The sequence below is a fragment of the Coregonus clupeaformis genome, chromosome 19, assembly GCF_020615455.1.
Source record: "Coregonus clupeaformis isolate EN_2021a chromosome 19, ASM2061545v1, whole genome shotgun sequence".
Classification (NCBI taxonomy): Eukaryota; Metazoa; Chordata; class Actinopteri; order Salmoniformes; family Salmonidae; genus Coregonus; species Coregonus clupeaformis.
The window spans coordinates 53,138,261-53,210,198 of NC_059210.1; the positions used below are offsets into that span (position 1 = coordinate 53,138,261).

The following is a 71,938-nucleotide window of genomic DNA, read 5'->3' on the forward strand; positions in this document are numbered from 1 at the left end:
CAAATGAGAATCAAATTAATTTTGGTAAAAAAAGAAAAGAGGTACAAGGAGGCGGGGTCGTGTCTCCCCCACGGCGGACATCCTTTTCCCATCCTACCCTTTACTGGCTCATTAGAGCCTCATTAGCTAGGACAGGTGCAGCCACCCACTCTACCCTCCTCGCAGTCCTACTGATGTGCGCTGCTTTTGTCCAATCAAAGCGCTTCAATTCAACTTTGTGGGTGGGGGCAAGCTTTGAGCTGTGTATATGTTGGTGGTGTTAAAGCTTTGCTTTGAAACAGGAAGACACAAAATAGTCAATGTATTACTGTGTTGCGGTAACACTTAATCAGAGAAGGACAATACGCTTCTTTAGTGTTCACACTGAACACATCCTCAGTGGTGTCTGGTATTCAGTGGGGAGTGTCAAACTCCTCTACCTAACATGTTGGGTCATCCGGTGTCTGAAATGTAAATTGTATTATTCTCACATTTGTTAACATCAGTCATAGAAGACTGCTAAATGACATTAACCAATTTCTTATGTACCTTATCTTGATAAGATTCTTGGCCATATTTTACCATCCTATTACCCGCAATCAATGAGAAACTTAAAAATGTAATGTCCAATATCCATTCAAGATTATTTTTGTTCATGTATGTTTTAACAATGTCTCCAACAACTATTTGAAAGGTCGTTCTGAGGACAACAATAAAAATACAAAGTGAAACAATCATATGAAATTATATTTGTTGTTTATTATGTACACAAGAAATCAAGAGTCAAAAAAGTACAAATGTAGCTACACATATTCAAAACTCTTGACATGTTTTTAGAAATATTAAAACAAAAAGTCAAACAAAAGCAAACCAAAAAATGTATTACAGTAGCCTATATTTTACTGTTCTGCAAACAAAAACAAGTGATTCTTGTATGCTTTTGGCTTTAACTCATTTTCTGATATACTGTAGCCATTCCATTACTGTAACAGTGCTATAGTATTTCCTGCTTCATTATATTGACAGTTGTCAATTTGGATAGTCAATGCCGCTTGTTGTTGTCTTTCTTGCTTTTCTAGCGCCACCCTCCAACAGCCGGCTCTCTCTGTGTCGAACTCTATATGTGGTAGCAATATGCCTGGGGACGAGGTTACTCGTTGTAGCGTGCTAGTTTGAGGCGGGGGATGATGTTCATGGACTGCAGCTCCTGGAAGAGCAGTTTGCAGGCGTAGGGTATCCGCAACGAGGACACGTGACAGGAGGACTTACAGTAGTGGCACCTGGAGACACACACATCAAATACTTGATTGGTTGTAAGCAGTTAAATCTGCAGCTACAATACAAGGAAACAAATCCTTGGTATCAACGTCGATTCTGACTACTATTATAAGGTATCACAGAAGGACCAAAAAGAACACTCACCACCCGGAGTATCCCAGCAGGCCACACTGACCGCACACGTCCACCTCGAAGGCGTCGCTGGAGATCATGAGGCGCTCCAGCAGCAACATGCTGGCCCCATAGCCAATCAGACAGTCACGCTCCATCTCCCCCAGACGTAGGCCTCCGTCTCTAGAGCGCCCCTCCGTGGGCTGTCTGGGGTGAACAGCAGCATGAGACACAGGCAGGTAAGATGGGGGAAATCAGGTAAAGTATGGCTCAAGGACTACTTTCTGTACTTAGTCAACAAATATTATTTTGAAGTTTCAATATGACCCAATAGCAGTGGAAAAAGTACCGGTACTCCATTATTATACTTGATTAAAAGTAATGATACTTGAGTCATTTTCTATGAAGGTAAAAGTGAAAGTCACCCAGTAAAATACTACCTGAGTATAAGTCTAAAAGTATTTGGTTTTAAATATACTTAAGTATCAAAAGCAAATGGAATTGCTAAAATGTACATAAGTATCAAAAGTAAAAGTAGAATTCATTTCAAATTCCTTGTATTAAGCAAAACGGCACAATTTTCTTAATTTGTTTTTATTTGACTGATAGCCAGGGGCACACTCAGACATAATTTACAAACAAAACATTTGTGTTTAGTGAGTCCGCCAGATTAGAGGCAGTAGGGATGACCAGGGATGTTCTCTTGATAAGTGTGTGAATTGGACCATTTTCCTGTCAAAATGTAACGAGTACTTTGGGGTACTCCAAATGTATGGAGTAAAAAGTACATTATTTTCTTTAGGAATGTAGTGAAGTACAGATACCCCCCAAAACTACTTAAGTAGTACTTTAAAGTATTTTTACTTAAGTACTTTACACCACTGCCCAATAGAGTACAATACTGTAATATTAGATGGGGAGGTATCATGCAAACACAGCCAAGTAAACATTTTTGGGGCTATGGTATTACTACATCACCAACCATTTAAGAAAAGGTGTTAAAATGGCGTCCTGTGTAAAAGTTAGCCAAACTCTGTATATTTCTCTGTCTGCATATAAAGTTTCTGGATTTATCTTACCTGGTGAGCACAGCTCTGGGGCCGCGGGCTCTGGCGTGCATCTTGTCCAGCACCATGTGCTTTAGCTTCTGATAATACACTGGTCCAAAGTAGATGTAGGCCTCAATTGGCTCTCTGAGGGAGAGAACACAACCCATCATCAAATTCTGGGGCTTTACAGCTAGAGCAGTGTTTCTCAATACTGGTCCTGGGGACCCAAATGGGTGCACATTTTAGTTTTTGCCCTAGCACTCAAGACACCGGATTCAAATCAAAGGCCTGATGAGTTGATTAGTTGAATCAACTGTGTTAGTGCTAGGGAAAAAACTAAAATGTGCACCTGTTTGGGTCCCCAGGACCAGGATTGAGAAACACTGAGCTAGAGAATGCCTATAATAGCAGACACTCAGTGGCCAGTTTGTTAGGTTCACCATCTAGTACCGGGTCGGACCCCCCTTTGCCTCCAGAACAGCCAGAATTCTTTGGGGCATGGAAACATTGCTCAATTGGTATCAAGGGACCTAACTTGTGCCAGTAAAACATTCCCCACACCATTACACCACCAGCCTGTACCGTTGACACCAGGCAGGATGGGGCCATAGACTCAAGCTGCTTACGCCAAATCTTGACTCTGCCATCAGCATGACTCAAGAGGAACCGGCATTTGTCAGACCAGGCAATGTTTTTCCACTCCTCAATTGTCCAGTGTTGGTGATCGCGTGCCCATTGGAGCCGTGTCTTCTTGTTTTTAGCTGATAGAAGTGGAACCCGGTTTGGTCATCTGCTGCAATAGCCCATCCATGAAAAGGACCGACGAGTTGTGTGTTCTGAGATTACGTTCTGCACACCACTGTATTTGCCTGTTTGTGGCCCGCCTGTTAGCTTGCACAGGACTGCTGCTGATTGGATGTTTTTTGTTTGACGCACCATTGTCGGTAAACCCTAGACACTGTCGTGCGTGAAGCCCAGGAGGGCGGCAGTTTCTGAGATACTGGATCTGGCGCGCCTGGCACTGCCCATTCTAACGTTCAATCGAACAGTAAATGAATGCCTTGATGCCTGTCTGCCTGCTTTATATAGCAAGCCACGGCCACGTGACTCACGGTCTGTAGGCGCGAACCAGTTTCATGAACGGGGTGGTGTGCCTAATAACGTGTATAATACTGTTAAAACAGTGTATACAGAAGTCATGTTCGTAGCCATGCTGTAATGCTCATACATGATGTATACATTCATAAATACAACTATCCTGGTTAAACCAGACTGAACAATGCATTCACCACTGTTTCACTTCTCGTATCAAACAGTCCGATTTAACCAGGCTAACATACAACACTCATCCATTCCATGTCTCCTACTCAAAATAGGTCTGTGTGTTTACCCGGTGATGCCCGAGGTGACGTAGTCCTTGCCCTGGTAGTTGTACCCATAGCGGATCAGGTCCTCGCACACGTCCTTTACCTTGCTGCCCCCGAAGGCCGTGCCATAGTGGAACCTCCCGTCCATCACCCCCGCTTTACCAGCCAGCAGCTCAATCAGCTTCCCCACCTGGTGGAGGAGACAGGGTCCTTTCATTAGGCACCAAACGGGGCAAAAAACTGACTGAAATAGGGAGGGACTACCTGAACTTGTCCAATAATAAATACTAATTTTCTAAACATTTTGCTACAGTGTGCCCTAATGAATACAACTTGTCTCATCACAATCATTTCAAGACAGTACATACGGGATGATAATGAACGAAACTATGTTTAAGATTAGATGAAAGAGCAATAACTCGTGTTCTAGAGCATTTAACGTTAACAGTACACAGTTTTACTGGTTCAGTGGTTTATGTCCTATTTTAATGAGATTAATTTAGAACTGGCTAACCAGTGTGTGCATTCTCTAGCTAATCAATAACATTGATTGATCAATTAAGTGCCAGAGGGAAACAAAACCCAGCAGGAGTGTGGCGGTTGTGGGTTGTGCAGAAGCTACCACTAAGGTCACAGGCAGAAGGACCCCCTGACCTCTAACTTTAGCACACATGATCATTCTCTCCAGCCAACCATTGATGTGTCCTGTCCATGACAATGCTAGCCAATGATAAGAGACCACTGTCAACAAGGAAAATTAAACTATATATAAAACAGAGGCAGTAGAAGTGCTTAATTCAAGTTGACTCTGTAATTCTCCTGCCCTCTAAGAAACATAATGTGAAAACGTGCCTGATATTGCAAGAATTGATTTGTGTTGGGCCGGCCCGGGTTTAGCTTATGGTTTGATTAACAGTGTAGCCTATATAGACCAATGCGTGGCCATTGCTGTGGTGAGAGAGAAGCGCACCTGTATCTCTCACAGAACTAGAATGAGATTCACGTTCTATGATCTCGCTCTGATAGACATGAGCCTGCAACTCATCTTTCCAGCGATGCACTTCATTTATTTCCTTAAAGAATCATAGCCGCGGGAAGGGTGCTGGCGGTGCCGCAGCACACCTGATAAATTTCAATACATTAGCCAAAGTTATAGAATTACTGCGTCTGTTCAGAAATAAATGAAATAATTCTGAATACTACACCAGGAATGTGTAGTTCCCCCCCCTGGACTGTGTAATGCTGCTACACAGTCCACACTTTTATATGAAATAAATAACTTTGTCATATGTTGCAAAGATTTCATCAGGTGTCATTCAGCCTTTTAGGTCCATTGTTAAAAAAAACAACTGAATACCAGTAGCTACCAAACTTCCCTAACAGCGGTTTCCACAGCAACCGATATCTGTTAGTGAACAGTAAGATTGCCTGCTTAGTGTCGTCAATGGACGCGTGTTCTGGAGGCCCATGATGACCTAGCCTATGGACGTGTGTTCTGGAGGCCCATGATAACCCAGCCAAAGGACATGTGTTCTGGAGGCCCATGATAACCCAGCCAAAGGACGTGTGTTATGGAGGCCCATGATAACCCAGCCTATGGACGTGTGTTCTGGAGGCCCATGATAACCCAGCCTATGGACGTGTGTTCTGGAGGCCCATGATAACCCAGCCAATGGACGTGTGTTCTGGAGGCCCATGATGACCTAGCCTATGGACGTGTGTTCTGGAGGCCCATGATAACCCAGCCTATGGGGACGTGTGTTCTGGAGGCCCATGATAACCCAGCCAATAGAGTACGGGGGATAATGAGCACTTTGTCTCTAAAGGGCCAATTGAAACCTGTGAAGATTGAGAGTCAACACAACAGCTTCTGTTGGGCTTCTGCTTGTTTTGGACATCAGAAAGAAAATAAGTGTAGAAAGTGAGTGAGAGCTATCGAAGGCTTTGGGGCCTAGGTTTCAAACTATAAACTCTTAACAAAACAAAATATAATTCATTTTCCCCACAAGTTAAAAGCCACGTGAAACTTGGAATATTTTGATAACCAAACAAAGTCTGATCTCTCACATTCAGTTCCCATGAGTGGGTCCTTGTACCCCCCAAAGCAAAGAATAGGTGATGTTGAACTGTGTGGTGGTACCGTACCGTCATTCTGGAGGGGTAGCCGTGCGGGTTCATGATGATGTCAGGGCAGATACCCGAGTCACAGAAGGGCATGTCCTCCTGAGGAACGATCAGGCCACACACACCTGTCACAAACCACAGAGAGGGAGACAGAGTTAGAGGCCCAAGTGCAGGTACAGATTATACTGGATATTTAGCGTAAGCATTCTTTATGCGTGGATGAAAAGTACCCACTGTAATCAATGAGATATGCTACAGCTGTGCGTGAGTGAAGTGAGCTTGCGATCTTTATACACTTTAAGTCAATTTCAAGAGTTTCTATGCACGTCTCTGAAGCGTTTTCAATTGATTTGATTTTTGCCTCCGTTTACTGCTTCTGGTGAAGAATGCTAAAAACACCAATAACCGAAGAAAAACATGACACTAGCAGGGTAGTTCCACGCCAACAGTTACCCCCAGTGCAACATACACTTCCATGCTGCTGTAGTCTGGTGGGGCCTTCTTTAAAGTCACATGACGTGAGAAGTAAGGTGCCTGGGACTGGAGGCCTTAAGTGTGAGGGTAAATGTTTGCCCAGGAGCCGAGGCACTCTTCCATACCTGGCCAGAGCAAACAGATTGTAGGCCCATTTGCAAATGAAAAAAGGAGTGAGAGAAGAGAGTGAGCAGGAAGTGGAGAGAGGTGCTTAGCCTGACAGTGAGACCAGGATTACACACACATGACTGTCAGTCCAGCCCAGAGAGGAAGTGGAGGGGGATCAACTCAAAGGGAAATCAAAATCAGTGCACGGGGGAAAATTCTGTCTAACAATACACTCTAGGACCTGTTGCTCACTAGATGGGGAACGACAAATGATACGCCCTGGTTCAAAACGTCACATAAACAAATGTTCCTGTAGTTGTGTATATTATACGTGAGGATAACAAAAGAAAGTTAGAATTTTACATAAAACAGGGGGTAGAGAGGGAGAGAGGGGGTAGAGAAACAGGTTTATGGAGGGAAGAACAGGTGTAAAGAGAAGTGAGGAAGGGAAAAGGGAAAAGCAACAGGCAGGAGAAAATAGGCCAGAGGACCAAGGATAGAGAAACATAAAGAGGGAAAATGGAGTGAGAGAAGGAGCAGGCAAGAGAGAGGATAAATGAGAGAGAGAGAGACTAGTTCTCATAGCAGACGTCCTTGGTGTTGTTGGCTTTGTGGGAAAGTGAATGATAAAAGAGGCATATAAATCAGAAGAGAAAGGCAAGACAACAGCAAGGCCCCCATCACACCCTATACAGATCCACACTGGCAGCAAGGACAATTGGCACACAGCACTCACAAGCACACACCAACCCCCACCCACCACCCCTGGCCTGCACAGCCAACAGCTGTGTGTCTCTGTGTGTGTGGTAAATAATTAACTTATTCTGCTCTGCTGACCAGAGCTTATGAGACTAGTCATGACCAGCTAGATGGGGGGTGGGTTAAAGAGATTCTCCGGTACTTTTGTATACTTTTTAGCCAGTAGTTCTGAAAGTATTTCTCATGAGCCAAAAGTGGTCGAAAATTGCAGATATGCTCTCTCTCGCTCTACTGTGTGTGCATCTTGCTAGCTGTCACTCAAATAGCAGGAGGCTGAAGCTCATTGGCTAAAACTCGAATTTCTAGGGGGTTGGCCCATGTGGGGGAAAATGTAGGGATTTCGTGGCTAATTGAGGTAAGACAGTAATTCTGCTCAGATTATGCAAGTATGAACTAAACATTGACACATCCAGCCCAAAGCGGGATGTGTCAATAAAAAAATACTTAGTTGCCAAAGTTCCAGAGCATGTCTTTAATAATCCAGCTAAACAAAACATAAAAACTAGTACAGAATTGCTTTTTAACAAATCACTCAAAGGGTAATTCAATATACATTTAACAAATACATATGTATCAATAAATAAGTAATTTATAACGCTAATGCCATCCCAACAGTATAGTCAGTACATAACCCTCCTGAGGATGGCTGTAAAAACGACATCTCATCTTCAGCCCCAGATAACTCCAGTGCAATAACGCCAAACAACCCAAAACATTCCACCACTGCTACAGTACAGTGCTACCACTACCGGTTTTTCACTCCATCCTTTTCCCAGATCTAGCATCGCCCCTGTCCTGCTAGGCCTAACCCCTTGGCGACCCCTCACTCCTCCAGTAAGAGACAGTGGACATTGTCCCTTGACTATACTGACCGGCCAGCCCCAGCAGCGACCCCTTTAATGAAGTGAGTAAATTATGCATGGTGCCAGTTAGCTTTCTGATTAAAACATCATACAGGTCTCTCATCTAGAGGGAGGTGCAGCGGCAAAACAGTGGTGGTTGTAAACACTTTTCCCAGGAGCAGCAGTGTACTGCTAGGGTCTAATATATTTGCATAGTCTGGCGCAGTACAAAAAGCCAATTACTTGAAAAGCAGAGCCCCTCTAAAGACGAGGGGCTCTGCTTTGCAACATGGAATGTTGCAAAGGAATGTCCCACTTCAGTTTGTAAACGATGTGTAATATTACATGTGTATGTCCTCTAGTGTCAGAGTTCATGCAGACGCCTCAGGCCTTGCTCCCCCCCCCCCCATGAGTACCATATGACTATGGCTTGTCCCACCTAGCGACATTAAAATGAAATGTACCAACTAAGTCGCACTGGATAAGAGCGTCTGCTAAATGACTAAAATGTAAATGGCCCTAAGAGCGCAGAACAGGGAGGGTCAGTTATACCTTTCTGTCCGTGCCGACTGCTGAACTTGTCTCCTATCTCTGGTCTCCTGGTCTGTCTCAGCAGGATCTTGATGAGGAAAGCATCGTCTGCGTTGGAGGAGATCATCACCTTTTCAATGTATGAGTCTGTGGAGCCCTTGTAACTGTAGACAGGAGAACACAGGCATCAGCTGACCTGATCTGACAAGGCTGAATAGGTGAAGGACGGACCTGAAAGGACTGGGTTGTTAGCCGTCATATGGGGGAAACTAACTATTTTGCTCAAATGTCAGAAGAGATGGTAGTAGGGCAGGGACGATACCAGTATCACGGTACTCATTAGTATCGTGCCAAGGAAACAAAACATGAAGCGGATTTAACTTCTTTAGGAAGACATCCCTAATGTTGGAAACAGCAGGTTTTTAAAAGGACCAAAGAGTAAAGTCTACTTAATGTTAAAATTTTTGCCATGGAAAGAAATATTGCGATACTGGTATCGTCACAGCCCTAGATAGTAGATGAGGAACGAACGTTATATTAATAGCTCAGGGGGTTTAGGATATTGTTACTCTGAGTGGTGTGGGGGGGCAAGCAGGGGTGTATGAGTGGTGAGGGGAGAAGGCAGGCACACCCACCTGATGGGCACGTCTCTGTACTGGGGCTGTCCTGGCTGGGCACTGCCCTCCAGTGGTGTCTGGGTGACAGTGGGCATGGACTTGTTCACCAGCACCTGCTTATTCTCCACCTTCTCACCTTGGAGACACACACATGCGCACAGACAAACACGATACTGATGAATCTCCCACATTAATTCCATATTTGCTTATTCTGTATGCATGAATGTAAAATCAAAGACATATCACACATTTTTTAGGTTACTTTATACATAAAACACAAATACATCCTTCAACACGTTTCCATATGGAGAGAAGGATGTCACCAACTGGTTGTAATAATAAAAATGGGTGACAGTGAGATTCTCGAGTAACAGAGCCTGTTGGTTCCTTCTCCAGGAGTCCTGCTGGAGGGTGTTACTCACCAGGGCAGCAGATGCCGTCGGCGTCCAGGATACTGTGCCTCCAGATGGGCTTGCGTGTGGCCGCGTCCAGCATGGGACCCATCACCTTGTCAAAGGTCTGGTTGGTGTAGCGCCTCAACGTGCACTTGGCGTTCTTGTAGACCAGGCACCTTCCGAATCCTGGAAAATGAGGGTCAGAGTTCAGGATCGCAAATAACTATTTGTACCAGAAGTCAGTGAACTCTTTGTATTTCAGTACAGTAACAAGAGCACTACATCTAAAATCCATCAGTGATCATGTTCAGAAGAGGGCATCAGCCGGGAGAGGGCATCAGCCAAGAAGTTAGTGATATTTGTAATTTAAACACTTTACATTGTATTGACAGAGTATATTGCTATTTTTTCTCCATTTTCCTTCTTAGCCCATAGACATAGATTAATGTAGATCAGTAACTAACCTCTGTCTAGAGAGGCCTTGTTGAGGATCAGAGCGTCCTCTATGTCGTAGCCGCTGTAACTCATCACAGCCACTGTGGCGTTCTGGCCCGCAGGCAGCTTCTCAAAGTCTATCAGCTCTATGGTCCTAGTCTTCACCATGGGCTTCTGAGGGTAGCCCAGCAGGTACATCAGAGTGTCTATACGGTTCCTCTGGTTGTAGCCAATCGTACCTGACAGGAGAAACAATGGAAATTAAATTACTACAATGGGCTTTTTTTTATTCTTTTACGTTATTCTTCAAAACGTAAAATATTTTATTACTCAATCGTCTGAGAAAAATCATTTAAAACTCATTCAGTGCATCTTAAGAGCAAAGAAAAAGCTAAAGTAATTACTAATGTTCAATTTAAGGAAACAAACATTTAAATCCCAGATTTATTCCATTGTTAGCGCTTGAGCGCCTTAACCAAACAGTGTATCACATAAGAGAGTATTCTGAAAGTGGACAAGTAGTTTTTAATCCTGCTTCTCCAGAGGCCGGGGTTGAGCCAGGGCCAGATCCCTGGTACAAACACAGTGGAGAGGAGCTGGCCAGGGCATGGAATAATGGCTGGCCTCCCTGGAGGCCTTGACATTTGTCAGATGCTATTACTTCACAATTAGGCTACAAGCAACAGACCCCTGTGATAATAGGGCCCCGGTCACACAGACATATTTGCACATGTATAGGCCTAGCCACACAAAACAGAGACGGCAGAGGATATTGGGCCAAATATAGTCCCAGTTGCAGTGTTTTTTTGTAAAGATGGGGGAGGGAGAAGGAGGGGGTGAATGGAGGGAGGGGGATGGGGGTGACTGGGCTCTTGCGAATACTAGTGGTGTCGTTTGGAGAAGTTTTGGTTATCAGGGAGCTCCTGGGTGTGCACTCTGTGGTCTCTCCCTCGCAGCTGAGCACACTGACCCCCTGAACACAGCGAACAGCAGACACAATGAATTGCTAATGACACTGGGTGACTAGCATGGAAAGGCCTCCGCACACACAGGACACAAAGGAGGGCCTACGCAGGCACCTCATGTTTGATGTCCATGTGCATATACAAAAACACTCCATCACACACACACAAAATGCATTCTGACAAGAAATATGTGTGTGTTCACATCGGTACACACTGCTCCTGTGGAGGATGTTTGATGAGTACTGATGCCTGATCAAAGGTGCAGCTTAAAAACAGCCATCCTCTACAGACCGAAGCAGAGGAACCAGCGACAGGGGGTCTGTAGAACTGGAGAGGTGTCTTACCCATGGCCTGCTTGCCCATAGCACACTGGTATGTGTTCCTGGGGGACTGGTTGTGATGTGGGTAGGGGATCAGGCCAGCACAGACCCCTAGTAGTGTGAAGGGCTCAATCTCCAAGTGAGTAGTGTCCCTACGTACAAAACAAGAGCATTGGGACTGATAAGAATTACAGCAGAGAATATTGAGTACATATGAAAACATAGAAAATAACTAGACCAGAGGGGCCTAACGTTTCAGACAGTATAGAGCCATGGCCAGAAGTTACTCACTTATTAATCATGTGCTCATAGAGGGCGATCTGACAGTCATTCTCCTCGTTGACATCCAGGTACTCCACTAGGCTCTCATGGAGGAAATCCTCAAAGGTTCTGACAGCAACAAAACAGATGAGCATTTCAAAAGTCCACAACTTCCACCACTAATGTAAACATTTTGCCCCCCTAGAAAGTAAACTTGGCTGAGCTTAAAATCCCATCATATACAAGCTGGTAGATGATGCTAGTTTCTTTGTATTGAATAACATTAGCTGTATGAGATGATGAAATGGAGCACACCTGTATCCCTGGGTCAACTCCTCGATGTGTTTGTTCTTGACCATCGGCTGTCCTTTCTTCACAATGATGTACGGTCTGGCAGGAGCAAGAGCACCAGTTTAAAAATGAGTTGAAGGGGGGTACAAGAGAAAGATGAAGTGAGGCGCAGCCTGAACTAGCTTGCACATTTTCACTTATAAACCTTCAAATAATATGTTAACTGTTTCAGTGCTGAACTCGGGCTGTGTTAGAACTTTGCTCCATGCATAGACAGCGGTGGGGTGTCATGTCCTCCCTGGTGCCCCCTACCTGCAGAGGCGTCCTCCGTCTGAGGAGATGTAGACACAGCGGTCGGTTAGGTTGGTGGAGATGGACACAAACTCGTTGATAAATCCGGCCCGTCGCATCAGTCTGAAGGTGTACACCAGCCTTTGGTGGTCCCGGATCACCCCCAGGATGTTACCTGTGGACAGACCCAGAGAAACCAACTTTAAGGCACAGAGCTCCTTACACTAAATACTTACTGACTTTCCTTTATTTAGGGGATATTTGACAGAGACAATGCAATGATCAACATTTCTCTAAATGCGTCAGATTTAACCAGCCGGCACATTTGCCTCTGCAGTCCCCCCTGGACTACAGATGAACACACCCACACAAAGAAATAATGAATAATACAGGACTTGGAGCTAGCCACGGTATATTTCCCACAGTGTGCAGAGCCACAGACTCCAGCAGGGGTTCTGGGCATAATATTGAACTTGAAGAAATGGAGGAGCCACAGTATGGAAGGATTTGCGCACGTTCTGTGGCGCTTTGACACCTGCTGTTACTAATTAATAAAGCCTGGTGACAGTCAGTCAACATAATTTGACAGTTATCATTGGCTTGAAAAACAAAATACACTTATTAATGGACCCAGTCCAGACTTTCTCATGGCGCACTAGTAGCACTATATGAATAGCTTTTCAGACACACTGTATAAAGCACAACATGTGCTTTCTGTAAACTGGACATTCCATGTTCTTTCCCGTCATGTTTGAGGCATTGTATTGAAAAAGAGAGGAAGGTTTAAGATTTAAGTAATCAAAAAAGGGAAAACCCAACAGCAACAACCATCCTGGCTTGAGAGCCTACTGCTGGTTATATGTATCAAGCTCTTACGTGTACGCGCATGTGCGCGTGCATGCGCAACTGTGTGTGTGTGTGTGTGCGCGTGCAGTCACCATTGAGGAAGACCAGGAAGACACTGGGGTAGGAGAGCTCCTCTCCACACAGCAGGTTGACGTCCTCCACTCCTAGGTTGAAGGCCAGCTTGACGATGGGGCCGTCCTCCATGTCTGTGGTGATGTGGGTCATCAGGGCCAGGTTCTTCACCAGACCACAGGCCTAGGACACAACACAACCACTGGTCAGAAGCTGTTATACACAGGCCAAGGCAACACTACCTAGAACTGACATTAGGATTGTCCACAGCACTTTGTGAGCTGCAGTTCAAAATTCAGACATGTTAGTTTTCACACAGTAGGAGTGTTTGCACGAGAGTGTGTGTGTTGAGGTCATGGGGGCCATGGTGTGTGTGCATGCCAATGTGTACGTGTGTGACTGTGTGTGTTTATCCCTCTCTGACTCACCTCTCCCTCCGGGGTGTCGGAGGGGCACAGCATGCCCCACTGGGAGGGCTGTAGGGAGCGGGGTCCGCTGACCTTCCTGGTCTTCTCAAACTGGGAGGAGATCCTGGTCATCATGCCCAGAGCCGAGATGAAGGAGAGACGGGACAGCACCTGGGTCACGCCCTGACGGTCCATCTTAAACCTCTTCAGGGACCAGTTCCCCTGGGGGCACAGAGAGGACAGGTCAACTGCTTGGAACCATCAACATATTTATGGTTCCAAGCAGTGACAACACTGCTGATGTTAAAATGGCTTTAAAAATAAACACTTTATATTGATTGATTTATGTCTCTAACTGCAAAACACTGTGGGATCAGCTATGACAAACTATATCTTCATGATGTTTAGAAAAATGAAAGAATGGAAGACCAACCTCAGAAACAACATTACATTCAAAACTGGACGGGAAAAAAACCTGACAACTCCGAATCCCCTTCTGCCATATGTCAATCTGTACGGATATCACATGCACTGTCTGGCATTAAGGGACCAGAGCTTGATACAGGGGCGGAGAGCAGCACTCACTGTGGAGATGGCGTTGACCATGCCGTTGGTGATCTGATCCTGGCGCATGTGTTTGACAATGTCGAACTGGGCTGCCCGCTGCTTGGGGATGATCTGGTCTGAGATCTTCTTCAGCTCGGAGTTGAACTTCTTAAAGAGATCCTCAAACAGCAGAGACAGCAGCTAGCCAGAGGGGGATAGAGAGTGTTAGTAGTACAGTCAGAACCATATGTATTAAGTGTCTCAGAGTAGGAGTGCTGATCTAAGATCAGGTCCTCCCTGTCCATAATAATCAGAGTCACTATGATCTGCAAGGCAAAACTGACACAGTGGAAACATCAAATCTCAACAGTGGAAGCTACAGTGGAGAGTCTCTGTTGCAACTAAATAGATGTGAAACAACAATACTCAGAGAGATAGTAGTATCCCCTGGAGTCACAGGCAAGGCAAACCCTCTGTTCTCCTGGCTTCTGCTGCCAGCTGTTCTGTTCCTCTCTATTATCAGCTCAGAGACAACGACCAGGTCCTGGGAGACAGATGTAATAACCAGGTGTGCCAACCCTGAGATAAGCCTGACATGGCCTCTCTCCCAGGTCTCTCTCCTCTCCTCAGTAAGGCCTTTAGTGGGGCACCTCTCTCACTCGCTCTCAACACATTTGCATACATCATAACAAACAAGCAGCGCTGGCAAAATTAATAATAAAGAAATAAAGCTTCAGTCGCACAGCCGGGCCAATTAGCTGAATGTCAGGGAATCATAATTGGAGAGAGGAGAGATTGCTGGGCATTGTGAGTACATAAGCCCCCTATTGAAAGGAGGCCCTGCGGCCCCTTCCACCCCCACCTCGCCTCCACTCCTCAGCCAGAGCAGGTCGGGTGGGGGGAAATTAAAGGCCTTAAGACAGCCGTAATTACATTATCAGAGCCGGGGCCTGCAGGATTAGCTAAATCGCTCCAGTCAAGGCGGCCATTCTTTTGTCAAGGCTCGGGAAAATGCCTCCGCTACCCCGGCCCTGGGATTTTGGTGCTGCTGCTGCGTATCTCTCCCCCCTGACCATGCCAGCCGAGGAATACAGAGTGAGGCAGGCAGGGATGAGGAAAACAAAACAGGCAACAACAAAGCGGGAGGAAAATAATGAAGGTATTAATAGAGGGAGAGGGGTGACAAAGACGCAGGTGAAAGATCAGAGCACGGGAAGGCTGTTGTAGAGTCTGTATCCACTAGCACAGGCCTGGGATCAGTTCTCAGAGAAGTACGAAGCACTGCGTATAGAGACAATAGTTTTGACTGGGGAGGAAGAGAGGATTAAAACCTCTATGGGATGAAGTGACTCTGGACACAGTACGGTTACAGTGAGGGAAAAAAGTATTTGATCCCCTGCTGATTTTGTAAGTTTGCCCACTGACAAAGACATGATCAGTCCACAATTTTAATGGTAGGTTTATTTGAACAGTGAGAGACAGAATAACAACAAAATCCAGAAAAACGCATGTCAAAAATGTTATAAATTGATCTGCATTTTAATGAGGGAAATAGGTATTTGACCCCTCTGCAAAACATGACTTAGTACTTGGTGGCAAAACCCTTGCTGGCAATCAGAGGTCAGACGTTTCTTGTAATTGGCCACCAGGTTTGCACACATCTCAGGAGGGATTTTGTTCCACTCCTCTTTGCAGATCTTCTCCAAGTCATTAAGGTTTCGAGGCTGACGTTTGGCAACTCAAACCTTCAGCTCCCTCCACAGATTTTCTATTGGATTAAGGTCTGGAGACTGGCTAGGCCACACCAGGACCTTAATGTGCTTCATCTTGAGCCACTCCTTTGTTGCCTTGGCCGTGTGTTTTGGGTCATTGTCATGCTGGAATACCCATCCACGACCCATTTACAATGACCTGAATGAGGGAAGGAGGTTCTCACCAAAGATTTGACGGTACATGGCCCCGTCCATTGTCCCTTTGATGCAGTGAAGTTGTCCTGTCCCCTTAACATAAAAACACCCCCAAAGCATAATGTTTCCACCTCCATGTTTGACGGTGGGGATGGTGTTCTTGGGGTCATAGGCAGCATTCCTCCTCCTCCAAACACAGCGAGTTGAGTTGATGCCAAAGAGCTCCATTTTGGTCTCATCTGACCACAACACTTTCACCCAGTTCTCCTCTGAATCATTCAGATGTTCATTGGCAAACTTCAGACGGGCATGTATATGTGCTTTCTTGAGCAGGGGGACCTTGCGGGCGCTGCAGGATTTCAGTCCTTCACAGCGTAGTGTGTTACCAATTGTCTTCTTGGTGACTATGGTCCCAGCTGCCTTGAGATCATTGATAAAGATCCTCCCGTGTAGTTCTGGGCTGATTCCTCACCGTTCTCATGATCATTGCAACTCCACGAGGTGAGATCTTGCATGAAGCCCCAGGCAGAGGGAGATTGACAGTTCTTTTGTGTTTCTTCCATTTGCGAATAATCGCACCAACTGTTGTCACCTTCTCACCAAGCTGCTTGGCGATGGTCTTGTAGGCCATTCCAGCCTTGTGTAGGTCTACAATCTTGTCCCTGACATCCTTGGAGAGCTCTTTGGTCTTGGCCATGGTGGAGAGTTTGGAATCTGATTGATTGATTGCTTCTGTGGACAGGTGTCTTTTATACAGGTAACAAGCTGAGATTAGGAGCACTCCCTTTAAGAGTGTGCTCCTAATCTCAGCTCGTTACCTGTATAAAAGACACCTGGGAACCAGAAATCTTTCTGATTGAGAGGGGGTCAAATACTTATTTCCCTCATTAAAATGCAAATCAATTTATAACATTTTTGACATGCGTTTTTCTGGATTTTTTTGTTGTTATTCTGTCTCTCACTGTTCAAATAAACCTACCATTAAAATTATAGACTGATCATTTCTTTGTCAGTGGGCAAACGTACAAAATCAGCAGGGGATCAAATACTTTTTTCCCTCACTGTACATGCACACAATATGATTAGTCAATACTCAGATTAATATAATAGTTCGATTAAAATGTTTACATGCTTTGCAAGAAGAAAGAATTCCCTAATAATCCTGTTTTTACATGGACATCTGAAATCAGGCTACTGATGGGACTTTGATAATAGTAGAAAATCGCAAATCAAAATAAACTTTCTACCACAGCGATGGAAAGGCTATTTATTTCTGAGTTTGGACAAAGTTCTTATACAAAAACTATGTCTAAGATGCATAGTTTCAGTTTTTCCGTACTCACTTCACTCGCGCAAAAGAGGGAGGCTCGCGCTGCTGGGCAACTGTACAGCACTGTCACACAACCTACCCTTTAATCCATTAGTATTAAATGCTGCAACTCATCTTTCATTTAAATTACAGAGCAGCGTGAGGGAGTCCTACTGTGTAGACAGACCCAGAGAAGGCCCTGCTGACTGTGGAGCTGCATACTGTACGTCACTGTGCTGGAGGAAGTCTGTACAGGAGGCAAATGTGGCAAAGGAAGTCTGTACAGGAGGCAAATGTGGTAAAGGAAGTCTGTACAGGAGGCAAATGTGGCAAAGGAAGTCTGTACAGGAGGCAAATGTGGTAAAGGAAGTCTGTACAGGCGGCAAATGTGGTAAAGGAAGTTTGTACAGGAGGCAAATGTACTCAGGTAACTCTGCGCCTCCCGATGTGATAGAGTAAGTCACCATAGAACAGTGCTGGAGTCTACTAACGGAGGGTGTAAACTAAATCACACTCAGAGGGGCGCAGGAGTTATATTTAGCATACTTTTGATTATTCCATGGGACATTCAATGTACCGTAAGGGGTCAGGAGGACAGAGGTTATATTAGGATAAAGACGAACAGACACTGGTGCTTCAGGTGGAGCGCTACAGTAGAGGAGACAGAAGACCGAGGCGTATTCATTCACCTGTCCAGCCAACTCCAGACGCTTGTTGCCATAGTAGTCTCTGTCGTCCACCTTGTTCTCTCCTTGGGCTAGGATCACCCTGCGCACCATCACCGCTAGGTAGATACACTTGGCCCGGAAGTTAAACTCCTTCACCTGGAGGTGGAATAGAGGACAGGGTTTGGGTCAATCCCATTTCTAAGTCAGTTCAGGGAGTAAATTGAAATTGCAGTTTCTTCTCAGAGAATTTAAGAAAATTGGAATTTGAACTTGCTAAATTAAATGGAACGGGTTCTATGTTAACACAAGTGTGTACCTTACAAATGTGCCCACTCATAGCCATATTAATAAAGAATAGATAAGGGTACAGGTGACAAAACTAAATAATCTTATGGTATGGTGAGCACAGTGCTTTAACCCTACCAACACCTGTCTCAGTGATACTACTGATAGATCCATAGTAAATCCCATGCCACACTGGGCTGGAGAGGTGTGTATAAAGCAGTTTTTTGGTCTGGTCAATCTGACAGCACTTACAGGTACATGAGTGAGGATGAGGGAAGCCAACAGCTCTCTGGCCTCCTCCATCTTGGTCTTCTTGGGCCCTCCCCACATGCGCTGTCTCCGCACCTTATTCCCAATGTATTTCAGAGCCTAGGGAACACACAGCGGTATATGAGAATACAACATCTGAAACTGCACTGCAATAAAAAAACAAAAAACAGGCAACCTGTATCTCAGATGACAGAGACAAACTTGAAAAGAACTGGAGAAGTAATTCTGAAGTGATGAAAATGTGAGATGCACGTTCATTGTCTCGAAAAGAAAAGAAGGACCCAAATGAACATTCTGAGGGATCAGAGTTGTAGCGGGTCAAGTGACTCACAAAAGCCACAACCGGATATGAGTCAGCCCTTATGCCCCACACACACACACACACACACACACGAGTCAGCGATCTTCTGTGTCATGCTCTAGAGAGAAGGTCAGAGGTCAGTGAGACTGAGCGCATCCTCCAGACCACCCACCCTGCAGGCTATAACTATTGGCTACTGAGGACACCAGTGAAGAGTCAACCATGCCATCCTGACCTGTGTATTATGCTACCATAATGGCAAAGGCAATCACTCAGAACAGACAATAGTCTATTTATTACAGTAAATGTAAAAACACGGGAAATTCCTTTTATTTTATCTGAGCGGCTCTCTTAAAATTTGAAATCTCAATGCCCACCCCTGGACTATTATCTATTTTTATGGTCTACTGAGGCTTAGCTTGACGTATTGCGCATCAAAAGGTATAATGAGAACACTGAAAAGGCATGAAAAATATGCATTCAAAGCTTGTCCAACGGCCGTTGCTAGGATGCTAATATGGCCCCTGTCAACGCATTGCTGGTTCCTCCTGCTAAACAAGGGTCTTAATTCAGACAAATTGGTCCATTGCATTCATCAACATGTCAAAGAGGACATGTTGGCCTATTAAGTAATGACTTGAGGAGGAATATTCTTTAATTGCTAGGCATTACAAAGGCTGTGTCCCAAACTCAAGACATCTCCTCTTGTTAGAATACATTCTATTGAGAGCGGTTAAACTCTGGGTTTTTGAGACTCCTCAGACAATATAAGAGGATATAATCAGGTCAAATGGTCAGGAAGAAAGGGCCTACTAATGCCAAGTGTTCACTGGTTGTCAGAGATAGTTCACCCAAATAACTCAATTACTTTTCCTTGCTTTGAAAGCAGTCTATGGACAAAGGAGAGACTGCAATTCATGATTTGGGTTTATGTACTTTACATTTACATTTGAGTCATTTAGCAGACGCTCTTATCCAGAGCGACTTACAGTTAGTGAGTGCATACATTATTTATTTATTTATTTTTCATACTGGCCCCCCGTGGGAATCGAACCCACAACCCTGGCGTTGCAAACGCCATGCTCTACCAACTGAGCTACATCCCTGCCGGCCATTCCCTCCCCTACACTGAACGATGCTGGACGACGCTGCCCCAAATGACAATGCCAATCTTGTAATTCATTCCAAAATCATCTCAAAGTAACTTGAAAAGGGGATTGTGTAACTAAAGACTTGATTTAAAGTTTTGCTGAGTTCGTTTGGGCATGACAACATGCTAACAACTTAAGCGACATGTATCACCTGTACCTCCCAGGCCAGTGTCATTCAGAAAGTGCCTCTGACATAGGTTCACCAGACCGCAGCAGATTCCAGAGAAGGCAGAGAGAGGGAACCAGGTACCTGTATCTCAGTGAAGATCTGGGCTTTCTGGCACTCTTCCAGGCTGGGGGAGAAGTTAGCCATGACGTGCTCCTCTGTCCCAATCATCTGCACTATCTCCTGGTCACTCTCCACACCCATAGCCTGTGTGAGGAGGGGATGGAGGGGGTTGAGGTACAGAAACACATTATCAGAGGGTTTGGTATAAAGGAGATGACATATGGGAGGGAGGGGATGGAGGGAAGGTATAAGGGCAGAATAGAGGAGAAGAGCAGGTGGAGGTTAAGGGGGAGGATTGAGGTAGATGACGGAGGTATCAGGGAAGTATGGAGGGGTGGGGGAATTTGAAGAAGGACATATGGTGGAGAGGTACAAGTGAATGGATGATGAAGTGGAGGAGAAAGAGGTATAAAGGATGTGATGTGAGAAAGAGGATGGGAGAAGAAAAGAGTGGCTGGAAGATGGAGGTGTGAGGGAGTGGGTAGAGGAAGGGGTTGTGGGGGTGAACACAGTGGAAGATGGAGGAGATAAAGGGAGAAGTACAGACACGTGAAGATGTGAGGCAGAAGTCACAAGGTTCTCTGACATTTGCTTATGCTAAAGAGGAGCTGTGGGATTGGGACTGGCTAGCACGGGGCCATGCTGGTTGGCAGCGTTGCAGAACGCGATGAGGGACAGGAGGAATTCACCAAGGATGCATGAGGGCGGAGGAAACAAACCATCAGGCCAACACGCCACACTGGTGAAAAGACCATCTCAAAATGCTACACTGCCACATTGGACATGTTTGGAGAGGGCTGGCCAAGGGGGGAAATCAGTGATGCTACTGCTGCCAACAGGTTAATAGAGCCATTTGAATCTGGTGTCACAGATATGGACCTTATTGAGTGACAGATGTTAAAATTTCTAACAGTAGAGGAAGACTGAAAGCTGAGACAACTCATTGAAAGTAGAGGGACATGTTTATGACTTTGAAACAAGATTTTATCACACAAACATTATTTCAGTTAAATGTTGTGTTCTGCTGTTGCTTCAATTAAGCAAATCTAATTTTGAACTCAAATTAGAAGCAATCGTTACATTGAGCTAATGGATGCAGCATGTTCATAAACTGTGATTTTGATATTAGATTAGCTAATTTTATGTTAGATTAGCTCTTAATTGGTAGCACAAGTGCGTTGCACTACCAACACATTGAACAACAATGCTGCCAGAGCCTGGCATTATCTGTATTCTGTAGACCGTATTCGTATTCTGTAGTGAGACAGCGCCACCATGTGGACTTGTGACACTTTTACCTTGAATATAATGGCAATGGGGGCGTCCTCTGACAGTGCGTTGTGTCTCAGGTAGAAGCGTCCCTGCTTAACGATCATATTGGTCCTGCTCTTCTTCTCATGGGTAGAACTGTAACAACATGACAAAGCAGTTTGAGTGGAGAGTGGTGGTTAGTGAACTGAGGGTTGGGTAAAGTGGATACAGTCTTACAATGATAAAGCACTCCAGTAAGCAATACATGACATTCATAAACTGCATCAATCCTGCAAGAAAGTAGGTATGAAAATATAAACAGGAGCAAAGCGTTTCCACCAAACTGCAGCCTAAGTAGGGAGGCTAACAATCTGGTGGAGTCATTCTAGATATGAGTGACATCACCTGGTCACAGAGGCTCCCACTGCTCCCTTCCTGTCCTGCTCCACGATGATGCGGTTCTTTGACAGCTGCTCCTGGATCAGAATGACCTTCTCCTGACCTTTGACAATGAAATAGCCCCCTGTGGATGTATAGACAAGGACACAAATTCACACACACCTATGCATTCTGATACTCGGCACTACTGCAATACTGCTGTCATTCTAGGGATGGGAAATTCTGGTCCTACAAGGCCACCGTGTGTGCATGTTTTTGATCTACCCCAGCTCTAACACACCTGGTTAGACTAATGTGGTCTAAATTGAAAATCGTCACTAGTTGATTACTTGAATCAGTGCTGGGCTGGAACAAGTCTGCACATACTGCAGGCGGTCCTCCAGGAGAAGAGTGGCCCCCATGTAAAAGGTGTTCAGCTAGGTGTTGCTTACCTGGGTCCAGAGGGCACTCGTTGAGTTTGGAGTACTCCATGGATGTCTTCCCCGTGAGGACACAGTTAGAGCTGCGCAGCATAATGGGCATCCTGGGTAGAATATAGTTCAACACACCGTTAGGACAATCAAACCAAATCAAATTTTATTGGCCACATGCGCCGAATACAACAGGTGCAGACATTACAGTGAAATGCTTACTTACAGCCCTTAACCAACAGTGCATTTATTTTTAATAAAAAAGTAAAATAAAACAAAAAAGTGTTGAGAAAAAAAAGAGCAGAAGTAAAATAAAATAACAGTAGGGAGGCTATATATACAGGGGGGCAGTGCAAATAGTCCGGGTAGCCATGATTAGCTGTTCAGGAGTCTTATGGCTTGGGGGTAGAAGCTGTTGAGAAGTCTTTTGGACGTAGACTTGGCACTCCGGTACCGCTTGCAGTGCGGTAGCAGAGAGAACAGTCTATGACTAGGGTGGCTGGAGTCTTTGACAATTTTGAGGGCCTTCCTCTGACACCGCCTGGTATAGAGGTCCTGGATGGCAGGAAGCTTGGCCCCAGTGATGTACTGGGCCGTACGCACTACCCTCTGTAGTGCCTTGCGGTCGGAGGTCAAGCAGTTGCCATACAAGGCGGTGATGCAACCAGTCAGGATGCTCTCGATGGTGCAGCTGTAGAATTTTTTGAGGATCTAAGGACCCATGCCGAATCTTTTCAGTCTCCTGAGGGGGAATAGGCTTTGTCGTGCCCTCTTCACGACTGTCTTCGTGTGTTTGGACCATGATAGTTTGTTGGTGATGTGGACACCAAGGAACTTGAAGCTCTCTACCTGTTCCACTACAGCCCCGTCGATGAGAATGGGGGCGTGCTCAGTCCTCTTTTTTTTCCTGTAGTCCACAATCATCTCCTTTGTCTTGGTCACGTTGAGGGAGAGGTTGTTATCCTGGCACCACACGGCCAGGTCTCTGACCTCCTCCCTATAGGCTGTCTCATCGTTGTCGGTGATCAGGCCTACCACTGTTGTGTCGTCTGCAAACTTAATGATGGTGTTGGAGTCGTGCCTGGCCATGCAGTCATGGGTGAACAGGGAGTACAGGAGGGGGACTGAGCACGCACCCCTGAGGGGCCCCGTGTTGAGGATCAGTGTGGCAGATGTGTTGTTACCTACCCTTACCACCTGGGGGCGGCCCGTCAGGAAGTCCAGGATCCAGTTGCAGAGGGAGGTGTTTAGTCCCAGGATCCTTAGCTTAGTGATGAGCTTTGAGGGCACTATGGTGTTGAATGCTGAGCTGTAGTCAATGAATAGCATTCTCACGTAGGTGTTCCTCTTGTCCAGGTGGGAAAGGGCAGTGTGGAGTGCAATAGAGATTGCATCATCTGTGGATCTGTTGGGGCGGTATGCAAATTGGAGTGGGTCTAGGGTTTCTGGGATAATGGTGTTGATGTGAGCCATGACCAGCCTTTCAAAGCACTTCATGGCTACAGACGTCAGTGCTACGGGTCGGTAGTCATTTAGGCAGGGTGTCCTTGGGCACGGGGACTATGGTGGTCTGCTTGAAACATGTTGGTATTACAGACTCAGTCAGGGACATGTTGAAAATGTCAGTGAAGACACTTGCCAGTTGGTCAGCACATGCTCGGAGTACACGTCCTGGTAATCCGTCTTGCCCTGCGGCCTTGTGAATGTTGACCTGCTTAAAAGTCTTACTCGCATCGGCTACGGGGAGCGTGATCACATAGTCATCCGGAACAGCTGGTGCTCTCATGCATGCTTCAGTGTTGCTTGCCTCGAAGCGAGCATCAAAGTGGTTTAGCTCGTCTGGTAGGCTTGTGTCACTGGGAAGCTCGTGGCTGTGCTTCCCTTTGTAGTCTGTAATAGTTTTCAAGCCCTGCCACATCCAACGAGCGTCAGAGCCGGTGTAGTACGATTCAATCTTAGTCCTGTATTGACTCTTTGCCTGTTTGATGGTTCGTCGGAGGGCATAGCGGGATTTCTTATAAGCGTCCGGGTTAGAGTCCCGCTCCTTGAAAGCGGCAGCTCTACCCTTTAGCTCAGTGCGGTTTCCTGTAATCCATGGCTTCTGGTTGGGGTATGTACGTACGGTCACTGTGTGGACGACATCATCGATGCACTTATTGATGAAGCCAGTGACTGATGTGGTGTACTCAATCTCAGAGAGAGTGGTGCAAATAATACACATTCTATAGGATTTTGCACTAACATGTACTACCAAAACACTGAACTTCAGTGAGGTAAGAACTGGTTCGTACCTTCCCCATTGTGTGATAAAGAGATGGTAGGCAGAGAGGAAGAGAGCAGTACCTTCCGATGGGCAGAGCATTGCGGATGATTCTCTGACTGCCACGGGTGTACTCGATGTCCACTGTGATGGGTGCAGAGTAAGTCATGTCCCTGAGACGACACTGGTGGAAACAACGCGGCTTTAATGAGCTGTATACGCAAATGTTCATTTTTATCTCAGTGTGCTAAGACTCAGCTCTGGGTTGAGGAAGACCCAATATGTATGTATTGTAAATGTCCTCCTAGGTAAGCACAGAGACTATTCAACTGTGTGACACTATTGTACAATTGTTTGTGATATTTTTGCGAGGAAGGGGAAACAGACAACAGACTAGATTCACCTCGTGTGGAGACACCGGTCTGGTTACATTGAAGCTCTCTTCAACATCAGGCATGCCAACGTAGATATTGAGGTACCTGTAAATGGGACGCTGGTGTTATTTTAGTTTTAGAAATGATAGAGTAGCCTGCCATGGAGTTTAAGTAAGCACATTATTCTTCAAAAATAGTCTGGACTTTCTGGTATAGGTTTTTGTGTGTCTGCCTTGTAAGCAAAACTTTGCTGGTCCAGAGCCTTCTTAGACCAGCAGCATTACATTCCCACTGCTGTTTGTTGTTGTTGGATGGCATGTATAGGGAGTAGGACCCGCAGCTTACTTTAGGTACCACATGGGATCAGCATCACTTGTGATCTTTTCATTTGCTTTCATGATCTTCTTTATCTGTAATAAACCACACATATGTTCAAGTTTAGATACAGCTTAGGTAGCTACACAATACACTTGCAAAATAATGCCATATGGAAGTAGGCCTTGAACCAGAATCTGGCCTTACAGGAGACTTTGGTATGGCGAATCTCCTTTAAGCCCAGGAAGCAGCCATTCACCAGCTTTTCAAGCTTCATAATGTTAAAATACGTTCGTTACTCACCAAATATGGAGTTTCGATTAGCAACTACAGTCATTTACTGCCATCACGGCCAGTGTCTACTTCCAAAAAAGGTCTAAATAAAAAGTTACATGCAACCAAAAAATGCCTCTGCGGCACCTACAATGTAGTTGCATGTAACTTTTTATTTCGACCTTTTTTGGAAAATGACTATAGTTTCTAATCGAAACGCCATATTTGGTGAGTAACGAACATATTTTGACATTAAGCTTGAAAAGCTGGTGAATGGCAAGTTGAATGGCTACTTCCTGGGCTTAAAGGACATTCGACATATCAATGTCTTCTGTAAGGCCAGATTCTGGTTCTGCCCGGCCTAAAATGCAGACATGTTTTTTTCCACGTGACCATTCTATTCTTTAATTTTCTATTTGCACCTTTCCTTATGTTACACCCAAATGATGAAAATGTTGCTTTACCTCCACATTGATGAAGTAGTTGAAGGAGTCAATGTGCTGTTTCACCAGACCTTTCACCTGAAATATCAGACATCATTAACAGAGGGACTAGAGATGGCAAACAGACAGAGGAAAAGTGAAGAATGAAGTGAAAGAATTATCAATTATCTGGGTTCATGTGGAATTCACTGTAATGTTAGCTACAGTGGGGGAAAAAAGTATTTAGTCAGCCACCAATTGTGCAAGTTCTCCCACTTAAAAAGACGAGATAGGCCTGTAATTTTCATCATAGGTACACGTCAACTATGACAGACAAATTGAGGGAAAAAAAATCCAGAAAATCACATTGTAGGATTTTTAATGAATTTATTTGCAAAGTATGGTGGAAAATAAGTATTTGGTCACCTACAAACAAGCAAGATTTCTGGCTCTCACAGACCTGTAACTTCTTCTTTAAGAGGCTCCTCTGTCCTCCACTCGTTACCTGTATTAATGGCACCTGTTTGAACTTGTTATCAGTACAAAAGACACCTGTCCAAAAACCTCAAACAGTCACACTCCAAACTCCACTATGGCCAAGACCAAAGAGCTGTCAAAGGACACCAGAAACAAAATTGTAGACCTGCACCAGGCTGGGAAGACTGAATCTGCAATAGGTAAGCAGCTTGGTTTGAAGAAATCAACTGTGGGAGCAATTATTAAATAATAATATAATATGCCATTTAGCAGACGCTTTTATCCAAAGCGACTTACAGTCATGTGTGCATACATTTTTACATATGGGTGGTCCCGGGGATCGAACCCACTACCCTGGCATTACAAGCGCCATGCTCTACCAATTGAGCTACAGAGGACCACATTTCCCATTAGGAAATGGAAGACATACAAGACCATTGATAATCTCCCTCGATCTGGGGCTCCACGCAAGATCTCACCCCGTGGGGTCAAAATGATCACAAGAACGGTGAGCAAAAATCCCAGAACCACACGGGGGGACCTAGTGAATGACCTGCAGAGAGCTGGGACCAAAGTAACAAAGCCTACCATCAGTAACACTACGCCGCCAGGGACTCAAATCCTGCAGTGCCAGACGTGTCCCCCTGCTTAAGCCAGTACATGTCCAGGTCCGTCTGAAGTTTGCTAGAGTGCATTTGGATGATCCAGAAGAGGATTGGGAGAATGTCATATGGTCAGATGAAACCAAAATAGAACTTTTTGGTAAAAACTCAACTCGTCGTGTTTGGAGGACAAAGAATGCTGAGTTGCATCCAAAGAACACCATACCTACTGTGAAGCATGGGGGTGGAAACATCATGCTTTGGGGCTGTTTTTCTGCAAAGGGACCAGGACGACTGATCCGTGTAAAGGAAAGAATGAATGGGGCCATGTATCGTGAGATTTTGAGTGAAAACCTCCTTCCATCAGCAAGGGCATTGAAGATGAAACGTGGCTGGGTCTTTCAGCATGACAATGATCCCAAACACACCACCCGGGCAACGAAGGAGAGGCTTCGTAAGAAGCATTTCAAGGTCCTGGAGTGGCCTAGCCAGTCTCCAGATCTCAACCCCATAGAAGATCTTTGGAGGGAGTTGAAAGTCTGTGTTGCCCAGCGACAGCCCCAAAACATCACTGCTCTAGAGGAGATCTGCATGGAGGAATGGGCCAAAATACCAGCAACAGTGTGTGAAAACCTTGTGAAGACTTACAGAAAACGTTTGACCTGTGTCATTGCCAACAAAGGGTATATAACAAAGTATTGAGAAACTTTTGTTATTGACCAAATACTTATTTTCCACCATAATTTGCAATTAAATTCATTAAAAATCCTACAATGTGATTTTCAGGATTTATTTTTCTCAATTTGTCTGTCATAGTTGACGTGTACCTATGATGAAAATTACAGGCCTCTCTCATCTTTTTAAGTGGGAGAACTTGCACAATTGGTGGCTGACTAAATACTTTTTTCCCCCACTGTATATCCACTATACAGAAGAAATATAAAAAACTGAAACTCTTTCTTCCTTACCTTCAAAAAAGCTGGCAATAGTTTCCATTTTTCCTATAAAAAAAAAAAAGCAGTTGCAGAGATCCAAGTAAAGAATCATTAATAACGTACATCAGGATGTAGCTAGGAGTTGGTATCTAGCTGGCTCGCTAGGCGGCATTCTGCCTTCTCCCTACAGTTTTCAGCCATTATCTTCGCCCACGACTGGCTCATGTGAACTACAATCCCGACGCTGTTTTAAAACATCAATAAATCATCGCTTGCGATACAGCTTTTTAAACATATGGCCATCATCTTTCAGTTTTGCATAGTTCCATACAGCTATGGGTGCCTCCAGCCGACGAAACTACACTTCCGCTATACTTCCTGAGTTACACCAGAAAGGAAGAGGTAAAGAGATCGGCCCAACTCTGCGGAAAATCTGTCTCCTCTAGCAGGTGGTGTCGTCATCCCCCCCCGTTATACCGCCCACCAAGCAAGGAGTTATTCTATGGAGGTCAATGAGAAGGTGATGAATTTGGCCAACAAAAAAATTAATGGCTTATTTGCTAGACAAGGTTTATTTGACTGAATATAAGTTTCGTAATGTTTAGGTTGTTACGAGTGTACTGATATAAGTAGGACATGTGACATCCCCGCAACTTTGACAAAAAACACTTTATAATCGGAGTTGTCTCGAGATAGCTATGCATATTCATGGAATGAGGCTAGTAGCATAGCATCTCTCTCCATTGAATACAGGCGGTTGACGTCAACAACCCTCATCGAATATATATTTATTTATTTATTTTTTAATTAGATGTATCCACCAATCCAAAGAAAGGATAGGCAGGAGCTAGACAGCCCGCTGTTTCGCTTTGTGGACAACGACTCCCATTTGTATGGTGGAAAGACAAGTACTGTATCTTGTCAGTATATCCATAATCTTTGGTTACGCTTACACACAGTGTTGCGAACTTAGCAACTTTGTCGCTATATTTAGCGAGTTTTCAGACCTTTTTTAAAAAGCGACTAGCGACAAACCTAGCTACCTTTTCTGGTGTTATTGGAGACTTTTGGAGACTGACGTGAAAGCACGTACCGTTCTTACTCTTCTCAACGAGCAGCGGCTGCTGCCGTGCCGTGCCGTGCCGTGCCCCCCCCCCCACCCACCCGTGGGCACCAACATGAAAGCACGTATCGTTCTTACTCTTCTCAATGAGCAGCGGGTGCTGCCGTGGGCCCCACCCCAGTCCCAAAGCACTCACAGGCGGCCCAGTCCTCGCACAGCAGTCCCTCCCAGCTGCAGTCAGAGCAGGAGATGTTCACCCCTCCGCGTCCAGACTGCAAATGAATCGTGCATGCGGGAAGCCGCCACTGGCTGATCCCGCCCTGGCTTACATTCAGGGCGGGATGTAAATGTAGGGTGTTTTTTACTCACTTTTTGTCTCTCCCACAACATTATTCCTCTCTCCTACAGCATCCATCACAATTACATGCACATGGCCAATTATGCAAATTAGGTGATGACGTCATCTAGCTACTTCTAGCGACTTTTAGGACAGCCAATAGCTACTTTCCTTACTGAGGAATTGGCAACACTGTACACATAAGTGTTCAGAGCATTCTAGATAGCTAATTAGTACAGGTGGTCACCTTTTGTCTTCCATCTGTTTTCCGTGAACAAGTGCTGTAACATGGAGATATGGCCGTGTGGGAACACTAACCCTATCAAGGTGTATCACTTTAACCTTTTGGTTTTGGAAAATTATTTATTGCTGATATGAAAGATAAGGTCCTGATGCTTCAAAAACCGCACCGCAAGCGACGCCTGTTAATGTTCAGATTGAGCATTGCTGCTCAATCTGAACTGAGAGTCATGATCAAAGGCTAGTATCTAGCTTGCCTGGAAACTCGATGTTGAATTGCGAATTCTACATTGGGCAGAAATGAGCGTTTGAGTCAGGTAAGTTTCCTATCAGGCCCTCTACAAGCCAGAATGTTTAATAGAATGGTTGTCTGTGCAGTTGGTCTTTTTGGCAGTAGGAATGTGAGACAATATATCCACAGGAAATTACATCCACTTTCAACGCGCTGGTAGTGCATTCAACTTTCTATCAACTGAAGTATGTGCACAAGATAAAAATACATGCACTGGACGCATGCATACATGAAGAGCTTGTGCACATGTTTACATGGTTCTGTGCATATGATTTTCATCAACATTATACAACAGGGTGGGTCTAATCCATTACATTAAAATTCCTATTTACTCTGTTACATCTGACTGCACAATCCATTGTCTCATCAGCCCAGCCAAGCAATTTATAAACTTGATCTCCACTATATAAAGCATCACAATTATTTTAGACTAACATTTAGTTTTCAACAGCGGAGATTTGTATAAACCTTGCTGTCTGTCTCTCCGAATTTGTTTCAATATTCAAATTCCATCTCCAGCTGTCCCATAGTAATGAACGTGTCGGGACGAGACAGATAGGTAGCGTTTCTCAGCCAGTAGAAATCATGAATCAGCTGGCATCATTTTTATGGATATATACAAATTAATGTCAATTGAAAAAAGGTGAAACGAAGTGCAGCTAGTTGGAAGTCTTTCCAGGTTCAGTTTGAAGTGCTTGTGTTAGCTGTGTTGGCTAGCTCCTCTGAAAAACAGTGTCCTGACGAGTGAGCACATTTTCTATGCCATGTCACTAGAAAACAGCTTAAACAAATGCAAATGCGGCTACTTTGCTGTTATTCTGGCTGCACTTTTTGACGTGACTAAGTTAGCCGTAGTTGGCTAGTTAGCGAACAAGGGATAAGAACGTTGACAGCCAGTATGACAATGGAATATTTAGAACGACTGGGTTGCGTCTCTAGCAACCGAACCGATGACAAAACGAACGACCAGCCGGCTTGGGTAGCAACCCTAGATTTCTGGAAGGATGAAATTGTATTTATAAATTCATCAAAATAACGTTAATGAAAATATGTCAATAATTATTTGAATATGTTGGTAACCCGTTGTATAAAAGTGATAATTCCCTCGAAGCCGGTGTTTGGAGGATATATCGGCACGGTTTGCCGGCCCTCGACTTAGTCTCGGCCTAACAACACTGATGCCAATATATCCTCCAAACACCGGCTTCTCCGGCATTATCACTTAATTCTGGATTGTAAAGGTCGTGAGAGGAAGCTTTCCTAATTCAAACGCTTATTTCTGCCCGCCGTAGAATTCAATGCAATTCAACGTCGGGTTTCCAGGCAAGTATCTAGCTAGCTAACTTAGCTAAAAACTAAATTAGTTAGCTACATTGATGAAAACAACAAATAGCAGGTGGCTAGCAAGCTGCACACCACTTCGGCTTATCTGCTCGTCCCATCATCCTCATCTTGTGCTAATGCAACAATATAATTACCTCTATAGTGTTGACAGGAGCCGCGAGCTGCTGGGGAGTCATATCCCCAAACTCCTCTCCAAGGATTTCCATGGTTTTTACTGTCGTTTGTATGAAAACGTGTAAACACCAGAACACATTTGCAATGTTTCTCCTGCAACCGGAAACCGCTACAGCGTGTGCGCTTCAATGTGTCACAGCAAAATACTACCGTGCGGAACAAGAAAACGTTACCAAATACTTATTATTCTGTGGTTTTTATATGGCGGTTGGCAGCCAACTTTATGGCGCATTACCGCAACCAACTGGACTGGAGCGTGGACCAGCGACAGGGAAGGTTTAAATGCGAAACGAATACATAATTACTTACACCCCCTGAAGATTTTCTCAGCAGTTGACTTATGCTTGGCTCTTCAACACCATTACTCCGTAAATCTGATAACAATCTCTCAATTTCCCTCCCATATGGCTGGCACTGAAATAGCACGTTCCACTGACTCCATCTCCTCCTGACAGTGATCACACCTCCCAGTTGGATGTTTTCCTACCAATTTAAATGGACTGTTGAGCCTTGTGTGTCCCAGTCTCAGTCTTGTGATTAAACTTTCCTCCCTTCTCTCTCGACCAGAGGACCTCCCTGCCCCCACCTTTTCCTGGATCTTATACAGGTGTCCTCCCTTTCCCTCCCTATTCCACAACACTTTCCATTTGTTTTTAACCACTATTCTTATTAACCTCTTGGCTTCTGCTTTACTGATTTCCATTTCCATATCAACACTAGGATGTTTGAGAGCCTGCTCTGGGAAAACATCCACCTCTTCATTCCCCTCTACTCCCACATGAGCTGGTACCCAGAGGAACTTCACAAACACCCCCATCTGTCTCACCCTAAACATGCACTGCAAAGTCTCATACAATACATATTGTCTGCTCCGTGACACAAATTAATTTAAGCTCATTAGTGCTGCACATGAGTCAGAGCAGATGACTACCCTGTCTGGCCTCACCTCCACCCACTCAGCAGCGAAGAGTATTGCCAGCATCTCCATTGTGTATATGGATAAATGATCCGTTGATCTTTTTGTCACTGCCACCTTCAACTCAGGAACACTAAAAGCTGCACCTGTCCTCCCTGTTTTAGGGTCCTTAGATCCATCAGCATATTACTGAGTTCTTAAATGTTCACTTACAATATTTACTGGATCTACTCCTTCCTCAGCAGCTCTTACCCTCTCAAGCAACCATAGGTCTATAATTGGCTTAGTGAGCAACCAAGGTGGGATAGCAGGAAGAACCACAGAGGGGCTGAACTCTTTCCCAAACAGTTCCATCTCTCTCGCCATGGCCCATGCAATTACTTATCCACCCAAAACTTGTATTCAGATCTCGTTCATGCTCCCAGCACTCTAGGAGCACCTTTTTGTAGGATGTGTAACCTTATGTCCTTGAAGATTTACCCAATATGTCATGGTTAGTTGTTGTCTTCTCAACTTTAACGGCATTATCAGATACTGAGTTTCACAAATATTTTTACCACACATGTAATCCATCTGAAGAATGTATAGGGCAATTCCATAGTAACGGAACTGGGCTGAATTGCTCAGTAGAGAACAGTACAGTACAATACATAAGATAACAGTATAGTACAGTACAGTAGAGTATTGTTCAGTACAGAATAGTACAGGACTGTACTGAACTATACTGAACATATTATTTTTTGTACTTTACTTTACTGTCCTCTACTGCACTCTACTGTACTGTACTGTACTGTACTGTACTGTACTGTACTGTGTTCTCTAAACTTGTGAAACATAGATGTCTACGATTGGTTTATATTTGGTCCGGTCCGGACTGGACCAAATCTGAACCAATCATGGATGTCTAGGTTTTGGCGGACAGGGCGGACTGACCAAATTTCAACTACTTCTCAATGTCCATGGACATCCGGTGTCGGTCGATGCTCAGTGGGCAAGGATGCTCGTTACAGTAAATGGTAAATGGAAAGAGTGAGGGAGAGAAATGTGAAAATATCTTAAAGATATGTGGGTTTTTGGTAATGACATTTCAAGGCACAGGGCAATGTTTCTTAAACTTACAGAAGGCAAATCATTTATCCAAAACTAAATATAAGTGTTGATATTAGCTGGTAGGAGTCTTTACTTAAAACTTTTTGTTTTGATGTATTTCTAATACCTTTTAAGACTTTTTCTGGTAAATGTTTTCTAAGACTCCTTTTCAATCTGTTTGACCAGAAGACAAAGCCTTTGCTTTTCCCTAATATTTAGGATAGAAAGTGGTTGAAAAATGTATATATGCCTCCATTTGAAAACATTTTAGACAAGATTTGACATGTCCCTATGAACTTCACATGTTGGTGCTCATGGGTCCTTTTACATGTAAATGCCCTATAGCAAGCCTGCAATCTGTTTGCAGTAGGGTACAGTGCCTTCAGAAAGTATTCATACCCCTTGACTTATTCCACATTCTGTTGAATTCAAAATGGATTGAATATATTTTTTCTCTCTACACACAATACCCCATAATGACAAAGTGAAAACATGTTTTTAGGTGCTGTAGACAGCTCTCAGCCTCCTCCCCCTAACAGGATGGTCCACAGACACAGAGTTAAAACTGGGCCAGAACCTCCACAGGAACACAGTACCTCCCTGGAGAGCACAGGCAAAGACGTAACCAACTACCTGGCCACAAAACCAAAGCATGAATTGCTGTCTTACCTTGTCCATAGACAGCTTAGGGTAAGGAAACCAACGTGAAATGTTGTAATATGGGTGAACTCTCCCTTTAATATGTTCAATTTAACTGCCACGTTGATTACTTCTTATTACAGATTTTAATATTCTAGTGTTGTATAGAATACATACAACAAACAAGTGATTGGTAGAGCACTTAGCATTAGGCTATGTACGTTTTTATCTTTCTCAAGCTGTTGCTTGGATCCTTGTTGGTTGAAGACCCTTGACATCATCAGTCCAAAGGAGGACCCAAAGATGTGGAGCAGCATGATGGTATTCAGGGGTTCTGCCTGTGTGTTGACATTACAATCCTATAGATTTCATTGTTTTAGCTTTGAAACAAATTGAACAAAGCCAAATAAAACCAAAATCAGATCTTTCCTCTGTAATACAAAGACTCAAAGCCATTTAGGATAACTCCCCACTACACAGCCATCGCTGCCCCAAGAGGGTAAATCCATATCCACTGTAGCTATATCAAACCAGTAATGTGGCCAGAAAGCCAAATCCCAGAATCACCATCATGTTCAAACCTGGAATTCAGTACATAGATAAGAATGGTACACATAATGTTGGTGTCATAGAATGGAAGGGAGAGTGGGGAAATAACTGTAAACCCTACAATATCATCCATTAAATGTGAATAATTACAACAACAAAAAATGTAAGGGTACGAAACTTCTACTGAGCACTGTTCATGTCACCTGCTTTTTTAGGCCTACCAGGGTGGCTGGACTGGTCAGGGTGGCAGGCCTGACCTCCTGGATGGACTTATTTAACCTCCTGTCCATCAGGGCCTGTTACGGAAGACTATGAGTGGGTTTCCCAGACAATGATTAAGCCTAGTTCTGGAAAACAACAAAAACTTCAGTGGAGAAACTCTGAGTCATTCCACCAATAGAGTGCCTTTTATATCCCTCTGACATCATCTCAGCAAATCTTTATAAAACACACAATTTTACAGTTGGATCATATACATCTATGCTCTAACTACACTAAACTATGATAAAAATTCCAATAGTAGTGTGTCTTCATTAAAATAAATTAGTTGTTTTCAATGAAGATCCCCATGTTGGCATGTCCCATGTCATGTTTTTCCAACTTCTAGAAAGATTTTAACCCACTTAATCCCAAAAAGCTTTCACCATCATTGTAAAGCCCTAGTTTTTTTTGTTGCTTGAGAAAGTAATTTCTGAAGATTCTTCAAGAGGAAAATGTGAATTGTGATTAATTTACATTTCCCCCACTGGTTTAAGGTCAACCCTGTAACTTGAACTGAACTCTAGTTTTAATATGGTAAAACTATTCCAGAATTTTTTTTTTCCTCAAGTAGTATTCAACATCTTTATAGTCACTTCTAGAGTAATATTTGGTAATTTAAACTCTTGAGATGGGAAAACATGTATGTTATGAAGTTGAACATGTGCTCTTTATGACAAAGTTTTTGTGGGACCAAATTACACTATCCAAAAGGCACTCTATTCGTAGAAGGGCCCCTCTATTGAAAGTTCATTTTAGTCCAGTACTAGGCTTTGATTTGTGGCTCCTAAGAAAATCAGAAGGGCAATTCCATTAATGAATCATTAAATAGATAGGCTATAGCATGGGTATTCAAATCCTACCCTGGAGGTGCGGAGTACTGCTGGTTTTATGTTCTAACAGATAATGAATTGCACCCACCTGGTGTCCCAGGTCTAAGTCAGTCCCTGATTAGAGGGGAATCATTTAAAAAAGCAGTGGAACTGACTTGGAGATCCAGATTTGAATTTGAGGGGGCTATAGTATAGCCTGATATCACCCTATTGTTGGGTATAACTTGGTAGCTAAAAATGGCATTACCCCTTTAAATTAATGTCAATTGAAAGCCCCACCCCCAGAATTGATTGCTGAAGCATCTATTAGCCAGGCCCATTTGACAATTTGTCTGGTGCTTAAGGTTAGTGGGCTGTTGTGGCGTGCTTTAGACTTATACAGTTAGTAATTTTAGTTAAAACTATAAGGTTGATGTAAAAATATTTTTAATTGTTTGCACTTGTGATTTACATGATGAATTTGTTGAACTGTTTCAGGTTTTGGTCAAGCGTTAATTCCTAAACTCCATTCCATTTGTAGCTGCTGAACAATGGTAAGCTGAAGTTTTGTACAACGCTTTGGCATCTTCCTAATTTAATGGTCTTTACAAATCTGATACCTATTTTGAGCTTTTCTCTGGAGTTATGTTTGCATCAGTGGAGGCTGCTGAAGGGACGACAGCTCATAATGTCTGGAACTGAGTAAATGGGTTGGCATCAAACACATGGAAACCATGTTTGTATTTGATACTATTCTGCTCCAGCCATTACATGAGCCCGTCCTCCCCAATCAAGGTGCCACTGACTTCCTGTGGTTTGCACTAGTATTCAGGCCAAAATTTTATTTGAACCCCACTACCTGTCATCCTGACCCCAAATAGTTGGGCTACAACATACAGTACAGCACATTTTGAAAATGGTAGGATATGGACTTAAAATGTAACTACTCTTGTCTTGACAGAGGGAGTGCATTTCTATACACATAGGCCAAGCAGGTGTCCAGATGGGCAATGCATGTTGGGAGTTGTACTGCCTGGAGCATGGTTTCCAACCAGATGGGAGAATCCATGAATCCAGTACTGCTTCCCTGGCTGATTCCTCATTTGGTACCTTCTTCAGTGAGACTGGAGGTGGGAAATATGTTCCCAGGGCTGTCTTCATAGATTTGGAGCCTACAGTTGTGGGTAAGGAACATAGTTGTATAGCTAGCTCTACAACCTCAATGGTATGAAATGGCATGGTGTACATTGGCATGTAATATCTTGAATTGTTATTTTTACTACATCTAGTTTCCTTTTTGTATAAAACTTCTTGCCTTTTCTGCATATGCCAATACAATGTATTCTAGATGAAATAAGGAATGGACACTACCGTCAGCTGTATCACCCTGAACAACTAATTAGTGGCAAGGAGGATGCTGCCAATAACTATGCACGTGGCCATTACACCATTGGCAAGGAGATTGTGGAATCTGTACTGGACAGAATGCGTAAAATGGTGAGTGGCTCAATCTCTAGTTTCAAGTCCCTCTATGGTGAAATTTGGATGAATTGTTAATGTGTGCTCGTTCTCCTCAGGCTGACCAGTGCACTGGACTACAAGGGTTCCTTATCTTCCATAGTTTTGGAGGTGGAACTGGCTCTGGCTTTGGTTCGCTCTTAATGGAGCGCCTGTCTGTAGACTATGGCAAGAAGTCCAAACTGGAGTTCTCAGTCTACCCTGCGCCCCAGGTGTCCACGGCAGTTGTGGAGCCCTACAACTCCATCCTGACAACACACACCACTCTGGAGCACTCGGATTGCTCTTTCATGGTGGACAATGAGGCCATTTTTGACATCTGCAAGCGTAATCTTTGTGTGGAGCGTCCATCTTATACCAATCTGAACCGCCTCATTGCCCAGATTGTCTCCTCAATCACTGCCTCTTTGCGCTTTGATGGGGCGCTCAATGTGGATCTGACAGAGTTCCAGACCAACCTGGTTCCTTACCCCCGTATCCACTTCCCCCTGGTCACTTATGCTCCCATCATCTCAGCAGAAAGGGCCTATCACGAGCAACTCTCTGTTCCTGAGATCACAAATGCTTGCTTTGAGCCGGCTAACCAGATGGTGAAGTGCGATCCCAGGCGTGGCAAGTACATGGCCTGCTGCTTGCTGTACCGTGGTGATGTGGTGCCCAAAGATGTCAATGCAGCCATCGCCCACATCAAGACCCGCAAATCCATCCAATTTGTGGATTGGTGTCCGACAGGGTTCAAGGTGGGGATCAACTACCAGCCGCCTACTGTTGTGCCTGGGGGTGATCTGGCTAAGGTGCAGCGAGCTGTGTGCATGCTGAGTAACACAACAGCTATTGCAGAGGCTTGGAGTCGTCTGGACCACAAGTTTGACCTGATGTATGCCAAGCGGGCCTTTGTGCACTGGTATGTGGGTGAAGGCATGGAGGAGGGGGAGTTCTCTGAGGCCAGAGAGGACATGGCTGCTCTGGAGAAGGATTATGAAGAGGTGGGGGCAGACTCTGGTGATGGTTGTGAGGAGGAAGAAGATGAATACTAAATCAGCCTCCCAATCAGTATGTATACTTGTTCTCCAAGCAGCCCCTTGTCTAATTATAATAAAACTCAAAGCATTTGAATTCTTGCACGTGTCATTTTTACTCTTGATTTATTACTTGATACATCTGATGGTTTGGTTGGCAGGTGTGGATGTGTATAACTGGAATGAAGAGGTCCTGGAATGGCTTTTTAAGCATAAAAATTACTCCTGGAAGATTAGCGATTGACAAGATGACCAGAGTTGTTGGTACATCTGCAAGTAACATTTTGTGTGCGTTATCAAACTGCACTTGACTGTATTCAAGCCTTTAACGGTGCATCTTGAACCATAATTATGATGGGGAGGGATGTCTTCATAACTGACTAGTGTAAATCAAGCTTTGTTCCCTGGGAACACAACATGTACATGACTGCAAATAGGATGCATTACATTGACAAGTTTGACCCTGATAATGCCGTTGTCTGTATATTGCAATATCCCAGATGTGTCATCTAGTGTTTAATATGCAAATAGAAAAGATTAGCACCTTTTGAATAAAGTGCATTATTAAATGATTCCCAGTTATCGTTGTAGAGCTACATTATATAAATCGACATCTTGAAAGATTAGCATATAACCGTTCTCAAAGACCAATACATGTTAAAACATTTCTAATACTACCTATGTTGGAAAATGTTCCAAATTATGCCACAACAGCATCATCAAGGACCCCACACACCCCAGCCATGAGCTGTTCACCCCCTTACCATCGGAGCATGAGATCTCTAATACCAACAGGCTCTGAGACAGTTTCTATCTACAAGCCATCCGACTGCTGAACACGTGAACTGGACTGACCACTGATTCTCTGCACCTTAGCACTCACTCACATACAGTCATGCTACATACATCACAACTGCTGCTACCATACTCTTATGATAGCTAAATACTAAACAATTAAACACTTTCCCAAAACACTAAATATTGGACTATAAATTGTGCCTTCCTGTATTATACTTATGAAAAAAATATATATATATTCGACTGTGCCATTTACTTCGTTTTTGTATTCTTTTATTTCTTATTGTTTCATTGCCGAGAAGGCAACCAGCAAGAAAGCATTTCGTTGGACAGTGTGTTTACCGTGTGTATTCCGTACATGACTAATAAAACTTGAAACAGCATGAGCATGTTCAGTCCTTATACAATGTAACCACAACATAGAACTGGGGGTTCAAGGATTTGATGAATTTTCACAGCCAGCCTATAGCAAATGTATTTAGGCCTTGCTACATTACATTTACCAAACAGGACAATTTATAGGGAAAGGCCAAAAAAATACTAAATGCAGATGGTATGACCTCTTGTGTTACCTTTCTGGCTTGGGAGGAGACAAAGTACCTCGTTTACTGGCTACTTTAGCAATCTCTACTGTAGCTAGCTAGCTAGTTCTAAGAAAAAAAGTTGCTGACAGCTGAGGAGGATAGCTACAACGTCAGAGAACAGACACAGAAAAAACAAGGTAAGTGTAAATTGGTGAACGCTCGATAATTTAAGACATGAATCGATGTATATAAACTCCAGCTAGTTTATGTGTTAAGATACAAAAAGGAAAAGCCATTCTACACTTGTAATCTCTAAAATAGATTAGCGTTAACTAGTTTGCAATTTATCTAGCTACTGTTAGCTAGCTAGTTATCCATGCCAAGATGAGTGATTTCGCTAGCTAGCTAGTTAAAAGTTGGCTAACAAAGTTACTTTTCGCCCTTGTCCCACTAACTAGCTAATTTGAAACGATCTATTCAGACAACTGTTTCAAATAGCACGTTTTGTTTCAAATTGAGCTAGCTAGCTAAGTGAATGAGAGGATAGTTATTTTGCTAAAACATAAAGCTAATTAACTAACGCTAGCCTTGCTATTGAGCATGCTACCTAGCTTGTCAAACTCAGTTGGACCACAGAGTTTGGTTGGGCCATGGCTTGCTAGTATTACTACTTATTTGTATTCATCAGATACCAGTACCTAACTAGCTATGTCATCAGATATTTTTCAAATGGGACATTGATTATGTACTGTAACAAGTTTATATGTCCTCTTCATCTATCCACTGTAAATCATTTTGGAGTTCGCCGAATGACATTGGCAGCCTGCTGCCACGTCAGTGGCCATACCCAGCTAAATAACAACTTGTATTTAACTATTTTAGATTTAACGTCTTTTGGATGTTCATTATGCTCACAAAATGATTTTGAAGTAGCTAGTACTTAAATGTAAGTGTTAATGTATTTCATTGACTAAATTGTCTCGATCTCCACATATCTGAGTGATGTACCACAAATTATGTCTACTGAATCTATATTCATACCAGCTTGGCTATATGCTTAATGGATGGCCATATAAACTGTCTTCAATTGTTGCTTACTTAGCACAACTGGACCGCTAACCCTTTTACTGTGAAATGAAGGTACTCTAGCCAGCACCTAGATATTTTTTGGTCCATTTCAAATTTCCAGACTAGTAATTTGCCTAAAAGAAATAGGATAATGAAAGCTTTTACACAATGATGTATCTGTGAGTGTGCTATGTTGAACTGTGGGGGGCACGTGAAAAGCAAAGTTTGCTTATAGGCTAGTTTACTGTAGTGTGAAGGACAGTTTGATGCCACAGTAACTGCCACATAGGACTTCCCTACAGGCTAGCTGTTGAACAGCACCTGTTTCTACAACACTAATTAGGACCATGAGATCATGTTCAAAGGCCCTCAGCAAGCATATGATTTATGTTGACTCTGTTCAAGGCTTCCCTTCTAAGAATTAGGCTTTATCATGTCTTTGTATTAGTATCATGTGCTTATCTTCCGTTTGGTGCCGTTAAACTTGCCACCTGGTCTTGAAATGTCTTTGTGATCCTACTTTGCAGGTGGTGCACGCTGTTGGATAAGGGCAAAACAAATCTACTGATTGAGTAAAATCAATTAATTGCATGTTCTGTAAATTTCTTGATTTTCATCTTGTTGAGTTGAACATAGCTGAGATAGCCCAGTCATCTGTTTCCCCCACTGGCTCTCTCAATCTGGCTCTCTGTCTGCTTATTCTCTATGCTTCAACAGTAAACAGGTCTGCCTTGTTTGGTGTTGTTAGAAGCAGGCAGCACACCCTGGCTTAAAGTCAGACAGAGGAATGGTTAATCCAAAGGCAATCCTCCTCCACTCTGTTTTTCAAGAACTAACCTAACGTCCAACTGCCAGAGGCAAAATGTTTGTTCTATGGTTTTCAGAAACTATATGGTGCCTCATTTGGGAAGAAGTCATGATATAGCCTACTGAAGAGATAATGAATTGACGAATTGGTTGACTTGACCTGTTTTCTCTCCTGCCTAGAGGGAAGATGAGTCAAAGCGAGCAGCAGCAGGATGAAGTCCCAGCATACCTCAAAGACGAGCCTCCAGCAGGTCAGTTCAGTCTCTTTAGTGGCCAATAACAAGCTGATGAACATTGAATGGACAATGATAACACATATTGTACACTGACACTCAGTAATGTAGGAGGCTACATACCAGTAACTTGAATGCCATCCTATCACTGAAGATCTTACTAATAGGCCTAACTACAGTAAACCTGAACTTAAAAAAAAATATCCTGACAAATTAGAAGTTTGAGTGAATCTCAGTATGTCTGAGGCATTTGTATTTGTACCAATAGGTGGCATTACCGTTCCATCTTCTGCACTGTTAGTGGCACTACAGTTTCTGTCTAGCCCACCACACACTGATTCCTTTGTCATTAGAAGCATTGAGACTATTGAGGGCCGTCGTAACTATATTTAGCTTTATCTTTCTAGTGGAGCTATTACTCTATCATGTGGTCACAATGGACCATTCTAAGCAGAAGACATGGTTCAACGACACAGACGTCCATGTAGGAGCCTATTCATCATTCTATCGTGGCACTGTCTGTACAATATGGAACGGAGAGCCTTTGCCATAAACTGGGGAAGTTGCGTTGTTCCTCTGCTTAACTTCTCTTAACACTAACACCCTATTGTCTCTCATCAGATGGCAACAAGGATCACCCTGTGCCCCAGCCAGGCATGTTCTCCAGAGTGACTGGAGGACTCTTCAGTGTCACTAAAGGTGCCGTGGGAGCCACTGTGGGTGGGGTGGCCTGGATAGGAGGGAAGAGCTTCAACCTGACCAAGACCGCTGTCACCTCAGTGGCTGCTGTACCTGGCATTGGGGTGGGGCTGGTGAAAGGAGGGGTGTGTGCTGTAGCTGGAGGCGTGTCTGCAGTAGGCTCAGCAGTGGCCAGTAAAGTTCCTATTGGAGGAGGCAAGAAGAAGGACAAGTCTGACTGAGGAGGGGGCGGACGGTGGTGCCATTTTGGGTCTCGTGTCTGTTTCGTCTACAGTGTGGAGGGGCCTGGAGGGCTATAGAGGATTCAAAGTTGTGTGTGTTCACTTTTCGTGGAGGCCTACGCTCTGATCCGCGAGTGTCTATGGACCACTCTCATATTAGGTGGCCTGGCCACTGAGGAGGAGACTAAATAAGGGGTTTCCTTGTCAGCAGTACAGGGACCACCCCACCCATCTTTGTCTATAATAATAACCAGTGCCTAAACTGTTGGAATATGAAATGACTGACTGTGAATGTTGTATTTACTCTGTAGATAAAAACCAGCCAACAAAAGATTAGGCCTATTTTATTGCTTAGTATTTGTTACATCTCCCGGCCGCTGTTTAAGAAACAGGCCAAGAACATTTTCACAATGTTTAGGCGGTGTTCATGTTCATTGCGGTGTTTGGCAGTTAGACAATCAGTGATCGATGCCTAGCCCGGCACCTCTAACAGTAAATAAAGAGGATCTCATGGGGGGGTTTGGTGCTGGGCCTGCACTGGGGGTTTACCACAGTGACCCCCGAGCTGTGGTGGGGTTCAGATCGAAGAAGCCAGCACCGGGCTGTTCTAACCACTGAGGCAGCGCCTTGTTGTGAAAAGCATTGGTGACGGCGGGGAGTTGATGGCTGCACTCCATCTCTCTGATTGATTCTGTTTTTGAGATGACGGACTCTGTGCGTCTGGGGCTCAGCAGCCCAGCCTTGGTGGTCTTTCCCACAACAACACTCATCACTCTCCTGCTGCTCCCCAATAATTACCACGGCACGCTGGGGTTTTAACGCTGCCTGACAGGGCTATGGGAGACTAAACACTGCTAGGGAAGTCAATGTTCCTGACTAGATGTTTATGCTGGTGAAAATTTGTTTTTTCCCCCTTTTTTCTTCTTCCGCTGTAAAGTATTAGATTTGTATCTCAAACTCCCCGTTCCTGATGTGATGGGGATTTTTTTTTTTATTCCGGAGGGATTCTATTTCTCCACCAGGGAAATTCTTTAAAGTGGATGTTTTCATTTTTATTTGTCTTTTTCATCTTCAGATAATGCTCTCTGGTGCAAGTAATGTAACTTCATGTTTTTCAATGACAGAGTTGTTTTAGGATCTGTTTGCCCTTTGATGCGTCGAATCACAGAGCTCTGTCACTGCCGTTCCTTTCTCTCTCGCTATATTTTGAACTTTAACAAGGTGCCTTATTCCCACAAGAAAGCCTGAACTAAAGTAACTTATTCCTTTTTGAACCTACCACTTATATACCTACCACCTTATACCGTAGTCCACATATTGTTCCACTGCCCAAAACACAAACTAGCCTATTTTAGCATTATCCATAAAAAACAACAACATTTAAGGTGTTGTGTTGTCGTTTTTTATTGTTGGTATTAGAAATAAAATGTATTCATATTTTCAATATAGTTCTCTACCAAAGGATTTGATTATTAATCGGTGGATTCTTAACATTGGGTGTGTAGCCTACACCTTTGTAACATCACATGGATATTTATTTTGTTCAAGATTTGTCTATAATTTTAATGGAAAAATATATGAAGAATGAATAAGCCTTTTTCATCAGAGCAGTTGTTTTGCCCGTTTGTCATTTAGAAAGGTTTGATGGTGTGAATAGGAACTAGGATAATCAGGCTTGTCAACACTGCAGAGATGAATTTCAGTAGCCCCCTCCCCTAGATCCTACCTCTCTGTTCTCTAAACCTAAAAGGTCTGTATAGCCAATATAACAGTAGAGCCACCTAGCCTGTAAATAGGCTGTTTAATCCCAAATCTGCCCCTTAGGCACTTGGTGTAGATCTGAGAGGATTGGATTAAGCAATATGTTAATAGTGCCACGTTTCCTTCTGATACTGTTCTCCAATCCTTTCAGGTCTACACACATGCCTAGGGGGTTGAGCCTAGGGGTCGATTTGGAATTAAGCATTCGTGGGTCGCCTCCACCATATCTCTTTCACTTACTCTGTATCTAGTCTTCTGTGAACACCGAATGGAACTGGTTCCATGATGATCAAAATGACAGTTGAATTTTCAGAGCCAAACTGGTGGACGTTTCATCTTTTAGATATTTCAGCAACAGAGCAGTTAATTTGAGTGTGTTCACTCTGTCGCTTGTAGTACAGTTCCAGAGTCCAGTTGTAATATCAGTATACTGTCTGATAGTCAGTCTGTCAGGACGAGGCAACCTCAGGCTGTCACACTGGAATGAACTGATTCCTAACCACGCTACATAGACATAGGCAAACAGTTGTGGTAATACAGACCTTTCACACTTTTCCAAAGCAGTTGTACACTGAGTATACATTAGGAACACCTTCATAATATTGAGTTGCCCCCCCTTGCCCTCAGAACAGACTCAATTCGTCAGGGCATGGACTCTACAAGATGTCAAGCGTTCCACAGGGATGCTGGCCCATGTTGACTCTAATGCTTCCCACAGTTGTGTCAAATTGGCTGGATGTCCTTTGGGTGGTGGACCATTCTTGATACACACAGGAAATTGTTGGGTGTGAAAAACCCAGCAGCGTTTCAGTTCTTGACACAAACCGGTGCCCTGTTCAAAGGTACTTAAATCTTTTTTTTTTCCCATTCACCCTCTGAATGGCACACATACAATCCATGTCTCAATTGTCTCAAGGCTTAAAAATCCTTATTTAACCTGTCTCTTCCCCTTCACCTACACTGATTGAAGTCAATTTAACAAGTGACATCAATAAGGGATCGTAACTTTCACCTGGATTCACCTGGTCAGTCTGTCATGGAAAGAGCAGGTGTTCTTAATGTTTTTTATACTCTGTATATACTGTATGGCACCCACATAAAAACAAATTACTTGTGGAGAATGACCAGCTAAATGCTGTATGATATGACTACTTCAGGTTGAGCAGTTTTTTAAACGGACGAAGCATGTATTTCAGTAGGAAAGTACAACTCTGAAATGGTTCTAGATTTTGCATGTCCATGACTTGTCATGAACTGTGTTAGTGCAGTATTTCAAATCCAAATGTTTTCAATCTCAAACCTTTTGTCTTAAAAATGTATCTGTTTCTCACTTATTATGAGGAAGAGGTGGTGAGAAATCCAGAATTGATCTCCCCTGTCGTCTAGACAGTCTAGAATTCACACACCTACATCAATGTGTAACTGGGGGCTTTTCTTCTTCCCTGTTCCACTGTCTATCAGTGCCTGGTGGGAATTGACATGCGGCGGCTTCACACAGGGACTGTAACCTTGAGCCCCCTGTGCATTAGTCGTATGAGTTAGTGGCAATACCGTAGCTTTCACACTCGGCGGATGAAGGAGATGAAATGCCCCAGCCTTTTCCTCAGTTGCTAACAAGGTTGTGATTCAACCTTTTGGAGGAATCAATAATGAGGCCCATTGGTGCCAAGTCCAGGAGCCAGAGATTTTACACTTCAAAGACCCAATTTAAGTGGTGGGCAGCCTGGCTGCTGAGAGCGAGGCTGAGGTGACTGTTCCAAGAGTGAAGAAGAAATAAATACGTTTTTACGTCACTGCTCACTAGTGCTCACTGTTCAGCTTGACATGGTCGAGGTATGACAATCATAGAAACGGAATCTAAGTTGGTCTATGTGGATCATTGTAACTAGCGGTTGATTAGTTATGTGATTAAAATATGCTCTAAATCTGAGACCTCGCCGTATTCTTTTTAATTGACCAGACTTGGAAGCTTGTTTCGACCCAAGAATCATAGATTGTGAAGATGAAGTGGTCTTTTAGTTCTAGATTGAGAGCGTTGCCTTTTCCGCTGTTGTCCCTATTTAATTACCACAGACCTGGCCTGATTACAGGCACTGGGTACCTACATGAATATAAATCAGTAGAGAGCTAGCTTGGGAATAAGGGAGATATATGCCACAATGCTGTTCAATTTCCTAGACACAGATGTGGTTCAATGAATAATACTTCTCCAAAATGGTTGTTCAGTAAAGCAAGAATTAAATGGTTGGTGACAGAGGATCCTGCACCAGTATTTGAAATTCTATGTTGTATTTCACAGAGTCAAGTCAACTCAGACCTCGCCTATCAGGGTAAAGTCTGAATAGGCTTCAGTGAAACCTGACCAGGTGAAGAGCCAATTTGGCCGCCTAATCTCTGGGATTAACTAACAGGCCTGTGATAATGAGATCACCTCAAATAGTATCAGAATCTCACTGTGTCCTGCTGCCGGGCTGCCATGAGTTACATGGCTCTTAGTAAGAAAAACAACTATGAAAATCTATACACTCACTACTGTAAATCCATCTGGATAAGAGCGTCTGCTAAATGGTTAAAAGATTAGTAAAAAATATATACTGTGTGTGTATGTATGTGTGTATATATATATATATATATATGTGTATATATACACACAGCTGTGGAATAAATTAAGAGACCACTGCACATTTTTCTTAAATCAGCATCTCTACATGTATGACAGCCATTCCATTCCAGTGTCTGTTGAATTCCAACACAGGCACACCTCATTCTACTGAATTAGGTACTGATTAGGTGATCACCTGAACCAAATCTTATTTAACGAGGAAAAGTATAAAAACCACTGCTGTGTTCATCACTATCCTCTTGCAATAGGACCAGCTGGATGGCAAAAACAGTGCTAATAGTACCTCAAAAGTAATATTAATCAAAAAATAATGACCATGCCAAAAGAGTTGAAAAGGAAAGTTTTGAGTGAGGAAAATAAGGGTTCAATTCTGGCTTTACTGGCAGAGGGATACAGTGAGCGTATCCCTCTGCTTCCATCCTTAAAATGTCAATGACGGCGGTTCATAAGAACAAGGTCAAGCAGCAGACATTGGGGACATCAAAGCTACAGACCGGCAGAGGGCGAAAACGACTCTCTACTGACCGGGATGACCGCCAACTCATTCGAATGTCACTCAACAACCATAGGATGACATCAAGTGACCTACAAAAAGAATGGCAAACAGCAGCTGGGGTGAAGTGCACGGCGAGGACGGTTCGAAACAGGCTCCTAGGGGCACGGCTGAAGTCATGCAAAGCAAGAAAAAAGCCCTTCATCAATGAGAAGCAAAGAAAAGCCAGGCTGAGGTTTGCAAAAGACCATAAGGATTGGACCGTAGAGGACTGGAGTAAGGTCATCTTCTCTGATGAGTCCAATTTTCAGCTTTGCCCAACACATGGTCGTCTAATGGTTAGACGGAGACCTGGAGAGGCCTACAAGCCACAGTGTCTCGCACCCACTGTGAAATTTGGTGGAGGATCGGTGATGATCTGGGGGTGCTTCAGCAAGGCTGGAATCGGGCAGATTTGTATTTGGGAAGGACGCATGAATCAAGCCACGTACAAGGTTGTCCTGGAAGAAAACCTGCTTCCTTTTGCTTGGACATTGTTCCCCAACTCTGAGCCATCAAACAAAGCCGAGCTGCTTGAATTTTTGCGCCAGGAGTGGCATAAAGTCACCCAACATCAATGTGAAAGACTGGTGGAGAGCATGCTAAGACGCATGAAAGCTGTGATTGAAAATCAGGGTTATTCCACCAAATTTCTGAAGTTAAAACATTACTATTGTGTTTTGAAAAAATGAACATTAACTTATTTTCTTTGCATTATTCGAGGTCTGACAACACTGCATCTTTTTTGTTATTTTGACCAGTTGTCATTTTCTGCAAATAAAAATCTTTATTTGAAATTTGGGAGAAATGTTGTCAGTAGTTTATAGAATAAAACAATTATTTTTACACAAACACATACAGTGGGGAGAACAAGTATTTGATACACTGCCGATTTAGCAGGTTTTCCTACTTACAAAGCATGTAGAGATCTGTAATTTTATCATAGGTACACATCAACTGTGAGAGACGGAATCTAAAACAAAAATCCAGAAAATCACATTATATGATTTTTAAGTAATTAATTTGCATTTTATTTCATTTTACTTTCCTTCTTAATGCGTTCTTAATGCAAGGTGGGGGGGGGGGGGGTATACAGAAGATATATACAGTTGAAGTCGGAAGTTTACATACACCTTAGCCAAATACATTTAAACTCAGTTTTTCACAATTCCTGACATTGAATCCTAGTAGAAATTCCCTGTCTTAGGTCAGTTAGGATCACCACTTCATTTTAAGAATGTGAAATGTCAGAATAATAGTAGAGTGATTTTTTTCAACTTTTATTTCTTTCATCACATTCCCAGTGGGTCAGAAGTTTACATACACTCAATTAGTATTTGGTAGCATTGCCTTTAAATTGTTTAACTTGGGTCAAACGTTTCGGGTAGCCTTCCACAAGCTTCCCACAATAAATTGGGTGAATTTTGGCATATTCCCTGTGACAGAGCTGGTGTAACTGTGTCAGGTTTGTAGGCCTCCTTGCTCGCACATGCTTTTTTAGTTCTGCCCACAAATGTTCTATAGGATTGAGGTCAGGGCTTTGTGATGGCCACTCCAATACCTTGACTTTGTTGTCCTTAAGCCATTTTGCCACAACTTTGGAAGTATGCTTGGGGTCATTGTCCATTTGGAAGACCCATTTGCGACCAAGATTTAACTTCCTGACTGATGTCTTGAGATGTTGCTTCAATATATCCCCATAAGTTTCCTTCCTCATGAAGTGCACCAGTCCCTCCTGCAGCAAAGCACCCCCACAGCATGGTTCTGCCACCCCTGTGCTTCACGGTTGGGATGGTGTTCTTCGGCTTGCAAGCAACCCCCTTTTTCCTCCAAACATAACGATGGTCATTATGGCCAAACAGTTCTATTTTTGTTTCATCAGACCAGAGGACATTTCTCCAGAAAGTATGATCTTTGTCCCCATGTGCAGTTGCAAACCGTAGTCTGGCTTTTTTATGGCGGTTTTGGAGCAGTGGCTTCTTCCTTGCTGAGCGGCCTTTCAGGTTATGTCGATATAGGACTCGTTTTACTGTGGATATAGATACTTTTGTACCTGTTTCCTCCAGCATCTTCACAAGGTCCTTTGCTGTTGTTCTGGGATTGATTTGCACTTTTCGCACCAAAGTACGTTCATCTCTAGGAGACAGAACGCGTCTCCTTCCTGAGCGGTATGACGGCTGCGTGGTCCCATGGTGTATATACTTGCATACTATTGTTTGTACAGATGAACGTGGTACCTTCAGGCGTTTGGAAATTGCTCCCAAGGATGAACCAGACTTGTGGAGGTTTACAATTGTTTTTCTGAGGTACTGTGTTTGAAGGTAGGCCTTGAAATACATCCACAGGTACACCTCCAATTGACTGAAATGATGTCAATTAGCCTATCAGAAGCTTCTAAAGCCATGACATCATTTTCTGGAATTTTCCAAGCTGTTTAAAGGCACAGTCAACTTAGTGTATGTAAACTTCTGACCCACTGGAATTGTGATACAGTGAATTATAAGTGAAATAATCTGTCTGTAAACAATTGTTGGAGAAATTACTTGTGTCATGCACAAAGTAGATGTCCAAACCAACTTGCCAAAACTTTAGTTTGTTAACAAGAAATTTTTGGAGTGGTTGAAAAACAAGTTTTAATGAGTCCAACCTAAGTGTACGTAAATTTCCGACTTCAACTGTGTGTATGTATATATATATATATATATATATAACAGTGAGCTCCAAAAGTATTGGGACAGTGACAATTTTGTTGTTGTTTTGGCTTTGTTTCACCAGCACTTGGATTTGAAATGATACAATAACTATGAGGTTGAAGTGCAGACTGTCAGCTTTAATTTGAGGGTATTTTCAACCATATCGGGTGAACCGTTTAGAAATTACAGCACTTTTTGTACATAGTCCCCCATTTTAGGGGACCAAAAGTATTGGGACAAATTCACTTATGTGTATTAAAGTAGTAATAAGTTAAGTATTTGGCCCAATATTCATAGCATGCAATGACTACATCAAGCTTGCGACTCTACAAATGTGTTGGATGCATTTGCTCTTTGTTTTGATTGTGTTTCAGATTATTTTGTGGCAAATAGAAATTAATGGTAAATAATGTCATTTTGGAGTCACTTTTCTTGTAAATAAAATTAGAATATGTTTCTAAGCACTTCTACATTAGTGTGGATGCTTCCTTGATTACGGATAATCCCGAATGAATCGTGAATAATGATGAGTGAAAAAGTTACAACAAAGGCATATATATCATACCCCTCCAAAATGCTAACCTCCCCTGTTATTTACATTTTTGTCATTTAGCAGACGCTCTTATCCAGAGCGACTTACAGTTAGTGAGTGCATACATCTTTATTTTTCATACTGGCCCCCCGTGGGAATCGAACCCACAACCCTGGCGTTACAAACGCCATGCTCTACCAACTGAGCTACATCCCTGCCGGCCAGTCCCTCCCCTACCCTGGACCAATTGTGCGCCTCCCCATGGGTCTCCCGGTCGCGGCCGGCTACGACAGATTCTGGATTCGAACCAGGATCTCTAGTGGCACAGCTAGCACTGCGATGCAGTGCCTTAGACCACTGCGCCACTCTGGAGATTATAATGGTGTAATTATATGTAATAGTGAGAAGTTAGCATGTCTTTGGGTTATGATATTTTTGTGTCTGTAACTCATTAGAAATGGATCTGGCAGACTGTGACCTTATTTCACAGATAGGTGTATTCAAGGCCGAGACGGAGAGCGCTATACTGACATTGATCGGACACAGAGGAATAGGTACAGTATGAAAATGTATGCACTCACTAACTGTAAGTCGCTCTGGATAAGAGTGTCTGCTAAATAACTAAAATGTAAAATGTAAACCTACTGCAGTAGAGAAGACAACAGGCCTACATATGTCCTCACAGTCCAGGATCAATATCATTTACATTTACATTTTAGTCATTTAGCAGACGCTCTTATCCAGAGCGACTTACATGTCACATACTGTAGCTGTGGAATGTGTGACGCAATGTGGGTTTGATTAAACTCCATCACTTGAAATGATAGAGGAACTCAGTGAAGAAAGTCCCTTGATGAAGCTGTAATAATTTTGAGGAACAACTACAGAAACACTTAAAGTAACAAGGCTGAAAATTAAAACAGCACCCTGAATATACAATGGCAGATTCCCCCTCTGGGTTCCAGATGAGCGATTTCAGCTTGCCTCTGAACATGTTTGGTTTAATAAGACAAATCACACAGCAGGGAGTGGGGAGGAATACTTGCCAGGAGTCCAGTGTGTGTGCATAGAGTCAGTGCAAGAGAGTAACAAACAAAAAAGTAGTCCGGGTAGCCATTTCATTAGCTATTTAGCAGCCTTGTTTAGCTAGGGGGTAGAAGCTGTTCAGGGTCCTTTTGATCCCAGACTTGGTGCACTGGTACTGTTTGCCATGCGATAGCAGAGAGAACAGTCTATGGCTTGGGTGGCTGGAGTCTGACAATTATTTGGGCCTTCCTCTGACACCGCCTGGTATAGAGGTCCTGGATGGCAGGGAGCTCATCACTCTCTGTAGCGCCTTGCGGTCGCTTGCCTTGCAGTTGCCATACCAAGCATTGATGCAGCCAGGCAAGATTCTCTCAATGGTGCAGCTGTAGAACTTTTTGAGGATCTGAGGGCCCATGCCAAATCTTTTCAGCCTCATTAGGGGGAAGGGCGGCAGGTAGCTTAGTGGTTAAGAGCGTTGTGCCAGTAACCGAAAGGTCGCTGGTTCTAATCCCTGAGCTGACTAGGTGAAAATCTGTTAATGTGCCCTTGAGCAAGGGACTTAACCCTAATTGCTCCTGTAAGTCGCTCTGGATAAGAGCATCTGCTAAATGACACAAAAAAAAAAAAAAAGGGTGCTGTTGTGCCCTCTTCACAACTGTGTGGTTGTGTGTGAACCATGTTAATTCCTTAGTGATGTGGACTCCAAGGAACTAGAAGCTCTAGACCCACTCTACTACAGCCGCATTGATGTGGATGGGGCATGCTCGCCCCTGGATTCCACAATCAGCTCCTTTGTCTTGCTGACGTTGAGGGAGAGGTTGTTGTCCTGGCACCACACTGCCAGGTCTCTGACCTCCTCCCTATAGGCTGCCTCATCTTCATTGGTGATCAATAATGGTTTTGATTGCTAAGTTAGCCAGCTATCTAAACTTGTAGTAATAATTCCAATTACCTATCGGGGGCAGATTTATTTTGTTTGTCACTCTCACTCAGATATCATACTAAAAACTTCAAATATTTATTTTCACCCTATGGCAAAATTTGTAAAATTGCAGGAAATTAGCTGTAAAGCTGCTAATTATTCTCTGCCCCCATGGCAAAATTGGTAGAATAGCAGCCAACTTGCTTTAAAACTGCAACATTTTCAATATGCCCCAAGCAAAAATGAGTAGAAATGAACTCTAATACTTTGATGGGGCTGGCTCTGACTGCATGTGTGGGAATAGATGTGGGTATGCAGAATCACGAGCTACTGCGGCCCGTTATGAGTTCAGCTTTTTTTGTGACACCCACCCCCATCAAAGTTGCCCATCCCTGCCCTTGCATTTAACTAGCTAGCTGCTCTGTAAGATAGCTTGACTTGCTAGAAAGTTATAGAAACAACTTGAGGAAAATGTAACTAAACACAACGTTTTATTATCAACTGAAACAATATGTTTCACCTGTTTTGAGTGAAAAGGTCATGTTTTGCAATCTCCCAAAAATAAATGCGATCTCTGACGAGAGACTCTTCTCCATCTTGTCTTGCGTTGTGAAACCCTATGACCAACCCTATGCTCTCCGTCCAGGAGCGGAATGAGATTGCATTAAGATGATGTACTGTGCAATGAAATACGTTGCGATGTAAATGGGTCATAGGAGAGTGATATGCTTCGTTGCCCACAGGAAATGTATAACAAATCATCAATTGTGTCCCTGGTTACTCTGTATCACGAACAATTGAGTTGAGCATCAGTGTTATTGAATCTGCTCTATGCCAATTAAAAAGTACTTCTGAGGAAAGGAGTACTGCACAATGGAGAGCTCAAAAACATCCCCTGAAGATACACGGCTCCTTCTGTCTTTATCTGCAAAAGAGAGAATCCTCAAAACACCACTGTTATCTGAAGCTCATAATGAGTTGGAAAAGCGATAACCGTTTGATGTCCAGTCATGTCCTTCTGTCTTCCTATTTGACTGACATACCACTGGGCACACACTGGTTGAATCAACGTTTTTTCAACGTCATTTGTCAATGTATTGTGACGTGGAATCTACGTGGAAAATACATTTGATTTGAAAAAGTAAGCAACGTAAACTGTTGTTTTGAGAGTGACATTTCAACCACATGATTATGTCATCATGGTAACCAAATTTCAAATAGACAAACCTTGGCTCAGATGGAACTATCCAAGCAGTAGATACATCTCCTTTAAATGTTGATATTCGGTTGAGTTGTCAACCAAACACAATTCAATATTACCTTTTATAATACAGTAAATAGCCTAAGGTTAAGGCTATTTTACAAACTAATGTAACATTCAACCTTAAAATGAGTAACACATCCATGACCACATTTTGAGGTTACTGTAACTATACATTTATTTTTATTTAATCATATAAAGTTTGCATGTTCAGGATAGCATGCATAGGCCGTCGCAACAAAATATCTGACATTTTATTCCCATTTGAACTTTGCTGTGCTTTTAAATGGTTCAAAGCGCAGTGATAGACATTTGGGTGACAACTACTAAACCAAAAATTTGACAATGTTTTTCCATTGGAATTTGGTTGTGCTTTTAGATTGTTGAAAACAAAGTGATAACACATGGGAAATTCAACTAACTTTTGGCTGTCTTTTTGAGTGTGTGAATATAGGTTGTATCCTCATTGATCAATGTCTCAACCAAATATTACCGAATTATCCACGTTGAATTTGGCCTTTATATAGCCCATAGAAACGCATTGAATAACACATTCCTAAATGGCAAAAAATAAATCATAAGGTTTTGAAATGTCTATCCTATATCTAGGAGATATAAGAATGCTCAGGAAATATTTTTGTCTTTTTGGACACATTTAACCCCTCAAAACTACCTACATACTTCCAATCGTTTGTATGGGTTACCTTCAGACTAGTCCCGTGACACTTGTTGGGGTCGTAGAGCATCTTGTTCGTGAGAGTCTCCCCTTTCCATAGTGGGGTCATATTAGTTTGTAGCTCAAACAGTTTGGACGCTACAGACAGAAGTTGGCATACCGACTTCAGACGAGTCCCGTGACACTTATGGGGGTCGTAGAGCAAAACAGAGTCTCCCCTTTCCAGAGAGTGGTCATAATAGTTTGTAGGCCAAACCGTTTGGACGCTACAGACGTTTTCGTGAGAAGACCGATTTTCGGGATGTCTCATGGTCTGACAAAGACCGCTGTAGCTCAATCACCTTCTACCGCAGATGCGGAAGGCGGACATAGGCGGATGCGGTAGATTGTTTTTTAAATCCTGAAAACTCCCCAGTCCTTAACGATTACAAGCATACCCATATCACGATGCAGTCACCACCATGCTTGAAAATATGGAGAGTAGTACTCAGTAATGTTTTGTATCGGATTTACTCCAAACATAACACTTTGTATTCAGGACAAAAAGTTTTCAGTATTACTTTAGTGCCTTGTTGCAAACAGGATGCATGTTTTGGAATGTTTTTATTCTGTACAGGCTTCCTTCTTTTCACTCTGTCAATTAGGTTAGTATTGTGGAGTAACTACAATGTTGTTGATCCATCCTCAGTTTATGCTATTTTTATTCTGTACAGGCTTCCTTCTTTTCACTCTGTCAATTAGGTTAGTATTGTGGAGTAACTACAATGTTGTTGATCCATCCTCAGTTTTCTCCTATCACAGCCATTAAACTCTGTAACTGTTTTAAAGTCACCATTGGCCTCATGGTAGAATCCCTGAGCGGTTTCCTTCTTCTACGGCAACTGAGTTTGGAAGAATGCCTGTATCTTTGTAGTGACTGGGTGTATTGCTACATCATCCAAAGTGTAATTAATAACTTCACCATGCTTAAAGGGATATTCAATGTCTGCTTTTTTTATTTGTACCCATCTACCAATAGGTGCCATTCTTTGCGAGGCATTGGAAAACCTCCCTGGTCTTTGTGGTTGAACCTGTGTTTGAAATTCACTGCTCGACTGAGGGACCTTACAGATAATTGTATGTGTGGGATACAGAGATGAGGTAGTCATTAAAAAATAATGTTAAACACTGTTATTGCACACAGATGATTCCATGCAACTTCTTATGTGACTTGTTAAGCAAATGGGTAGTCCTGAACTTATTTAGGCTGCCATAACAAAGGGGTTGAATACTTATTGACTCAAGACTTTTCAGCTTTTTGTTTTTAATTAATTTGTAAAAATTTCGAAAAACATAATTCCACTTTGACATTATGGGGTATTGTGCGTAGGCCAGTGACAAAAAATCTAAATTTAATACATTTAAAATTCAGGCTGTAACACATCAAAATGTGGAAAAAGTCAAGGGTTGTGAATACTTTCTGAAGGCATTTTACATGTAAACAGGGCTGAAAAGTGACTGGTATTTTCTGTGTACTGTCAGAATAGTTTTTTTCCTGACCACATGAGCTGATCAGGAAAAAGTCCAGACCCTAAGGCTTTTTCAATCTCACCTCTCCTTTTTCTTATGACCCTAATTCACAGAACAACACAGGTTTCCACTACTGCAGCACAGTAGCAAAACAACAGGTCCACTTTGACTCTCAGTTGTAAAGACAAAGACACTCCTTGCATGGTGAAATACCCATTAGAGAACCTGTGGGGTAGGAAATCAAGTAAACCGTTCTTTATGGAGTGGAGTCATAGTAACTGCACGGATGTGCCTTTGGGAAATACAACCCAGCCAAGAGGGTTGGGTAACCTTGTTAGTGTGCGTGTGTGTGGATGTTTGCAGGCGTGTGTGTGTGTGTGTGCAAAATAGTTTGTCTGAGGCTGTTGAATATGTGTCTGGAGTTTATGAAAATCGCAGTTTTTAGAAGAAATTTGCCTTTCAACCTGATTTCAGAGTGTAATACGCTCAAGGCTCTGGGCACGCTGAATGGTGTTGGTACAGAGTCTCATTGTTTGGCCATCAGCAACCAGGTGCAGTGCAATAACACAGTCATTAAATAATACCTAACGACCTGCATGGATTGACACTAGGGTAGCTGGACTAGACATTCCAACAGGGTTGGATTGTTTGGATTGTTTATGGTTGTCACACTCTTTTCCATCCATGTCGGTGTACTGTACAGACCAATAGTTAATTGGTCAACTCAGTAGTTCAACTCAGGTTATTATTGATCCCACACCATGATCTCTCTCTCGTAAATGTTGTGATTGGTCCTTATTGCTAATTAAATGTCCCCGTTAATTGTCTTCAGGTCCATTTCTCCAGGACACAAGGTCAACAAGAATGTCAGAGCCACAGTTCCTTTGTTCATATTGTCTTAATGGCATCTTCATGGTTGATCAAGGTCTTAAACAAAATTGTGGACTCAACATTCACAGATGGTGATTAGTCGAGGTTTCTCAACACAGTTGTCAGGAGACAACAGCATAGTCCCATCACAGCAGGTTATGCTCTGCACTTTGTTACGCCAGGGTGATACAGCTCTCAGGGAGAGGAATAGAGAGAAAGTAAGAGAGATAAGAGAAAGGGAAAAAGAAAGAGAGATTCCCTTTCTATGATACGTAACACTCCACCACTCCATCAGAAGGTTCTGGCTTAACACACCCAAGAGCTTAAGCTGGTACATGTATCCCCTGGTGATGTGCTTAATCATGCAAATGTCACCACAACAATATAATGAAATAGGTTGTTTCCCCCTCTAATGAGTCCTGCTCCAAAGGCAGCAGTGAGACGATAGGCAGTAAGGAGGCATTCGAGCTTCCTGGTGGAGATCACATACAGAGGGAACGATGGAAGATGGAGTGTGCAAGCAGCAGCAGAAATGCATGCCTCTCTAAATATTCCCCATGTTACAGTAGTAACATAATATCTTTGACAAATTAGGACTTTGATTTGTGAGTTTTCTCATAGCCAAACTGGTTTTCCAAATGTAACCAGTGGAAATCAAACCTGGGTTTCCAGCTCGCTAACCCAACGTCTTAACCTTCGACATCCTTCAGGTCAAAGGGTTTATGTCTTCCCTTCACTATACAGAAACATTACTCAATTTATACAGGAAACTTTTAGCACCTTATACCAATTACAGTTGAAGTTGGAAGTTTACATACACTTAGGTTGGAGTCATTAAAACTTGTTTTTCAACGACTCCACAAATTTCTTGTTAACAAACTATAGTTTTGGCAAGTCGGTTAGGACATCTAATTTGTGCATGACACAAGTAATTTTTCCAACAATTGTTTACAGACAGATTATTTCACTTATAATTCACTGTATCACAATTCCAGTGGGTCAGAAGTTTACATACACTAAGTTGACTGTGCCTTTAAACAGCTTGGAAAATTCCAGAAAATGATGTCATGGTTTTAGAAGCTTGTGATAGGCTAATTTACATCATTTGAGTCAATTGGAGGTGTACCTGTGGATGTATTTCCAACCTTCAAACTGAGTGCCTCTTTGCTTGACATCATGGGAAAATCAAAAGAAATCAGCGAAGAACTCCCAAAAAAAATTTGTAGACCTCCACAAGTCTGGTTCATCATTGGGAGCAATTTCCAAATGCCTGAAGGTACCACGTTCATCTGTACAAACAATAGTACGCAAGTATAAACACCAATGGGACCACGCAGCCGTCATACCTCTCAGGAAGGAGACGCGTTCTGTCTCCTAGAGATGAACGTACTTTGGTGCGAAAAGTGCAAATCAATCCCAGAACAACAGCAAAGGACCTTGTGAAGATGCTGGAGGAAACAGGTAAAAAAGTCTCTATATCCACAGTAAAACGAGTCCTATATCGACATAACCTGAAAGGCCACTCAGCAAGGAAGAAGCCACTGCTCTAAAACCGCCATAAAAAAGCCAGACTACGGTTTGCAACTGCACATGGGGACAAAGATCATACTTTTTGGAGAAATGTCCTCTGGTCTGATGAAACAAAAATAGAACTGTTTGGCCATAATGACCATCGTTATGTTTGAAGGAAAAAGGGGGTTGCTTCAAGCCGAAGAACACCATCCCAACCGTGAAGCACAGTGGTGGCAGCATCATGCTGTGGGGGTGCTTTGCTGCAGGAGGGACTGGTGCACTTCACAAAATAGATGGCATCATGAGGAAGGAAAATTATGTGGATATATTGAAGCAACATCTCAAGACATCAGTCAGGAAGTTAAAGCTTGGTCGCAAATGGGTTTTCCAAATGGACAATGACCCCAAGCATACTTCCAAAGTTGTGGCAAAATGGCTTAAGGACAACAAAGTCAAGGTATTGGAGTGGCCATCCCAAAGCCCTGACCTCAATCCTATAGAAAATGTGTGGGCAGAACTGAAAAAGCGTGTGCGAGCAAGGAGGCCTACAAACCTGACTCAGCTACACCAGCTCTGTCAGGAGGAATGGGCCAAAATTCACCCAACTTATTGTGGGAAGCTTGTGGAAGGCTACCCGAAACGTTTGACCCAAGTTAAACAATTTAAAGGCAATGCTACCAAATACTAATTGAGTGTATGTAAACTTCTGACCCACTGGGAATATGATGAAATAAATAAAAGCTGAAATAAGTAATTCTCTCTACTATTATTCCTACATTTCACATTCTTAAAATAAAGTGGTGATCCTAACTGACCTAAGACAGGGAATTTTTACTAGAATTAAATGTCAGGAATTGTGAAAGACTGAGTTTAAATGTATTTGGCTAAGGTGTATGTAAACTTCCGACTTCAACTGTAAGTAAAAAGACTGGCCTTCTGTATTCAGCTTCCTCTGTCCATTTGGCAAGGTATCATAGTACCCAATGGGACAAGGTTATTGATGTTGGATTGTGTAACTCACAACCCTTTAGTCAAACAAAGGTACAGATTTTGGAGTATAATATTATGAGAACTGTTAAATATCTGGATATTTGACAATGAAATGAACTGAAGGTGAACTGAATACGTAGACTCAGGTGTCCTGACTCCACACATCATTCCGTTCACTGAGCACCCACTCTCGCAGACAACCGTCTAGATAACATTTTACAAGACTGAGATTAGTGAGAAGCTCCCAGAGGCTTTTTAGCTGGCTGATTGCTTGAGAGTTGTTATTGTAGAACACATAATACCTGATTTTGCTCTTGAATTATGTTCTGAAAGGCTTATTTGTTGTTATGTTGATGTATTCATGCTCTGTCCCTGCTGTATGCAGTCCAGCTCTCAGGATTTTGATATGCTCTTACTGTTCCTATTAGCCTGATGGACAAGCCCAGAAAACCATGAATGCAATGGAGAAAAGCAGAGTAAAATATAGGTACTGAAGAAACAGATTGCACTGACAGATTACACAGATTGAGAACAAGTGTCTTTGAGTTTCTTTCACTCATGGTCATGGACCTGGCAGTATAAGGACTAATTTATTCCCATGTGATCAATAATGATCTAATAACTGGCCTAATTCAGCTGCTCAAAGGTTTCATTGACTAATCTGTCAAACATACAGTGGGGGAAAAAGTATTTAGTCAGCCACCAATTGTGCAAGTTCTCCCACTTAAAAAGATGAGAGAGGCCTGTAATTTTCATCATAGGTACACGTCAACTATGACAGACAAATTGAGAAAAATAAATCCTGAAAATCACATTGTAGGATTTTTAATGAATTTATTTGCAAATTATGGTGGAAAATAAGTATTTGGTCACCTACAAACAAGCAAGATTTCTGGCTCTCACAGACCTGTAACTTCTTCTTTAAGAGGCTCCTCTGTCCTCCACTCGTTACCTATATTAATGGCACCGGTTTGAACTTGTTATCAGTATAAAAGACACCTGTCCACAACCTCAAACAGTCACACTCCAAACTCCACTATGGCCAAGACCAAAGAGCTGTCAAAGGACACCAGAAACAAAATTGTAGACCTGCACCAGGCTGGGAAGACTGAATCTGCAATAGGTAAGCAGCTTGGTTTGAAGAAATCAACTGTGGGAGCAATTATTAGGAAATGGAAGACATACAAGACCACTGATAATCTCCCTCGATCTGGGGCTCCATGCAAGATCTCACCCCGTGGGGTCAAAATGATCACAAGAACGGTGAGCAAAAATCCCAGAACCACACGGGGGGACCTAGTGAATGACCTGCAGAGAGCTGGGACCAAAGTAACAAAGCCTACCATCAGTAACATACTACGCCGCCAGGGACTCAAATCCTGCAGTGCCAGACGTGTCCCCCTGCTTAAGCCAGTACATGTCCAGGCTCGTCTGAAGTTTGCTAGAGTGCATTTGGATGATCCAGAAGAGGATTGGGAGAATGTCATATGGTCAGATGAAACCAAAATAGAACTTTTTGGTAAAAACTCAACTTGTTGTGTTTGGAGGACAAAGAATGCTGAGTTGCATCCAAAGAACACCATACCTACTGTGAAGCATGGGGGTGGAAACATCATGCTTTGGGGCTGTTTTTCTACAAAGGGACCAGGACGACTGATCTGTGTAAAGGAAAGAATGAATGGGGCCATGTATCGTGAGATTTTGAGTGAAAACCTCCTTCCATCAGCAAGGGCATTGAAGATGAAACGTGGCTGGGTCTTTCAGCATGACAATGATCCCAAACACACCGCCCGGGCAACGAAGGAGTGGCTTCGTAAGAAGCATTTCAAGGTCCTGGAGTGGCCTAGCCAGTCTCCAGATCTCAACCCCATAGAAAATCTTTGGAGGGAGTTGAAAGTCTGTGTTGCCCAGCGACAGCCCCAAAACATCACTGCTCTAGAGGAGATCTGCATGGAGGAATGGGCCAAAATACCAGCAACAGTGTGTGAAAACCTTGTGAAGACTTACAGAAAATGTTTGACCTGTGTCATTGCCAACAAAGGGTATATAACAAAGTATTGAGAAACTTTTGTTATTGACCAAATACTTATTTTCCACCATAATTTGCAAATACATTCATTAAAAATCCTACAATGTGATTTTCTGGAAAAGAAAATCTCATTTTGTCTGTCATCGTTGACGTGTACCTATGATGAAAATTACAGGCCTCTCTCATATTTTTAAGTGGGAGAACTTGCACAATTGGTGGCTGACTAAATACTTTTTTTCCCCACTGTACAATTTGCGCTCAGTGTGGTTTTAGATTCTCTGGGAAAATACAATCGAGCAGAGCTGACAGTTCATCTTGTGCAGACATCCCTAGAGACCCTATTCATTCCACACTTTGCTTTTAGCACACATAATAGTAATGGAGAACAAACCCTCAGTCAGTGTTATAGGGAGACTTGTCTTGCAGAAGGGCGTGTTCCTCGAATCTCGTTTTCTCCCCTTGTCTAGTCTTCAACACTTAATACACTGTATGCGGTAAACACACTGTGAGCCCCTTTTCTCTCCAAAGAGGCAGGTGTCTGGGCTGGCTCAGTGGCCTGATTGGGGGAGAGAAGTAGGGTTCTCCTACAGCAAAGTCACAGTGGCCCTCCCGGCTCACGTTGTCCGGGGTGTGGGTCATGTTCCAGGAGCACAGTCATTATGCTGAAAAGGTTTTGAGCAGGATGGAACAACCAACAGCCTTTGCCACCGCTCAACACAGTTCATATGTAGAGCCCAGGGGCTATGTGTACTGTAGGTACAGAACTTTTGTGAAATAGCACAGTTGAAAAATATGGCAAATAAAAATAAAAACTGGATGGTCTTCAGAGATAGATGGGAGGGGTTGAGGGTAACTGAAGGATGGGACTAAAAACAAACAAAAGATAACTATTGTAAAATATACTGTGTCCGTAAAATGTATATAGTATGAATAAACTGGAAGTAGACGTTTAAGTGTTGTTGTACATTAGTTTACTCCAATTAGGGGAGGAGTGATAGGGTTAGGAGAAAATAATAATGAAAAAGATATATACAGTACCAGTCAAGTTTGGACACCTACTCATTCAAGGGTTTTTCTTTATTTTTACTATTTTCTACATTGTAGAATAATACTGAAGACATCAAAACTATGAAATAACACATATGGAATTATGTAGTAACCAAAAAAGTGTTAAACAAATCAAAAAATATTTTATATTTCAAATTCTTCAAAGTAGCCACCCTTTGCCTTGAAGACAGCTTTGCACACTCTTGGTATTCTCTCAACCAGCTTCACCTGGAATGTTTTTCCAACAGAAGGAGTTCCCACATATGCTGAGCACTTGTTGGCTGCTTTTCCTTCACTCTGCGGTCCGACTCATCCCATACCATCTCAATTGGGTTGAGGTCGGGGGATTGTGGAGGCCAGGTCATCTGATGCAGCACTCCCATCACTCTCGTTGGTCAAATAGCCCTTACACAGGATGGAGGTGTGTTTTGGGTCATTATCCTGTTGAAAGACAAATTATAGTCCCACTAAGCCCAAACCAGATGGGGTGGCGTATCGCTGCAGAATGCTGTGGTAGCCATGCTGGTTAAGTGTGAATTCTAAATAAATCACAGACAGTGTCACCAGAAAAGCACCCCCACACCATAACACCACCTCCTCCATGCTTTACGGTGGGAACTACACATGCAGAGATCATCCATTCACCCACACCGCGTCTCACAAAGACACGGCGGTTGGAACCCAAAATCTCAAATTTGGACTCCAGACCAAAGGACAAATTTCCACTGGTCTAATGTCCATTGCTCGTGTTTCTTGGCCCAAGCAGGTCTCTTCTTCTTATTGGTGTCCTTTAGTAGTGGTTTCTTTGCAGCAATTCGACCATGAAGGCCTGATTCACACAGTCCCCTCTGAACAGTTGATGTTGAGATGTGTCTGTGACTTGAACTCTGTGAAACATTTATTTGGGCTGCAATTTCTGAGGCTGGTAACTCAAATTAACTTATCCTCTGCAGCAGGAGGATAAGTTAATTTGATTCCATTACATTCCTGTGGCGGTCCTCATGAGAGGCAGTTTCATCATAGTGCTTGATGGTTTTTGCGACTGCACTTGAAGAAACTTTCATGTCTTAAAGTAATGATGGACTGTTGTTTCTCTTTGCTTATTTGAGCTGTTCTTGCCATAATATGGACTTGGTATTTTACCAAATAGGGCTATCTTCTATATACCCCCCTACCTTCTCACAACACAACCGATTGGCTCAAAAGCATTAAGAAGGAAATAAATTCCACAAATTAACTTATAAGAAGGCACACCTGTTAATTGAAATGCATTCCAGGTGACTACCTCATGAAGCTGGTTGAGAGAATGCCAAGAGTGTGCAAAGCTGTCATCAAGGCAAAGGATGGCTATTTGTTTAACACTTTTTTGGTTACTATATGATTTCATTTGTGTTATTTCATAGTTTTGATGTCTTCACTATTATTCTACAATGTAGAAAATAGTAAAAATAAAGAAAAACCCTTGAATGAGTAGGTGTGTCCAAACAGTTGACCCCCCCCCCCAAAAAACAACAACAACAACAACAACAACAACAACATATATATATACAGTGGGGAGAACAAGTATTTGATACACTGCCGATTTTGCAGGTTTTCCTACTTACAAAGCATGTAGAGGTGGAATCTAAAACAAAAATCCAGAAAATCACATTGTATGATTTTTAAGTAATTAATTTGCATTTTATTGCATGACATAAGTATTTGATCACCTACCAACCAGTAAGAATTCCGGCTCTCACAGACCTGTTAGTTTTTCTTTAAGAAGCCCTCCTGTTCTCCACTCATTACCTGTATTAACTGCACCTGTTTGAACTTGTTACCTGTATAAAAGACACCTGTCCACACACTCAATCAAACAGACTCCAACCTCTCCACATTGGCCAAGACCAGAGAGCTGTGTAAGGACATCAGGGATAAAATTGTAGACCTGCACAAGGCTGGGATGGGCTACAGGACAATAGGCAAGCAGCTTGGTGAGAAGGCAACAACTGTTGGCGCAATTATTAGAAAATGGAAGAAGTTCAATATGACGGTCAATCACCCTCGGTCTGGGGCTCCATGCAAGATCTCACCTCGTGGGGCATCAATGATCATGAGGAAGGTGAGGGATCAGCCCAGAACTACACGACAGGACCTGGTCAATGACCTGAAGAGAGCTGGTACCACAGTCTCAAATAAAACCATTAGTAACACACTACGCCGTCATGGATTAAAATCCTGCAGCGCACGCAAGGTCCCCCTGCGCAAGCCAGCGCATGTCCAGGCCCGTCTGAAGTTTGCCAATGACCATCTGGATGATCCAGAGGAGGAATGGGAGAAGGTCATGTGGTCTGATGAGACAAAAATAGAGCTTTTTGGTCTAAACTCCACTCGCCGTGTTTGGAGGAAGAAGAAGGATGAGTACAACCCCAAGAACACCATCCCAACCATGAAGCATGGAGGTGGAAACATCATTCTTTGGGGATGCTTTTCTGCAAAGGGGACAGGACGACTGCACCATATTGAGGGGAGGATGGATGGGGCCATGTATCGCGAGATCTTGAAAGAACATTGAAGATGGGTTGTGGCTGGGTCTTCCAGCATGACAACGACCCAAAACACACAGCCAGGGCAACTAAGGAGTGGCTCCGTAAGAAGCATCTCAAGGTCCTGGAGTGACCTAGCCAGTCTCCAGACCTGAACCCAATAGAAAATCTTTGGAGGGAGCTGAAAGTCTGTATTGCCCAGCGACAGCCCCGAAACCTGAAGGATCTGGAGAAGGTCTGTATGGAGGAGTGGGCCAAAATCCCTGCTGCAGTGTGTGCAAACCTGGTCAAGACCTACAGGAAACGTATGATCTCTGTAATTGCAAACAAAGGTTTCTGTACCAAATATTAAGTTCTGCTTTTCTGATGTATCAAATACTTATGTCATGCAATAAAATGCAAATGAATTACTTAAAAATCATACAATGTGATTTTCTGGATTTTTGTTTTAGATTCCGTCTCTCACAGTTGAAGTGTACCTATGATAAAAATTACAGACCTCTACATGCTTTGTAAGTAGGAAAACCTGCAAAATCGGCAGTGTGTCAAATATTTGTTCTCCCCACTGTATATATATATATGATGCCCCTCTGTGTGGGAGGCATGTAGGCTATTTGCAGGGGGGCATCAGAGTCACAGTAGGGGTTCTTTGCTAAAGAGAATATAAGAGAATTAATGTATGGTAATGGACCACTGATGTTGAAGACAGGTTTGTGGTGGAGGAGAGAGTTTTTGCCCAACATTGATGTGAATTTCCTTGAAATTCATATGCCAAGGGCAAGAATTAGCGCTCAAAGAAGATCCCATCCATAAAAGGATAACCCTGTGCCTACTACTTCTCTGAAGAAATCCTTAACCATGGTGCCCTGTCTGAATTCAGTAGAGTGAGGTTTAATCCATTCAAGTTTTTTATCTTCATTTTTTCCTTTTTTGAGTTCCGATCTCTTCTCAGAAAGAAAGATAATGTTGTATGAGATTTCACACTTATCATCATACGACTTAAAGGCCTTTTCAAAACGGTGAAAGTGTGGCTTTCAGAGCCATCAATTTCCTGTGACTTTCGTGTTTATCAGAATAAAGGGGGCCCTTTCATGTTCTGCATGGTTGACAGAGTCTGTATTCATCTTTGGAAGCAGTTGAATGAGAGCCTTTTCACGGCTATATTCATCTTTTTCACCACAGAAGGTCTTTCCCTCTCCTGAAACTGGAGATATAAACCAGTAACCACACTACTAAGGAAAAGGTTGAATGCAGTCTAAGGCTAACCATGCTGCACGTCTGTGTCTATGGTTTCTGACTTTAGTGGAAAAGTGTTCTTATTGATAATAAAGCCAGGCACTTTAACTTCAAAGTCTTTTTTTTACCTCTCATAGCCGCTCTTGACTTCCAAGACTAGAAAAGCTATGTTGTTCACTGTTGTAGATGGAAACCGGTGCTCAAATATATATATTTTTCATTTAGCAGACACAGAGTGACTTACCGGAGCTATTAGGTTTAAGTGTCTTGCTCAAGGGCATGGCGACAGATTTTACACCTAATCAGCTCAGGGATTCAAACCAGCGACCTTTCAGTTATCGGACCAAAGCTCTTAACCGCTAGGCTACATGCTGCTAACAAATGCATGGCATTGTATTATTCTCTTATTGCATTGTGAGGTAGCCTACATTTGGCTATATGCCTGGATCAAACCAATTCAGGTCAGTTCACTCAAATGCTTTCTCAAAAGGCAGCATACTATAGGACCTACAGTATACTACTACACTAAATAGCCAAGTAAGGCTCCTGCTGTAAATATAATTAACTTTTAAAGTAATTTAATTTCAACATTCAAGCCTACTTGCAACTGGCAATAAAAGTAAAAAAAACACACAGCAAGGGGGCCTGCCAGCAGACACAAGGCTCAATCATTTTAATCTGATTTTTAAAATAGTGCATGAGCCAATGCTTCTCGGTATCTTCTTTAATATATTTGTCCATTGGCAAGGGCGGATCTCCACAATCACAATTTGAGACAAGACCATTATGTGTATTCTATTAGTGACAAGAACTCGGATTCTAAAAGCTTGCCTAAAAACCTGCTTTATGTCCCCGATAAGCCAATATATTCTTCTTCATCAGTTTAATGTTCAAATCCATTAGAGGGACCACTCTCTTAAAAATAATTACCCAAAATGCTTATAAATAATACTACTTAAGTAATATGAAAACAGACACACAATAGTCCTGGGGTCAGAAATGTATCTGGGGTACAAAAGCCTGCTTCACAGATATCACTTTCAGACAAATCAGCTCCAGTAAAGGATTGTTTTTCCAATCTTTGGGGGCATATTGTGTGTGTGTGTGTGTGCCCTTGTTTGCGCTTGTTTGTGTGTGTGTGTATCTGCCCCTGTGTGTGTGTGTGTGTGTGTGTGTGTGTGTGTGTGTGTGTGTAAATATGTGCTTGTGTGTGGAGACCTAGGCTCAGGTGGCCAGGAAGCATGCTAATTAATTCAGCAAGTGAACTCAACAATGTGAATTGGGCTGGAAATGCCTGTGAATCCCACGCTACGGGCCGCTCTGCAAGGAATGGGCTCCACCAGGTCTAACACATCTATGGGGAGGGAGATGAGATGGTTTACACTAATTAAACATGCCATATGTTGCCACTCTCCCCCAGCACAGCAGATGCTCTGACAAACTATCAATGATTGTGAAAATTAAACCTATCAGGAGGACATAGACAGCAGAGACCTTCAACACTCAATGATGACTGCTCAAATCTAGGCTGTCCTGGCATATAGACTATACGTTAGCTCAGCTCCAGCACTGAATACTATGGTTTCTCCTGTTTGGGAGTCATTGACAGGTGCCCATCACTGTCCAAGTACCCATTAGCTACTTCTGCTCTTTTATAGTAATCAAATCAGGTGAAGACATAATTTCCCACAGCCTTTCATAATACAAAGTTTCAGAATTCATCATTTGATTTTCTATGAGAATAGATATGATGTGCTTTGTTGGTGTTAACACCCAAAGAAACTGCAAGAAACAGCAATTCTCACTCTGCTTACTGTAGCTAGCATCAAGAGCCTCCAGATCTCTTCCTGCTTCTGGGGGCAATGTGAGGAGCAGAGAAGATTTTCTGTTGTCAGGATACTGACGTTCTCAAAGGACTTTCGGCAGCCTTCATCAGTGCTAATTAGACCCTCAGTCTTTGAGAACCTGCTAGAACCCGTCAATTGTATCTTCGTTAAGATCATTTGCACCCTGACTGGTTTTAAATCTACAGACTGAAGCTCTGGAAGCCTAGTCGATATAGCTAGCATTCTCATGGACCAAAAGCTGGGCCTCTGGATCGATGATGATGATCCTCAACAACCATCAACTGGGATTACCATTCTCAGGGTGCGTTTGAGGCCAAAGCAGCTAGGACTCGTTTACAGCTAATTAGGTTAGCTATTATTGAGAATGGATGCTTTTGAAAGAGGCTCCGATTCAGCAGAACATGTTGTTTGAGCCTATTCAATGACCCTTTCCTAAAGATTCCGGCAACGTTGGAAAACTTTAGTACAGGCTATGTTCACACAAGAACGTAGAGGATTAAGTAAGTCAATTGCTAAATATTGGGCGATGGGCATAATAGCTGACTATGGTCAAATTATGAATGAGCTATGCCATTGTTTTCAAGTTCACTTTCCATTCATCACTTGTGATTGTTTTAACCAACAGTAGTCACTTACCTTCTGGTACAGTATATTCATTCACTTCATCAATATAAATTTGTCTGGTGGAGTTCGAAGCAACACCATTTCCAGTCTCATACACAAAAACAAATAATCATGATTCCAGAGGGGGCATCATTTACTCTTCCATTAACCAATCAATATAGCTGGGGCATTGTCACTTGTTACTTCCTCCTCCCATTAGATCGGCTGACAAATGGGCTGGCTGAATTGGTTTCCTGTTCATTATTCATAGGACGCAAAACAACATTGGGTCTGATGGATGAACATCAATAGCGTGCATTTGCCATGTGGGCCCGTTCCCTGTTCTGTTGTTAATCTGGTTGGAGTATCTGTGGTGTGTACTCTGAAAAACAGGGGACAGAGGAGAGGAGAGAGCAGCAGTATACAGACCCTATGATTATATTTATGAAATTAAATTACTCTGACATAGACAGATGGAGCCGCTGTCAGGGGGGAGGCCGCCCGTCATTTGTTAGCATCAGCTGACGTGTCAGCCAGGGGTGCCGATGGGACCCAAACTGTGTGACTAGAAACAAGAGGAGGGGAGAGTGGGAGAGCGGAGATGAGAGAGGAGGTCTGCAGTGAGAGCAGCTGGTCTGTCAGGTTCAGGGCAGATCTTCCATTGGTTGGTGAAAGCCCAGGATTAGACTGTATGCCATCTTTCCCAACAAAAGTTACTCACAGGTCCATTCAAACTCTTACTACTTCCACTGAGTTTGGATCTGCGCCATAAAAAATATAAACAACATTAAAAACACTTAAATTACCTCATTTGAACCCAAAGAGACAGCTTCATGTGTGTGTCACCACCAGCGATTGCTACACTATCTTGTATGTTTGGTTCTATCTCCCTCTCTTTGCCTGTTTCTGTCCCTTTCGCATATTGAAATGAGCCATACCAAGACCTTGGGACTAGAAGGTTCTGTCTGACATTTTTGTCAAAAATTAGTTTGTCTTCATAAATCTGTGAAGTTAGATTTTTTTTTAAAGTACATTTTAAGTGAAAAAAATGAAGAAATAGAAAGTTCTATCTGCATAAACCCATTTGAACTTAGGGCTATATGGTTCTATCTGCAATCCAATCACAAGCCTGAACTAATACAGATGGACCAATCAGAACATGTCTTTGCCATCTCCCTTTAATGATGGTCTAGGCTTGTCTAGCCAGCAATAATGGCACGCAAGCAAAAAAACTAAAAAACTCTGAAAATCTTTAAGTAAATGATCTTGTCACATTGTTGTTCAGTGATGATAGTAATCCATCTGATGATCATAATACATTTCTTTATGTATTTTATAATGTGTTCTGACTCTATCTTGGTAAAATAGTAATATAATTTATGTATTCAAATAGCTACAGTTTTCATAACTCAACATGCCTAATTCAGAAGTGTCAGATAGAACTTTATGGCTGAACCCAGATTGACATTTCAGAGCTATAAGGTTCTGTGTGCGATTGCACCCCCCTAAAAAAACTGATTTACAAATGTCTCAGGATTTTGATACTCTGCACTTTAGGTACCTTTAAAGTAAGGACCTTAATGGGTTATGAAAGAAGAATTCACTTCAAAAAAACAGTTCTGAGATCTGGGATGTGAAAACTTTGATTCTCAATATCTCAGAACTATGCTATGCGCAGATCTAACATTATAGTCCCTAGGTCACAATACACTGCCTCGCTAATTTACACATAGCCTATTGAAACAAGACCAAGAGGTGAAGCTAATTGAAGAAGCATATTACCCAGTTAGGTTCAGTTCCGTTCTGTGCCCTTCGCCAGTGAATTATGTATGAGTTTCCCTGTGAAGATGAGAGTAGTGTGGGATTCATTGAGGAACTGCTGACAGTTCTTCTGGTGCACCTTTATCCAGAGGGGAAAAAGACACAAAAATAAAAAATAAAAGGAGTCCAATGTAAAGTGAGCCTATCCCCTTCAGCGTGTTGGAATATTAGCATAGAGGGAGAGACTGCCGCAGCATCCCCCCCAGAACCCCCCATTCTCCTGGCATAGCATGGAAGTTTTATATAAGGGGGCGTGAAGCTCCCGGTAACAGGGGAGAGGTAAATGGTACTAATATAAGCAGCAGGTGTGATCTGTTGAGATTCAGGAGGGTTATGATCCTAACACACCTTCTCACAGTCTCTCAGATACAGTATGTCTGAGGTCTCTACCCACTGGGCACAGACATCATCAGTTCAATGTCTAGTTTTGATTTACATTTGGTTGAGTTGTCAACTAATGTGAATTCAACTAAATTCCCTCATGTTGATTACTTTTTGAAAATCAAATCAGTTTCCCACGTTGATTCACCATCATCACATTACATTTTTTGGTTGCAATGATGTGGAAACAACGTTGATTCAACCAGTTTTTGCCCAGTGGGTAGTCTCTCAGGTGTCATACATACATTGTACCTCCTTACCTCCCCTAATGGTCAGGGCCGATATTCATAAAGCATCTAAGACTAGGAGTGCTTATAAGATCAGGCCCCCCCTCTTATTCTTTATGACTTAAAAGGCAAATCTGATCCTAGATCAGCACTCCTATTCTGAGATGAATACAGGCCCAGCTCTAGAGTTCCATGAAAACAAAACAACTTCCTCCTTGAGATGTCTATTAAAAAGCAAAGCTGGATGGAATAAAAGAAAGGAGAGATGCAAGCCAGTAGGGAACAACAGCCACGTTGAAAAGATTGTGTAGCCACTCTCTGTAAGGGATCTGCCTGATGATAGATGTGAGTATCCCACTGAGATTGAAGACTTTTATAGTATTGAAAAGTTTAGACGAGAGAAGATTCACAGGCACAAAGCAGCCTTTAGAACACTGCTCTTAGCGATGTGCATTTCATGTGTGAAACAGTAAGAGGATACATACTGTAGCCTACATTTAAAGAGCTACAGAATTAACCCTATAGCATCTAGATTTCCCTTTCTTCTTTTACCTGGAACTCAAGCACTTCAACCCTTTCATTTAATATACAGTATTGTTCTAAGTTCAGTAGACCAGTGTTATGTTCAATAACTACAGCATTGGAATACTCACAACATCAATCCAAGCCTGGGTGAAGGTCTGTTTCTGATTTTGCTTATGGAATTGTCATGCCAAACGTGAGAAGAGAGCAATAACAGACTGACACCCAGGCTACATCAATCCATACAGGGATGTACAACATGTGTCACTGTGTTTACCTCTCTATTT

At 42.9% G+C, this 71,938-nt stretch overlaps 3 protein-coding genes across 4 annotated transcripts; 2 read left to right on the forward strand and 1 right to left on the reverse strand.

Moving 5' to 3' along the window:
• Positions 1-718: 718 nt before the first annotated feature.
• polr3b (polymerase (RNA) III (DNA directed) polypeptide B) lies at positions 719-31,504 on the reverse strand. Its single transcript, XM_041838110.2, has 28 exons — positions 31,317-31,504; positions 27,940-27,972; positions 25,935-25,991; positions 25,228-25,292; positions 24,912-24,987; positions 24,592-24,692; positions 22,270-22,361; positions 21,845-21,962; positions 21,487-21,595; positions 20,210-20,332; positions 18,490-18,606; positions 17,974-18,108; positions 14,108-14,269; positions 13,544-13,744; positions 13,136-13,298; positions 12,219-12,372; positions 11,931-12,005; positions 11,646-11,744; positions 11,379-11,506; positions 10,099-10,308; positions 9,662-9,820; positions 9,258-9,375; positions 8,644-8,786; positions 5,930-6,033; positions 3,808-3,974; positions 2,448-2,561; positions 1,402-1,575; positions 719-1,259 (listed from the first exon to the last, which is right to left on the reverse strand). The coding sequence occupies exons 1-28, from the start codon at positions 31,386-31,388 to the stop codon at positions 1,130-1,132; spliced, it is 3,399 nt and encodes a 1,132-aa protein (XP_041694044.1). The 5' UTR covers positions 31,389-31,504; the 3' UTR covers positions 719-1,129.
• A 4,405-nt stretch (positions 31,505-35,909) lies between these two features.
• On the forward strand, positions 35,910-38,253 carry LOC121531431 (tubulin alpha-8 chain). 2 transcript variants are annotated; one of them, XM_041836672.2, is made up of 5 exons: positions 35,910-35,984; positions 36,118-36,173; positions 36,581-36,803; positions 36,968-37,116; positions 37,197-38,253. In XM_041836672.2, exons 2-5 carry the CDS (start codon positions 36,171-36,173, stop codon positions 38,172-38,174), a joined length of 1,353 nt encoding a protein of 450 aa, XP_041692606.1. In that variant the 5' UTR covers positions 35,910-35,984; positions 36,118-36,170; the 3' UTR covers positions 38,175-38,253. The 2 variants fall into 2 exon arrangements, with proteins under 2 accessions (XP_041692606.1, XP_045061102.1); XM_045205167.1 differs by lacking the exon at positions 35,910-35,984 and adding an exon at positions 35,990-36,021.
• A 1,118-nt stretch (positions 38,254-39,371) lies between these two features.
• LOC121532266 (transmembrane protein 263) lies at positions 39,372-43,890 on the forward strand. Its single transcript, XM_041838111.2, has 3 exons — positions 39,372-39,675; positions 41,534-41,604; positions 42,208-43,890. Exons 2-3 carry the CDS (start codon positions 41,541-41,543, stop codon positions 42,504-42,506), a joined length of 363 nt encoding a protein of 120 aa, XP_041694045.1. The 5' UTR covers positions 39,372-39,675; positions 41,534-41,540; the 3' UTR covers positions 42,507-43,890.
• Positions 43,891-71,938: the final 28,048 nt, after the last annotated feature.

Coding starts and splice junctions, on each gene's coding strand:
- polr3b (XM_041838110.2), bottom strand. CDS start 31,388: ATGGAAATCCTTGGAGAGGAGTTTGGGGATATGACTCCCCAGCAGCTC. Junction 25,293..25,934: donor ACTACTTCATCAATGTGGAG/GTAAAGCAACAT, acceptor GGTTTATTACAG/ATAAAGAAGATCATGAAAGC. Junction 18,109..18,489: donor TCATCCTCACTCATGTACCT/GTAAGTGCTGTC, acceptor TTCCACCTCCAG/GTGAAGGAGTTTAACTTCCG.
- LOC121531431 (XM_041836672.2), top strand. Junction 36,804..36,967: donor TTTGGAGCCTACAGTTGTGG/GTAAGGAACATA, acceptor AATGTATTCTAG/ATGAAATAAGGAATGGACAC. Junction 37,117..37,196: donor TGGACAGAATGCGTAAAATG/GTGAGTGGCTCA, acceptor CGTTCTCCTCAG/GCTGACCAGTGCACTGGACT.
- LOC121532266 (XM_041838111.2), top strand. CDS start 41,541: ATGAGTCAAAGCGAGCAGCAGCAGGATGAAGTCCCAGCATACCTCAAA. Junction 41,605..42,207: donor CAAAGACGAGCCTCCAGCAG/GTCAGTTCAGTC, acceptor GTCTCTCATCAG/ATGGCAACAAGGATCACCCT.